The sequence below is a fragment of the Hyaena hyaena genome, unplaced genomic scaffold (genome assembly GCF_003009895.1).
Source record: "Hyaena hyaena isolate Hyena2069 unplaced genomic scaffold, ASM300989v1 scaffold_194, whole genome shotgun sequence".
NCBI lineage: Eukaryota > Metazoa > Chordata > Mammalia > Carnivora > Hyaenidae > Hyaena > Hyaena hyaena.
Genome location: NW_024080826.1, coordinates 1,233,407 through 1,305,495, shown reverse-complemented (window position 1 = coordinate 1,305,495; position 72,089 = coordinate 1,233,407). Strand labels below are relative to the sequence as shown.

General features: G+C 43.7%; 2 long non-coding RNA genes across 2 annotated transcripts; both read left to right on the top strand.

Moving 5' to 3' along the window:
- The first annotated feature begins 5,187 nt into the window (after window positions 1-5,187).
- LOC120237947 lies at window positions 5,188-6,342 on the top strand. Its single transcript, XR_005530089.1, has 3 exons — window positions 5,188-5,416; window positions 5,944-6,043; window positions 6,135-6,342. It is a non-coding gene; the product is annotated as an uncharacterized LOC120237947 (long non-coding RNA).
- Window positions 6,343-51,952: 45,610 nt separating this feature from the next.
- Window positions 51,953-55,704, top strand: LOC120237949. Its single transcript, XR_005530090.1, has 3 exons — window positions 51,953-52,163; window positions 53,634-53,725; window positions 55,680-55,704. It is a non-coding gene; the product is annotated as an uncharacterized LOC120237949 (long non-coding RNA).
- The last annotated feature ends 16,385 nt before the right edge of the window (window positions 55,705-72,089 follow it).

The window sequence follows — 72,089 nt, the reverse complement described above, 5'->3', positions numbered from 1 at the left end:
TTTCTCATATGCATATTTTCTTTAGAGAAATATTTATTTAAATGGAAAGCATTTATTTCAGTGCTGTTTTTAGTTGGGCCATGTGTCTTTTGTTGTTAAATTGTAAGAGCTCTTTATATATTGTGGCCACTAGGCTGTTCGCAGAAATACGATTTGCAAATATTTCTCCTATTCTCTGAGTCGTCTTTTCTCATACATTTTAAAAAACTGCTTTGTTTTCTAAGAACAATGATTGAAACGTAACTGTCTTCTTCCTGCTAGCATATGGTTTTGGCTATTTCTGGCTCTCCATAAACTAATCAAGTTCTGGGTAAGAATTTTTTATTTTTCTTTTATTATGTGAAAGGATTTTTCCCGTAAAAAACAATGATAACAACCACCTTCTTAAATGGTATCTGTTTCTCTACCACCGTCAGCACCTGGGCCTCTCCACTCTGGGCGTTTTCCCCCTGTGTGTGGGTGTAGCCCAGCTCTAGAGAGGTGCCCCTATGGGACATGTTCACCTTTCTTATCCACACCGCCACCTCCAGCTTTCACTGTTTACCTTCAGTGCTTTTCCCCCGCGATGCCCCGGGTCTTGGACACCTGTAAGTCCCATTACTATGGATTCCTACACCAGCACCACCAACATCGCGACTTCTCCCCCTCATTCTGGGAACCCCTTTAAGGCCAAGAATAGACTATCTGATATGCCAGCAGCAAACATATGCTATGATTACGTGACGTAGGCATTTCAACTCGTAGCCCTTAATAAAGGCAGATGAATGGAAACACACAGTGCTGTATTTTCTCCAGAGAAAAAGTTCAGGGTCATCCATGGCCTTTTAAACAATTTTAATGTTGACATAATCAACAATCCCAGGAAGTTGCAAAAATAGTGTCGTCCCTGAACCCTTTGCCCAGGTTTCTCCAGTGGTGACGTCTTTCATAACTCAGGTGTAATATCAGACTAGGAAATTGACATTGGTACGATGCACGGACATCATGCAGATTTTACATTGGTGTGTGTGTGTGTGTGTGTGTGTGTGTGCGCGCGCGCGGTTCTCTACCACTTTACTGCATGTGTACATTTGTGGAACCACTGCCATATTCAAGATGAAGAACTGCTCAATAATCACAAAGAGTTCCATGTGCTCCCCCTAACTGCAGGCACCACTCACCATTCACCGTCTCTATGATTTGGTGACTGTATCAATAGTATGTTCCTTTGCATGGCCAAGTAGCCTTCCACATTACTCCGGACCACCATTTGTTTGCTCATTCACCCGTTACGGGACATTTGCATTTTTCTCCAGTTTTTGGCTATTAAGTATAAAATTGCTATGAACATTTGTATACAGTTTCTTGTGTGGACATAAGTTTTCATCTCTCTGCGATAAATGCCCAGAAGTGTGATCGCTATCATATGGTAAATCTGTGTTTGGTTTCTTGAAGGTGCTAACTATCTTCCAGATTGGTCATGATGAAGGACCCAGTTTCTTGGCATCCTTGTCAACATTTGGTGGCAACACTGTGTTTTATTTTAACTGTTCCATAGATACATATTGATATCTCTTTGGGGTTTTAATTTGCATTAATGTTTTCAAATACCTTTTCATGCATTTATTGGGCATCCATCTTTGGCAAAATATCTGTTCACATCTTTTGCCAATTTTACATTTCTTTTTTTGGTTGTATTTTGAGAATTTTTCAAAAACTTTTAAATGTTTAATTATTTTTGAGAGACAGAGAGACAGTGCAAGTGAGGGAAGGGCAGAAAGAGAGGAAGCTACAGAATCTCAAACAGGCTCCAGGCTCTGAGCTGTCAGCACAGAGCCCAGTGTGGAGCTCAAACCCATGAACCATGAGATCATGACCTGAGCCGAAATCAGATGCCCAGCCTACTAAGCCACCCAGGCAACTCAATGTATTTTGAGAATTTTTAGATGTATTTGACAAATGAATTCTTTATTAGGTGTTTTGCTTGCAATTATATCCTCTAACCTGTGAATTTTCTTTTCATCCTATTCACAAGATCTTTGCACATCAAAACATTTTCATTTGATGAAATTCAACTCATCAATTTGTTTTTCTTTTTATAGATTTTCCTTTTGGTGTCACATTGAAAGCTACCTCTTCACCTAGCCACAGACCCTGAAGATATTTTTCTACATATTCTTCCAGAAGCTTCATATTTTTATACGGTACATTGAAAACATGACTTATCTGACTTACATCATGAAGTTTAGATTGAGACTCACTTTCTTTAAAACAACAGACATTCAGTTGCTTTGGTAGCATTTGCCATAAAGTTTTTTTTTTTTTGGTCAATGCATGACTTTTTCACCTTTGTAAAAAATCACTTGGCTACACCTGATGGGCCTGTTTCTCAGCTCTCTGGCCACCTCCTTCATCTCTGCACTGCGCCTCCACCAACCCCTGTACGGACCTGATGACCACCCATGGTAAATGTTATATCTGCAGGGACTCATTCCTCTGTTCTTCTTTTTTAAAACTATCTCACTTGTTCCTGTTCTTCTGCCTTTCCATATACATGTGGGAAGAGGCTTATTCAAGTCTGCAAAATTTTTAGCCATGTTTGGAGAGGAATCGCATGAATCCTATATATTAATTTGGGGGAGAACTGCTATTTTTACTATGTTTGGTACTTCCAATCCATGAACAGGGATTTACTTAGATGATGTTTGTTTTCTGTAGTTTTCAACAGACACTATTGTACATAAGTATTTCACTTTATTGAGCACTTTTAAATATTGTGAATTTAATTTGATTTCCACGTATACTTTGTTAGTATACAGAAATGTTATTTTTTTTTGTATAGTGCTCTTAAATTCTGTGACTGTGATGAACTCATATATTGATTCTAGGAATTTGTAGATTTCTTGGGATTTACTATGTAGGCTGTAATGTCTTCTGCAAATAGTGATAGTTTTCTTTCCTTCTTCTTAATGTGCATGCATTCTACTTTATTTTTTTACGTGTTGAACTGGCTTGAACTTCCAGTACTATATTTAATAGCAAGGTTTAGAATGGGCATCCTTGCCTTGCTCCTCATTTTACAGGGAAAGCAGTCTTCACCATAAAATATTATGTTCATTGTAGGTCTTATTGTGTTTATTTTATTTTATTTTATTTCATTTCATTTCATTTCATTTTAAGAGAGTGAGAAAAAGCACACATGCATGAGTTAGGGAGGGGCAGAGAGAGAGAATGACCCAGAATCCCAGGCAGATTCTGCACTGTCAGCTCAGAGCCCAACACAGAGCTTGATCTCACAAACCATAAGATCATGGCCTGAGCCAAAATCAAGATGCTTAACCGACTGAGCCATCCAGGTCCTCCTGTATGTGTTCTCTTAATATTCTTTACCAAGTTGAGGAGTTTTCTCTTTATCTACTTTTGCTGAGCTAGTTTATCATGAGTGGCTCTGTGAATGTTATCAAATGCTTTTTCTGTATGAATGCATGTGTTCAGGTGATTTTTAGAAATATGAGGAATTATATTTATTGAAACTTGAGTATGGAAACAGCTTGTATCCCTGGAATAAACCACCTTGATCATGGTGTACAATTTGTTTTGTATATTGTGTAATTGGATTTGTTTTATTTTTTAAGGGATTTTTGTGTCTGTGTTCATGATAAACACTTGTCTACAGTTTTCTTGTCTGCAATATCTTTGTCTGTTTTTGTTACAGGGTTTTACTGACTTCATAGAATGAAGAGAGTACTTTTTCTTCTTATGTTTTCTGGAAGAGAGGCCCTACTTGGCCTCTAATGATACCACAGGGTGGAGAAGGGTGTCTCACTGTCACCAGGTAGAGGATGGAACCCTGGGCTGCACCGTCTCCCCTGGCACCACGCTGGTGGGGAAGGGGCAGAGATGCCTCATTGCTGCCAGGTCGATGCGGGAGCCTGGGCTCTGCAACAGGTCCCCACAGACATCGGCCCAGGGATGAGTGCATAAGCACCCTGCTGCTGGGGAAGTGGGGTGTCCGGGCGCCCTGGCATGCGGGGAGTCTCATTACCTTGGAGTGGTGTGAGAAGTCCCAGCTCTTTCCACAGCCGCCACCGTTCCCACCCCAGTGGTGAATGGGAGGGTTGGCTCTTTACTTCCAGGTCAGAGTGGAAGTATAGACCCACCCTGGCCTCTGTAAGCATGAAGTGGGTGGGGGGGAAGAGTACCCTGTTGTCCACCCTCGGGCTGGTTAGTCTCAGGCCTTACTTGCCCTCCCCTGGCCCTACCCCAGTGGGGATAGGAAGAACCTCGTTCTTGGGGAAGGTGGAATTCATGGTTTCCCCACAAGATTTGCTTATGGAGTGGAGAGGCCACATTTTATTTCTATTGTGTTTGACTGAAAAAGAAGGGTTATTGCCAGAAAGCCCCTTTCTTAGTCCTTTGGCTCAAAGTCTTTCTTGCATGTACACAGTGGCATTTCTGAGTTGCAGACTTCTCTGGCATCCAGGCTGGGATAGTTGAAGGGGAAAAGAAAATCAAAAGAACTCATCACCCCAGGGCGCATGGGTGACTCCGTTGGTTAAGCATCCAACTCTTGATTTTGGCTCAGGTCATCATCTTGCAATTTGTGGTTCCAGGACCCATGTCAGGCTCTGCGATGACAGTGTCGAGCCTGCTTGGGATTCTCTCTCTCTCTACCCCTGCTCCCTCACTCCTCTCTCTCTCTCTCTCTCCCTCTCAATGTACATAATAAACTTAAAAATAAAAGAACCCATCACTCTGTTCTTCCTTAAGTCCCGAGATCCTTAGCAGGGGCACCTGTTATGTTTTACACGTGATATCTGTGACTTTAGCAGTTAATAGCAGTAAGAATAGGGAGAAGGGCATCTGTCCATCACATCCTTAGCTGGAAGTCTTCCTCCATGACATTCTTTACATTGACTTTAATGTTTAGAACAATTTTAGATTTACAGAGAAATTAAGAAGTTAGTACAGAGAGTTCCAGTATATCCCACTTACTTCCCTTATTAACACCTTACACTCATATATACTAGTTATAATCTGTTGTATAGTAACACTTGTTATCACAAATGAACCCATATTGGTATATTATTAACTAAAGTGCACACTTTATGCAGATTTCTTGGTTTTCACCTGATGTCATTTTTGTGTTCCAGGATCCCATGTCACACGGAGCTGTCTTATCTTCCTAGGCTCCTGTTGGCTGTGACAGTTTCTCAAAATTTTCGTGCTGCCGCTGACCCTGACAGCTTTGAGGAAGACTGGCCAGCTATTTTATAGACCATGCCTCTACTGAATTCATCTGATGTTTTTCTTGTGGTTCCACTGGAGGGGAAAGATCACAGAAATGAAGTCCCATTTTCGTTGGGCTGTAGCAAGGTTTACACGATCGCCTGGTTTACCGTTTCTGATGCTGACCTTGACCACTGGCTGAAGTTGTGTGAGTCAGGTGCTCCACTGTAAAGTCCCCTCCCACCCTTTTCTTGCCTTACTCTTCGGAACGAAGTCCCCATGTGTAGCACCTACTTAGGTAGCCGACAACCACACCTTCTTTCCTTGAGGGGAAGAAATATACCTAGATTATGTGAAATTCTTCATGTAAGACATGTCTATTCCCCCCACTTATTTATTTATATAGATATGGACTCCTGGATATTTATTTTTATATGTATTTTTATAATTCAAACCTTCTTGATTTTTGTGTTGGCTCAAATTCTTTCAGCCGTGGCCACTGGTGAGGTCTTTCAGCTCACTCCTATGCTACGTTAGCATACCTCCATCTGTTTGGTTTTTCTTTTTTAAGCACGTCCTTACTCTCTGACACTAAAAGATTCTCTAGGCTCAGCTTGTATATTTTATGCCTCAGCTAGCACCAGCCATTTGTCCCGCATCCCTGGTTTATCTTAGTAAAGAATGGTGTTAGGTGCATATGCTTACTGGGGTGTGATTTCCCTTCGTCTCTATCAGTTGACAGAGGAGGTGAATACATACGTGCATATCAACGTGTGGGCTTACACATATCTACTGATATTTCCATATGGAAGCTTCCATAGTCCAGTCAACTAAGGTGAGTTCTGCTGGTCTCCAATACTATCTGTTCCCACATGGATCATTCCAGCCTTCTCCCCTTGCTTATCTGCAAACTCCTCCTCCAACAGTGAAAACCCTGGATCCCATCATGCCTCAGACACTCACTTAATTGCTCAAATCTGGGATAAACATGTAGCGGCATCGGAATTGTGTGTCCGCACCCGTGTGTAAAACATTGTCGACAGAGTGCAGCGCTTACTGGAGTTACTTTGGTGTTACTCCGGCCGACTCTTCGTTCCCGAAGCTCCTGACTTCAACGTGGTTTGCCCTGAGACCCTTCAAAGAGGCTGTTCCAAAGGTGTGTAATACAGTCTGCATTGCAGCCTGAGATCTCTAGCTTCCTAAATGAATTTTAATTTTCCATCAACTGAGTGTTGCCCTTTGTTCTGTAACATTCTGCAGGTTTTGACAAATGCTGAATGCCCTGTACTTGCCATGATAGTATCATCCAAAACAGTTTTTCCCCTGAAAATACCCCTGGGTTCCACCTGGTCAACTCTCCCTCCCCTCTTATGAACCCGTGACAACCACTGTTTTTTTTTTGTTTTTTTTTTTTTTTACTTTCTCCATAGTTTTGCCTTTTCTAGAATATATATAATTGGAATTGTATAATAGACACCCTTTTTAGATTTTGTTCTTTCACTTGATTTTAAATTAAAGAGACACATCTAATTTGTGGTAAGTGAGAAAGTAAGAATGTAAAACACCGTGTGCCTAGACTGTAAGGACAGGTATTTCCTAGCACGAGAAATAAGAGTTTTCCAAAATGTGTTAGTAAATCTGCTCTTGGAAATCTGGATTTGATTTCAAATCCCAGCGGCAGATCTGAACACAGACAGCCATTCCTGATTGACAGACCAGGATGCTGATAGTTAGGTGAAAATAACCCGTAAGCCTCTCCTGGGATTACTGGATTGTCTGTTTTCCCCATTCACTTTCTCCAGTAACCTCACGGTACGCGAACTCACGTCTATGTGTCTTTGCTCTTTGCCTCTTACCAAACAACCTCACGGAGCCAAAGAGAAATTACAGAGAATAAGCAATGGATTCTCAGGGTTCAGGGCTCAGGAAATGAGGAGAGAAAAGGACATTTTACCCTTTGTATCAGCCAAGGAGCTGGCAAAACCTGCTGGGAGACCCTGGGGCTTCAGCCCCTCACTGCCCTGCCCTTCCCGGGGGTTGCCAGCCGTCTGACCTCAGCGCAGTCTCCTGAAAGAGAGCTCACTTTAGTGTCTCTGTTTCCACTTTTCTTCACCCGCCATCTCCTCCGAACACAGCCACCAGCATACTCTTACTAAAGAGTAAGGCGGCTTTCCTGCTTCGAGTCCCCTGATGGCCTCCCCCACCCCCACCATTGATGGGAAGGACCTCATCGGGACCAGATGCCCGTCTGCTTCTCCAGCCCAGTCTCCCAGCACTCAGACCTGCTTTCACCACGACAGAGCCCCTCTGATCTCGCTGCTGTTGGTGCGACAGACCCAGCTCATTCCTGACGCCGGCCCCTCCCCCGCGCTGTACCCTCCCCTCCGCCCCCTTCCCCATCGCTCTTCTTGAGATCCCCATGACTTCTTCCTACAAGTCAGGACTCTGTCATACGTGAGCCCCTCAGAGAGGCTTTCTCCCACCCCCAGGCACACAGGTCATTATTTGGTTACACTTTCTTTATATAGTGCTACAGCATCTGCATCGCCTTCCTACGTCCGTTCTGCCTGCCCCCACCACACACACCAGAATGAGGAAAGTGACCTTTCCTGTTTTCTTTGCTGCTGCACCCCAATATCGAGAAGATGGCACGCCCTCAACACATACTTGTTGAATGGATGCGTAAGTGAATCACTGATTCCACGCCACTAACATTAGAATGGTTTCTCAGCAGCAGCCACTTGCCTGAGCCCTCGACCTTGCATTTTACCATGACCTTCAAGAGAGCATAGCGCTTCTTTCTTACAATCCTTGGGATGATCGTATATTCTGTCCTAAATTCATCACTGCCTTGTAAAACTGACAGGGAGAACACCCACTGTATTCCTTATCCAGCCCAAACATACCTTAATAAAACTAAACAAAACCTTCATCTGCTAAAACATCTTATTTTCACTGTGAAATTTAAGAAGCCAAGTCATCTGCTAAGGGAAACACAGCACCCTGAAATGTACTTTATTTTGCATTTATTATCAAGATCCAGGAAATATTTAACTGCCAGTGAGATACAGATATCAAGAAAAGAATCTCATAAATGTATTAAAAATGACTTTTTGAGCATTTATATAACAGAACCACTATATCTGACTTGTACTCAGTCCAAAAATATTATCCAGAGACACCCGAGAATTGCAATTCTTTTTTTGCCGGGGGGAGAAACATGGTCTCAGATTTTTATCTTGTTGCAGGTATATGAGGCAAGGAAAACGATTTAAATCGCCCAGGAATGCCACAGGGCCATGAAGAATATAAAGGAAGCCTTGTGTGAAGAAGTCATGTTTGGGGTAAATCGTTGCCTACTTCAGACATTTGTTATACTTTTACGGACCTTTGCAATTCAGTGGAGAGGTCGATGGTCCCAGCCTTGCACCCGCCTGGTTGGCGATGCTGGGAAGGTCATGCCTGTTTTGCTGTCCAGTTGAAATATGTTTTTGGTTTTAAATGAAAATTTGGGGCCCCTGGGTGACTCTGTTGGTTGAGCGACCTACTCAATTTTAGCTCAGGTCACAGAACCAGGGTCATGGGATTCAGCCCCAAATGGAGGTCTGAGCTGAGTGTGGAGCCTGCTTACTCTCTCTCTCCTTCTGCCCCTCTCCCTTGCTCACGCTCTCTCTCTCTCACACATAAAAATAAAAGAAAATAAAATAAAAATAAATGTAAAATTCCACACTTGTTCATTTAAATAATGAGCTTCTATTTTTTGAGAACCTATCATAAGACAGGCGCTTCCCAAGTGCTTTCTATTCTGTCAGTCACTTAACCCTCATGGCCATACTATGAGGCAGGTCTTACTATATTTGTTTTACCAAAGAGGCTTAAACCGACCAAATAGCCTCCCCCGGAGTCACACAGCTGAAGCCTGCCAGACCACCCACAGCTAAGCAAGGGATTCATAAGGATTCTTGGACTCCAACTGCCAGCGAGGTCCAAACTCTGCCTACACTTTGATTCTCCTTAATAGAACTGGGGACATTAACTTAGACTGGATAAGGATTAAATTGCTTGAAAACCCTTATGCATTTTAGCTTTTTCATTCAAACTGAAATTCCAGAGCATCTGGGGCGGCGGGGGGCTCAGTCAGCTGAGGGTCTAACTCTTGATTTCTGCTCGGGTCACCGTCCCAGAGTCATGGACTGGAGCCCAGCGCGGGGCTTTCTCCAAATAATAATAATAATAATAATAATAATAATAATAAATGAAATTAGAATTGAAATTCCTTGCTCTATTTAAACACACACACTTCTGACAGCACGTGTTTCAAAGTCTGGGAAGTTCAGACTAGCGTACCATCAATCTGTTATACAATGGTGGTGAAGTATTGTATTCTGCACTAAAGACAAAAGATAAAAAACAAAACACAATTAATTAATTTGTAAATAAAATAAACATAATTCTCTTCTTCTGGTTCCTCTTGCTTAAAGAGAAGTACAGAGTTTACAAGAGCAGAGGAAGGTCGATGAGATCCAAAGAGAACCCCTGGGCGGGCCTCCCAGATTGATGACGTGGGCGGTGGCTTTCATGTCCCTCTCCCCAGGGTCACAACCCGAAGGGTCCTGTGCTTCCGGCGTTTGCAAGGATTACACACGGAACCCAAGTCGGGAAGAAAGGAGACGGTTTCTTGCTGGTCACTGCGCCCCCATCCGGTGAAAGACATTCCTGTGCGGGATGAGAACGTGCTGAGTGGTGAAAGGAGGCCATGCGGGGCGCCACGTGGACAGAAAGACAGTGGGTTGTGGGTTGTGAACGTGGGGCGCCCCCCCCCGTTCAACCCCTCGGGGTTGCAGAAAGGTCGCCGAGGTCAGGTGCGGCCGAGCGGCCCCCAGGGGGCGACCCCAGCGGGCCCTGAGCACGGAGAGCTTCCGGGGCGTGATGTGAAGGGACCAGCCGGACGGGGCAGAACGCGGCGGGCAGGCCGACGCGTCTCAACGGAGGCCTCGGTGGCCCCTGGGGGCCACGGAACAGCGCCTGGGCCCTCAAGCGCCCGCCGTGGTCTCCGGGAGGGGCCTCCGGCCGTGGGCCTGGTGGCTTTCTTCAGTGGTGTCCTTTCCGTTTCCAGTGGGGACTCCCAGGAACCGGAAGTGAGTCTCTGAGGCCTGAGGGAGGTGCAGGCCGCCCGCACAGCGCCCCTGACAGGTGGCAGCAGGTCGGCTAACTAGGCTGTTTCCAGATGCTTTGTGACTGAGGGCACCCTTCCCCGTCAGTGTGCACCTTTAGTTTTCACAGAACACATAGAGCACATTCAGCAAAAACCCTATTATTTTATCACAAACAAATTATATACCTTTTCAGGTCTCAGGGTCCCACCTGACTGTTTATGGACTGAACAAAAATCGAATTGAGATTTTACAAAGACAGGAAAGTGCGGTGCGTCCCCACCGCCCCCATCAATTCTCTAACGTGTGAGCTGTGTGAGCTTCCTGGGAGAGTAAGGTGGACTCACATCGATAACCATAGTTGAGTTCATTGGGAAAGGCCATCAGTCCACTTTCTGTCTTGTGGGCAGAACATAAGGGTGGTCAGAGCCTTCTCCAGGCCTGAGAGAGGTGGCAAAACCCACTCATCTTAGGCCTCGGAATCAGCCAATCTGGACAAAGTCTTGGCCCAGTTACGGGGTAGCTGTCTCATCTCAGGAATGGGTCCCAGCTTGTCTTGGCCTCTCTGAGATAAAAACACTCAAGTTGGGGGCGCGCCTGGGTGGCTTAGTCGGTTAAGCGTCCGACTTTCGCTTTTGGGTCATGATCTCGCGGTTCGTGGGTTCGAGCCCCGCGTCGGGCTCTGTGCTGACTGCCAGCTCAGAGCCTGGAGCCTGTTTCAGAGTCTGTCACTCCCTCTCTCTCTGACCCTACCCTGCTCACGCTGTCTCTCTCTCTCTCCTAGAAATAAATAAATAAATAAAAAACATTAAAAAAAAACCATAAAAAAAAACACTCAAGTTGGAGAGTTCATGTGAAGATGAATAATCACAAATTAAACTAAACTCATGACCAATGCATCCATTTTATTACTCCGTAAGAACTCCTAAGAAACCATGGCTAAATCTAACTTAAGATCCCTGATGCTTCAGCCCAAATTGATCTTTCCTCCTGGTAGGCTCTGTAATATTTTTCATCATCACCTTGTTTCCACACCTTCCAGCGGTTTCTATTTTCTCTTCTAAGCAATCCCAGTTGCTTGAACCTTTCCTCCGAGGCCTTATTTTGATGAACCATTCATAATTAAAATTAAATTTGATGAACTGGAACCAAAGCCTTTCATTGGCTTCTCTTTAGCACCTTGCACACTTAATTTAGTAAAAATCAGAAAACAAAAAGAGTATAATTCCCCATAATTAAAGGAAGGCTGAAAAATGGAGTCTTTTTTTTTTTTTTTTTTTTGATAAAAGAGACTAGCTCTTAATTCTCAATTCTCTTTGTGTGGATGTATCTGAACTTAATGGTAAAAATAAAATCTCTTTGGTATTTAAATCAGCTTAGGTTGTCAAAAGATTTGTTGAGATACTTACAAAGAAAGTATTTTAGAATATATTTGTGGCATAACCTTTTATATTTTCTTACTAGTAGAGAGATTATCATTTATATAAAAGTATGCACTTCATCCTTAAACTTAAACTATAATAGAAACAAATACGTGTGTCTGCAAAATTCCAAAAAGGAGATCATGAATTTATAGTCATAAAAGCTGAAAAATCCAGAAGAATTAAGTAAAGTTACAAAGTGTATTTTTTTAACCATCTTAACCGTTTTCAGTGTAGAGTACAATATTATTAACTGTGTGCACATTGGTATGCAACAAATCTCTAGAACTTTTTCACCTTTCAGGACAGAAACTCTATATTCATTGAAAACCCACTCCCCTTTTCCTCCTCTCCCTTCCAGCCAATGTTTGACTTTGTTTCTAAGAATGTGAATACGTCAGATACCTCATAGGAGTGGAGTCATAGTCTTTGTCCGTTTGTCATTTACTCACTTCACGTAGCATAGTGTTTTTAAAGATTTACTCATTTTGTAGCATTTATGTCATTTCTTTCTTTTTTAATTTTAAGAACTATTCTATTTATTTTTGAGAGAGAGAGAGAGAGAGAGAGAGAGAGACAGAGAGACAGAGTATGAGTGAAGGAGGGGCAGAGGGAGAGAGGGAGACACAGAATCTGAAGCAGGCTTCAGGCTCTGAGCTGTCAGCACAGAGCCCAACCTGGGACTTGAACCTATAGACCATGAGATCATGACCTGAGCTGAAGTTGGACTGAACCACCCAGGTGCCCCAGATCTTACCTTTTAAAATCATTTTAAGTTAATTTTTGTATACAGTGTAAGATGAGGACCCCAAATCATTTCTTTCATGTGGCTATCCATTTTTCCCATTTTGCTTATTTTTTAATTAAACAAATATCTTAAATATATGTATGAAAAGGACGAAGGCCATGACGAGTCATAAGTAGAATGTGGAAGATGGAGGACACCTGAAGACCTCACAGACTAGAAGGAAACTTGGAAGTTTCTGAGTTCACAGGGCACAATGGGGATGACCCTGGTGTGTGCAAAGAAATCAAGGACTCTAAGTAGAGAATTCCATGAAAGAATGAAAAGCCTGTTAGAAGAAGGTGCAGAGAGCCATCTCTGTAATAAACACTGTTTTCTTGTGTTCTACCTATACTGAAATCATATTATTATTATTTCTCATTCAATTACCATCTTGTCCACAACATTGTAAATTTGGGAAAAGCAAAATCTAGATCTGATTTATAATTTTGTACTTCTGGCTTAACATAATGCATGGCATGGAGTGTATGTTCAAGCCATAATTGTTGAATTACAGACTAAAGGGCATCCACTTCCAGCATGCTCATGGACTAGATCATCTGAAAACCTCTTTTTACAAAACACCTGGAAATACAGCATAAAGTGTAGCAAAAAAAATTCTCCAACATAGAAAAGAGCAAAGAAGGATTCTTTCTACACTCTCAAGGGTGGAGAAGAGTAAACTTTGTGAAATGTGCTTTCTCCATAACAAAGGAAAGACGGGATTATCCCGTCTAAGGGGGAGATATTGATTCCTGACCCTATAGCTACTGTATGTCACCTGAAGGAGGAAAATAAAAGTGCTAAGAAATGTTTGTGAAGGTCATCGACTAGAAAACTGGGTCCCCTGAAATCATAAGATTAAAGTGTCCTCCAACACACACAGCTCACCAGCTCACCCCCAGTAGGTCCAGTTGACAGAGTGGCAAAAAGAGACTCCCTATGGGCGATTACTGGGGATTCCCAAAGCTAACAGAAGAGACAATGGCAAGGAGACAGAAGGGATTTGAATGGTGTGGCACTGACAGCTATGACACCCGCCCCCTCATCAGATCAACATAAACATTCATACTAAATGCCTATTTGCCACAGTTCCTATTATCTAACATATCATGTCGAGATTTCAACAAAATATTATAGAGCATGTGAAGAATTTAAGAAAATCCCAACCTAGCCTTCTAAACCCAGCGAAATTATCCTTCAAAAGTGAATGATAAATAAAGACTTTCTTAGATAAGCAAACACTCTGGGAAGTCACTGAATGCAGAAAAGTACTGAAAAACATGATAAAAATTCTTCAGGAAAAAATGAAAGTTATATTGTTCAGCAATTCTTACTTATGTGAAGAAAAAAAGAGCATCAATGAAATAATAAATGAAGGCACATAAATCTTATTTTTCTCATTCTCTAACAGATAACAATTTGTTAAATGATAACAGTAACAATGTGTTGGGTTATTTCTCCGTGGGATAAATGACTGACAACAATGTCATAAGGGATGGGAGAAGCAGGTGTGAAAACCGTTTCAGGGTACCTGCTCCACATTAACAGAACAGTGTTATTTCAAGGTGGATTTACATTAGTTAAAATTGAATATTGCACCTCTAGGGAAACCACTAATTTCTTTATAGAAATATAATTAATATTATCAGATATGAGATAAAATGGTATCATAAGGAATGTCCAGTTAAACCCAGAGAAGGCAGGGAAGAAAGAAGAAAGTAGCACACTTACTACGATGAGCACTGGGGAATGTACAGAATATCGAATCACTGGATTGTACACCTGAAACTAACGTAACACTGTATGTTAACTATACTGGAAGTGAAAGTTTTAAAAAGTCTTCAATTTAAAAGAGGAGAAAGTAAACAAAGAAGAAATGTAATGAATAGAAAACAGCTGCAAAAATCAATTTATTGGATTAATAGACATTAATCCCATCATGTTAATAAACAGCAATGCAAAAGAAATCATCATAGTAAATAAAAAACAAAATTGTATCGCCTACAAGAAACTCACATTACATATAAAGCTCCGATGAGTTAAAAGAAAGGGGGGTAGAGAGAATTTTGCTATGCTGAAACTCATCGAAAGAAAGCTGGGGTAGCTTTGTAAATATCAGACAGAGACGACTCCAGAACAAGGAAAATTATCAGAGGTAGAGAGAAATACTGAATACTGACAAAAGGGTCAATTTCCCAAAAGCATATAACAATCTTAAGCATGTATGACCTAACAAAGAGCATCAAAATAGATAAGGCAAAAACTGGTAGAACTGAAATGGAAACAGACAAATGTCCTATTATGGTGGGAGACTTCAGCATGTGTGTTTCAGTAACTGAGAAATCAAGCAAACAGAAAATCGTTCAGGAAGTAATGGAGTTGCACAGCGCTATCAATTAGCTCAACCAAATTGACATTTATAGAAGATGTACTATCCAACCACAGCAGAACACATTCATCTTAAACTCATGTGGAATATTCATCATGACAAGTGATATTCTGGGCTATAAAATGCATCATAGCAAATGTAAAATAACTAAAAGCACATAAGGTGTGTTCTCAAACTACAATAGAATTAATGTAAAAATACACAACAGAAAGGTAGTGAGAGAGGTCATGAATACTTGGAAATTTAAAAATATCCTAACAAGGCTTGTGCCAGTAGAAGGCATCTGAAGATAAATAAGAAAATATTTTGAACTAAATGAAAATAAATTTACAGTTTATTAAAATGTTGGGGTTTCAGAGAAAGCAGAGTACGTGCACTAGAAGCCAATACAGGTTTCTCCAGGCTTTTACCTTAGTAAGTAAGAGAAACAAGCTTAATTTAAGCCTAAAAAGGAGCAAAAGACATAATAAATTAACACACACACACACACACACAAACAGGAACATAGAAAAAAATCAATATAACTACCAGTGGTTCTTTGCAAGGACCCATGAAATGGATGAAGCCCATTCCACTATCACAATGACTAAACACCCCAACTCTCCTTTGGATTTGATGGGATACAAGATGTCACAATGACACAGCCAGTTTGGAAGGTATTTGGCAGATTCTTACAAAGCTATGCACAGTTTTACCACATGTGCCAACTGTCCCCCTTCTTGGTCTTTGCTCAGTGGCATTAAAAACATGTCCACGCGAAAACATGCACACAAGTGTTTATAGAGGTTTTATCCACAAATGCCAAAAACGAAGCAACTAGAAGTTCTTCGATGGATGAAAGGTTAAACATATTGTGTGTCCGTATATCAGAAGATCACTCAGCAATGAAAAGAGAAGCTGTCTCAAGCTACACAAAGACCCAGATGAATCTTTAAAAAAAATTTTTTTTAAATATTTATTTCTTTTTGAGACAGAGACAGAGCATGAGCAGGGGAGGGGCAGAGAGGGAGGGAGACACAGAATCTGAAACAGGCTCCAGGCTCTGAGCTGTCAGCACAGAGCCCGACGTGGGGCCCCAACCCACAAAACATGAGATCGTGACCCAAGCCGAAGTCGGACGCCCAACCGACTGAGCCACCCAGGAGCCCAAAGACCTGACACTCTAATTGTGACTACGTGACACTATGCATGTAGTTCCTCTGATAAGGACAGATTGCTACTCCTTCCTTGGTAGATAGAACCCTGTGTAGCCAACCTGCCAGCCACTGGGTAGCCGGCACCCTCAGAGTCAGTACCGTGAAAGGGGCTCAGCATTGACTTCTGCTGTTGGCAGGAGGCACTCAACAGTAGCGTTGGCCAGACCAGCAGTGGTGGCCCTTGGGAGGGGGTTTTGTTGTTTTCGCGAATAGCCTCTGTTCCTGCTGCCAGAGGCCTTATTGAACAAGCAACAGACCGGCTAAGGGGAGCATCAGGCTGACGCTCACAAGAGGACACTTTCTCTCCCTGGCACCTCCTCTCAGCTAATGCCTCCCCTGATATGGACATCTGTGCATCTGTGTCCCTTCCTAGGGTCTGTCCACACATCTGTCCCCCGGACTTCCTTGTTACAAATATTCTGATCTTGCTACTTTGAAGTCCCCAAGTATTTGGGCAAACCATTAGCTACTGTCAGCAGCTGACAGCCACCTACAGCTGAGGCTCTCTCTTGATCCACGTCAGGATCAGCACCTTCTGGTTATCTGATGTCTTTATCTTTCTTGATTATCTTGTTGTTTTAATTTTTTTAATGTTTGTTTATTTTTGAGACAGAGAGACAGAGCATGAGCAAGGGAGGGTCAAAGAGAGCAGGAGACACAGAATCGGAAGCAGCTCCAGGCTCTGAGCTGTCAGTACAGAGCCTGAAGCAGGGCTCGAACTCACGAACCATGAGATCATGACCTGAGCCGAAGTCAAACCCTCAACTGATGGAGCTCCCCATATGCCCCATTCTTGATTATCTTGTAATAAAGCTTCCGTGGGAAGCATGATGGCAAACACACTGGACCAAGAGCCACAAGTTGGAAACCCTGGTCCAGAGTGTGACCTGACACAGGTGAGGCCTGTCTGTAAAATTAGTAGGTTGAACTTGAAATTGGAGACACAGAAACTGGTTTTGTGGTTGTAAAACCTGGCACCTAAGACTTGCAGATAATTTGAAGAATAAAAGTGTTTATATTTCATCTTGGCTACAGCCACTTGGGAATTTGAATTATTTTGCATTTTACGTTGTTAGTAAATACATTAAAATTTGTGTTATAATAGATGCATATTCCATGTAATTATTCACGTTGGAAATTCTAATGTGACATCGATTGTACGATATTTGTGACAGTAATCACCATGAATATTCATTGGCTGCTCATTTTGGATAGGCACCAGGCTTGTTCCTTCACACACATCCGTTGGTTAATTTTCACAGCTCCATTAGGTAAACACTTTTGTTTCGACTCGATTCCCCTCAGCGAAGAGCTTTGGGTGTGAGTGGTTTGCTTGAAATAATCAGAAGCACAGTGAGCGGGTGGGGAAGTGACACGGAGAAGAGTAACGGAGGGTGCAAGCTGAGCTGACTGCTGCTGCCTGTAGCTGAGGCTCCGCCCCTCTGAGGTCCCTCAGTGGACTGTTTGAAGCAAACCTTGGGATTGTCCCAGAGTCTGGGGACAGCATGCACCCTGCTGGTGACACCCAGCAGCGGGCAGTGACTGCTCCCTGCCTTTCCAGCCCGCACTCAGAGACAGCGGGTGCACGCCCTTGGCCAGAGAGCACCTCCAGGCGGCCTGACTCAGGAAGGTGGGAATGGGGGGTTGTTTCTGATTATTCTTTTTTTAAGTTTATTTATTTATTTTCAGAGAGAGAGAGAGAGAGCACACAAGCCGGGGAGAAGCAGAGAGAAGGAGAGAAAGAATCCCAAGCAGGCTCCGCACTGTCAGCACAGAGCCCTATGCAGGGCTCAAACTCAAGAACCATGAGATCATGACCTGAGCCGAAACCAAGAGTCAGACACTGATGTGACTGAGCCCCCCAGGCACCTCACTGGGGGGTTAGAGGGAAGACACTCAGAGAGACCAATACATTACAGACAGGGCACCAGCAGTGTCCAGCCCTGCGCTGACAGCTCAGAACCCACTTCGGATCCTCTGTCCCTCTCTCTCTGTCTCTCCCCCACTCAAAAGTAAAAATAAAATAAAATAAAATAGGGGCGCCTGGGTGGCTTAGTCGGTTAAGCGTCCAACTTTCGCTTAGGTCACGATCTCGCGGTTCGTGGGTTCGGGCCCCGCGTCGGGCTCTGTGCTGACTGCCAGCTCAGAGCCTGGAGCCTGTTTCAGTCTGTGACTCCCTCTCTCTCTGACCCTCCCCTGCTCATGCTGTCTCTCTCTCTCTCTCCTAGAAATAAATAAAAAAACCTTAAAAAATTTAAATTAAAATAAAATAAAATAAAATGAAATAAAATAAAATAAAATAGAACAAAATAATAAAATAAATAAATAATAATTTAAAAAACAAGGGTATAAGAACATGATAATAAAACCATTTTGGAAGGTTAAATGTCATTCAAAAATGATGAGTTTTAATCCTCAGTGTTTAATTCCCTCTGAAATATCAGCTGCAGGGTGTTGACAGGTGAAAGCTGACTTTGAGTTTGTGTTCAATCTCAAAACTCCCCTGTTTTCGGGGGGGGGGCACTTTCACTCATTCGTCCACCTCCATTTATTCACTGCACTGCAGCAGAATCCTGCCCTGCTCGCTCAGCCTCACGTGGGTGTCTTTCCAGGAGTATTTGGAACAAATATTGCAGGAAAGCATGTCTACGAAGGGAAGGCAGAGTGACATTTACCTCCTTTCTTGCTTGGCTTTGCTGTTTGCGTGAGGGCATCCTCCAGTGTCGCCTCTCGAGCCCGGGGGTCTGGAGCCTCGGGTAGCTGCTCTCCCTCCTGTATCCCTAAGGGGAACAAGAAAATTAAACAAGTGCCAGTTTACTGAGCAGCTGGGAAATCCCGGACACTTGAGCTTCCAGATTTGAAAGCAATTTTTGAAATTTTATAGTAATATGAAATCAATTAATAAGTAACCATTGCTAATTAAGTGTTATTAATTATTCATTAATATGAATGCCCACCTTACGTGGGTTTCCCTTGCCACGTACAGAGGAGTGATTCCTGCTCCCTGAAGCACACCGTGGTCTAGGTCACTGGCTCCCTGCCGGGGGTGAGTGACGAAGGGGGAAAGTAGCTGCATCGGTAACCACAGCACAGGAGGAATTTTCTCGCAAGGCTGGGTGGTGGCATGGGGCTCAGAAACGAGTGAAGGGCCAGGCAGCGTTGAGATCACATGCTCAGGGGTCCTATGAGCCCAGCGTCACGGGGACAGGGAGTATATAGAGGGCACTCACCAGGACAACAGGGACGCTGGTTGGGCACCCGAGTGGCCCGCACCCCCCAGGGCTGAGCACTGTGGACACTTAACTGAATGAGCTCCCCAGGCATCCCTAAGCAGTATTTCAGTTTTAAGTGATCCAAAGAAAACCCAAATCAAGCTGAATTAAGAAAAAATATTAGCCCACCATATTGAAAGTTTAGGAGGCGGGAGTCTTCAGCAGGCGTTGGGCTGAGCGGTCACGACCAGGTCCTGGCTGGGCCCTCCTCCCCTGGGGGTTTGTCCAGCTTGTCTCTGCGCTGAGGCAGCGGCTCCCGCCTCTCAGCGGGGGTGGCGGCTCCCGGCCTCTGCTCTTTGCCATCCAGACAAACGAGACCACTCTTTGCCGCCAGCCCCAGTCAGAGGGCTGGGTCAGCCTCACATAGATGAAAAAGCCCACAATAATATTAGCCTAAGAAACCCAACAATATGTAAAAATGGTAATATATTGTGAGAACACTTTTCCCCAGGATGCAAAAAATTCACTGTGAGTGACGACCTCTACAGACTGAAGAAGGAAAACATAGGATCATCTGAAAACATATAGAAACTGCACACGATGGAACCCAACATGTACTCATGGTGAAAGCACTCAGCAAACTCAGAAGTAAAAAAGTTTACTCAATCTGATAAGGGTGTCCCCACTGACCTTACAGACAATATAGTAATTAATGGTGTACACCTGCAAGCTTTCGCTTAAAATGGGAAGGAATGCCGGCTCTCCGGGCTCCTGGCCGACATGGTACCGGGTGTCCCAGCCAGTGCAAAGGGAAAGAAAAAGAAAAGGGCACAGGACTGAAAAGAAATAAAATAAAGCTCTATTCATACAAGGTATCATTATCTGTGGAGAAAATACCCAAGAATCTTTTGTGTAAATGCTACTGGAAGGGATAAGTGAATTTAGTAAGTTTGCAAGTATATATATAAATTGATTGTACTTTAATACTTTAGGAATGAACACTCAGTTTAACCTCTCTAAAGTCCCATAAACAGCATCACAAAAAGAATTAAATACTTAGGTATAAATATAACAGAATATTTGCAAGATATATAGGCTGGAAATTGCAAAACCCTGATGAAAGAAATCAGAGAGTACCGAAAAACCGGGAAAGATGCCATTTTTGTAGATTGAAAGGCTTAATACTGTTAAGATGTCAGTTATCTCCAATTGAGCTACAGATTTAACAAAATCCTAGGACACAATTCCAGTAGGAATTTATAGAACTCAGTTAGATTCCTCTAAAATTCATAGAAAAAGGCAAAGGATCAGAATAGCCAAAACAACTTTTTACAAAAACAAGATTGAGGAACTCACACACACAAACTTAAAATGTATCATCAGGATGTAGTGATCATAACCGTGGGGTATTTTTGAAAGGGTGGCAAACATATCGATAGATTGAATAGAGAGTCTGCACATAAATGGCCAATTGATATTTAACAAATACCAAAAGGAGTGTAATGAAAAATAAACTTTTCAAAACATCGTGATGGAAAATTTAGATGTAACTATTTAAAGAAAAAAAAGAACCTTGAACCATGCCTTGCACTACTACGTAAAAATTTAACTCCAAGTGGATTGTAGGTCTAAATAGAAATTTGTAACCGTAAAACTCAAGAGGAAACCAAAGAGAAAATGTTTGTGATCCTGGGTGAGGATCTGTCAGAAACACATTCAAAAGCATGACCTAGAAGAGAAAAGGGTACATAGGACACTGTCAGAATGTGAACCTTTTTATAAAATATATAATTAAGAGTCTAAAAAATAAGTCGCAAACTGAGCAAAAACATTTCCAAAATATAAGTCTAGCATGTATAAACTATTGACTCAAACTTAATGTGAAAATAATCCAATTTTTAAAGACACAAAAGATTTGAACAGACACTTCATATAAGAAGGTATATGCATGTCAAATAAACACACAAAAATGGCTTTGCAAGTTAGAAACAATAAATACTATTATATGCTTTCTTAGAATGGCAAGAAGAAAAGAAAGAACCTACCAGATGCATATGTTGAAAAAAAAGATGCGGAGCGATAGGATGTCACTCTACGCATGGCTGACGGGGATGCAAAATGGTGCAGCCACTTTGGAGAATAGTTTGGCTGTTTGTTATAACGTTAAACACACACTTACCATATGACCCAGCAATTCCATTCTTAGGTACTTTCCCAAGAGAAATGGAAACTTTTGTTTATCAAAACCTATATGCAAATGTTTGTCATAGCTGTGTTCAGCCTGCCAAACGCTGGAAGCCATTAGAAACCTAGTTTAGTGAGCAAATAAACTGCTGTCTTACATATCTACACCAAGTGATGTGACTCAGCATTAAAAAGAACTACTGATACACACAATTCACAGAAGAATCTCAAATTCATTAGCCAGCTACACAGTATAGGATTCCATTTCTGGGACATTTTTAAAAAGATAACATTCTAGGGATACAAAACAGAGTAGTTGTTGACAGCAAGAGGTCGTAGGGAGAGATGTTGCTTAGAAAGGGGACACGAAAAGTTGGCCTGTTTGAATTCGTGTGTCCACAACATCTTTGCTTTCAACAAAGGAAGGCTTACTGTATGAAGCAACCACATAGAGCTTGCTTCCTGGCCCGCAGAGTAAGAATAAACTTCATCTTGAAGATACCTGCATCTTTAATATATTGTACAGATGACGTTCCTTGGATTAGGAAGAAAGCCTTGAACGTGTGTTAGTTTCCTACTAAATGTCTATATATTCATGTATCTACATATGAGACGTAGGAGTGAAGGCAAAGGAGGGAAGTGAGAAAATGAGAAATCCCGCCCTTCTTCATTCCATCTGCCAGGCCGATTTTTAAAAAATAATAATGCATTTATCTTTATGCTTCATTTGTAACTATTTTTTGTCACCAGGAACCCAAGAAGCTCTTCTAAATTGTTTCCGAAGTAAAAAGTAAAAATGCTTTATGGAGGTGTTAAAATATTATGCCAGAGATATAAAATTAATTCTCCCATTTTAGTATCTTGTGATGCCATTTTTTATCCTTCATCAGACTTAGAACTTGTAGCTAAGCAGTCCTTATTAAAAGCATTTCCATACAAAAGACCCTTAACTCCTTTCCCTGTATATACCTTGGAAATATTCCTTGCTCTTTTCTTAAAACAATGTTCATAGAAAGAAACTTCCAGATTGTAAATAGTGCATCCTAGATGATCCAAGGAGGAGGTTGGATCACAGTGACCTCCAGATATTCATAGCAGTCAGTTAGGGGGTTGATTCTGATTCCTTCTCACTGGCGACCTAGAGCCTGAATGAGAACACAGACTTCGCTGACTCATAGATCACTTCAAAGTCGGGGATACACAGGAGCCCAGGAAATAGCGGCATTCATTTAATTTGAAAAATCAGAAAAGCAGCCAGAAACATAGTAAAGAACATGAAAGTGGGACAGAATATATAATCTTTTGATGAAAATCTTATTATTCCACAAATATTATTCTATGTGTCTCTTAACAATTTACAGCATATTTTCTAGATGTCTACGAATTACAGTCCTGAAGCACCTATAAAACCAGGTAGGTGCGGGGGGTGATCAAATGCATCCTCCTGACTGATGGAAGAAAGGCAGTGGGAGGAGAAGAGGTGTTTTTCTAGTGAGATGCCCAAGTCAGGTGTCAAGGAGAAGAAGATGAGGCCTGTGCACGGGTGGTAAACCCGGGTAGAACGATAGGTATCCCGAGAGGAGGGGGTAGTTTTCCAGGTCCTTAGATGTCTTATCAAAACAAGAATGGGGATGCTGGGAAAAGAGCTAGAGGACAGATATCCAAGTGGATTATATGTACCTGTCCCAGTGGAGACCAAACCCTCCAGAAGAGGCGGGAGAGCATGCCAGGATGAGCATGGGCAGGGCACTGGAACGGAAAGAAGGTTCTGGAGAAGACACCCCCGCTGAGCGACAGAAACAACATCCCATGACAGAGGTAGTCCTTTGTTTTGTGTTTTTCCCATTTTTTCACGAAACTTTATTTAGCTTTAGATACATGGAGATTTGCACGCAGCTATAAAACACTCATACAGAGTGGTCCTATGCACCGTTTACCCAGTTTACATACATGAAAACATTTTGAAAAACTATGGTAAAAGATCACAATCAAGACAGCACTTATACAGACGCTGGCAACATTGGCACCACCAGAAGGATTTCTCTTACCCTTTTATGACCAATTACCCCCTGGTCTGCGCTACCATCCTGACGACCACTAACCTGCACCCCGCCTCTAAATTTTGTCATTTCAAAAACTTTATATCAGTAGAACCATGTGTTATGTGACCTTTTGAAATGGCTTCTTTTTTTCTCAGCATATTTTCTTGGAGATTCATCCAAATTGTTACATATATCAATAATTCATTCATTTTTAATGATGACTTGTGTTTCATAGTAAAGATCTAAGATGTTTGTTTAACCATTGAAGGACATTGGGGCTGTTTCCAGCTTCTGAGTATTATGCAGAGAGCCACTATAAATATTTGTGTGGAGATTTTTATGTGAACGTAAGTCTTCATTTTTCTAAGGTAAATGCCCAAGAGTGCAATTATAGTGTTATACAGTAATTGCATGTTTTGATTTATAAGAAAATGGCAAACTATTTTCTAGCGTGGCTGTATGGTTTTACTTTCCCACCAGTAACCACTAGTAAGAGCAGACAGGTTTCTTTGCATCCTTGCCAGAAATTGGCATTTTCACAGTTTTTTGTTTTAGTCATTCTTTCAGAGGTATGATACCATCTCGTTGTGATTTAAATTAGCACGTCCCTGATGGTTAATGATGTGACACATCTTTTTATATGCTATTTGCCATCTGTGTGTCCTCTTTGGGGGACGTACACCCACTTCATCCTTCATTTTCAAGAGTGTTTTAGCTATTCTAGGACCTCGGCTTCTCTACATAAATGTTATCACAAGTTTGTCTGTGTCCACAGAGACCCTTGCCAGGAGCTTGCCAGGATTGGATTAACACTAAATGGACCTGAGGAAAATTTACACCTTTATTATGTTGAGTCTTCCAATCCATTGATATGGTATGCCTCTCCATTTATTTAGATGCATTTGGATTCCTTCCATTAGCATTGTGCCACATTCAGCATACAGATCTACTTGTTTTGTTACATGTATGCTTATTTCATCAGCTTTGGAGAGATTGTAAATGGTGTTGTGTTTCCAATTTGGAATTCACTTGTTCATTGTTAGTCTACAGAAATGCAATTGATTTTTACACATTGCTCTGGTATCTGGTGACCTTGCTAAATTCACGTATCAATAGTAGGAAATTAAAAAAATTTTGTAGATTCCTTGGGGTTTTCTACACAGACAACTCTGTCACCTACAAAGAGCAGAAGATTTTTTTTTTCCAATTTGTATTCCTTTTATTTCCTTTTTTGCCTTATTATGCTTTCTAGGATTTCCAGGACTAGCTTTAATAAGAGCAGTGAGAGAGAAAATGTGTCCCCTGTTTCTGATCGTAGGGGGTAAGCTTCAATCTTTTGCCAATAATTATGATGTTACTGCAGGGCTTTCTGTAGATGTCCTTTATCAATTTGAGAGAATTCCACCTTTGTTCCTAAGTGACTCTGAGTTGTTATCACAATGAATACTGGATTTTTTTTCAAATATTGTGTTGGTGTGTTAGTTGATACAGTCATGTGATGATGGTTGGGCTGGTGGATTACACCGATTGATTTTGGGGATGTTGAACCAGCCTTGCATAGCTGGAACAAATACCACTTCGTCATCATGTAGAAGTGTTTTATATACACATTGCTCAACCCAACAACCGTATGGAAGAGTTCTGGGTCTGAATTCATGAGAAATATTGGTCTATTTGCTTTGTCTTGTACGTTTTGGTCCTCTTTTTGTTAGGAGGCAACACTGACATCCTAAAATGAGTTGGCACGTGTCCTTTTCCTGTCTTCCGGAGTATATTGTGTAAAATTCATGTTAAACGTCTTTCTTTTTTGGTAGAATTCTTCAGGGAAACTAGTGGGGCTTAAGAACTCTTTATAAAGGGTTTTAATCATGAATTTCATCTCCTTATTAGTTTTTAGCAGACTCAAATGATCTGATGAGTCATGGTGGTAGTTTGTCCTTTGTGAGGAGTTGAATTTATGTGCATTGGGCATATGGAGTACCCTCTTCCCTTTGCTGTCTCCCCGTAATGATCTGCCCTGAAATCAGTAATTCGCATCTTCTCTCTTCTTTTGTTAGTGCCTGCAGGTTTGCCTATTTCATGTGTATGTTTAAAGAACCAGCTTTTTACTGAATTAATTTATTCTTATTTCCTATTTTCAATTTCATTCCTTTCTGCTTTTTCTTTACTATTTCCTTCCTTCTACAAAATTCAGAATTAGTAAAACCTTGGATTGTGAGTAATTTATTCTGCCAGTGAGACTAGCAAACATTTCCAATACATTTTAACCTGATAAATGAGCAACGTCTTGCAATACGAGGAGTACATGACACCAAACATCACATGATCACAACTGAGCCAATGGTTCTTGAATTTCATATTGGAATGCTTTGGATTACAAGCATGTTTCCAGATTGAATTATGCTCCCAATTCAAGGTTTTACTGTATTTTGTTCTTTTTTTATAGTGTCAGGAACTCAGATGATTGGCTGATATTGTTTTTTCCAAGGAATATATGCTGTGTTGTACCTGTTCCTCTCCCTCTACTTTACTGAACTCACACATTTCAAATATTGTATTTCATTTTCCTTCAGATCCATTTTTAAAATTTCCTTCAAGACTTCCTCTTTGACTCGTGTATTATTTATACGTGTGTGGTTTCCTTTTCAAGTTTTTGAGTTTTTGTGGATTTTTTTTTTGTTGATTTCTGATTTGATCCAAATACGATTAGAAATATATTCTGTACAATGTATGATAAATTATGATATCAGTCCTTTTGAATTTATTGTTTTGGGTTTTTTTTTTATTTCCCAAGGTGTGAGCCATCCTGGTAAGTGTTGGGCACTTGAAAAAAAAATACACACACACAGCTGTGATTGGGTGGAAGGTTCCATATGTGTCCACTAGGTCCTTTTGGCTGAGTGTGTGGTTTGATTTTCCTATATCCTCAGTGCTCAATATTTCAATTAGTTGCTTTGAGTGGATTGAAGGAATCTCCACTCATAATTGTGGATATGTTTATTTCTCTTTTCTGCTCCATCAGTGTTTCCTTCTTTATTTTGAGACTTTGTTATTTGTTGCTACATAGTTAGGATGCTCATGGGTTTATCCTCTATCGAGATCTATCTACCTATGCATTTAGTATGCAGTGCACCTACTATCAATAGTATTTTTATTTGTTCTAAAATCTAACCTAATTGATATTAACATAATCATTTTTAACTTTTTTTTGTTCAATGTATCCATGGCATATGCTTTTTCATCCTTTTACTTTCAACCTAACGATGGCTTGGTATTTAAAGTGAGTTATGTGGGTTGGTTTGTTTGTTTAGTTTGGTTTTTGTAGACAATGTATTGTGGATCCTTTTTATACACTCAGTCAGTCCTTAATTGGTATAATTATACTGGTCACTCAGAATCATAATTGATATGTCATGACTTCAGTCTGCCATTTTGTTATTTGTTTTCTGTTGGTGACCTCTGCCTCTCTCTCTTCTTGCCTTTCTGTGGGTTACTTAAACACTTTACAGTAGTCTGTCTTCATTCATTTATAATGTTCTTGAATGTATCTCTTTGGATAGTTTTTGTACAGGATACTGTAAATGTTACCATATATCTATATGTACACACACACACGCACACACACACACACACACACAAACACTGGAGTCAACATTTTACTACTTTCAGTGAAATGTGGAAAGCTTATTTCCATTCATTCAAGTCTCTTAATTCTCCAAAGTTTTTAAATATAATCATCTGAAGTACTTCTACATTCATTAAGCACCACACCAAATGATACAAATTTTGCTTCAACCGTCAGTATGATGTCAGAAACTCACATGAAGGACTTTCTTCTGTATTTATCTCTATTTTTGCCCATGCTAATGTTTTTCTTTCCATTCTGAAGTTACAGGACCTTTTCTGTTATGGTATCATTCATTCTGTTCAGAGAACATTCTTCCGGCCATCCCTCACCGGTAGGTTGGCCAGCCACGGTGTCTCTTAGTTTTCCCTCATCTGAGACTGTCTTTATTTCCCTTCAATTCCCAAAGAATACTCCCACCAGAAGCAGGATGCATGACTGACAGTCGCCTTCCTTCAGGACTTGAAAACTGCCATTACCTTCCAGCAGCCATGATTTCAGATGAGAAATATGCTGACGTGTGCATTTGTGTCTCCGTGTAGGTAAAAGCTCATTTTCTCTGTTGTCAAGAGTTTTTCTTCACTTTTAGCTTACAGGGTATCAATTATGATGTCTCTTTGTGGGGTCCTTGGGGCCATCCCATCCGAGTTTTACTCAATTTCTTAGATCTGTAGGTTTATGGCTTTCCAAACTGGGGGAAATTTTAGCCACTACTTCTGAAGATACTTTTTCAGTTCTGCTCTCTCTTCTCTTTTTCTGGGCCTCTGATCACACAGGTGTTAACTCTGGTTACTGTCCCACAGACACACGATAGTTTGTGCATTTTTTTTCCCAGTCTACCACGTCTCTGCTCAGACTGGGTGGATCGTATGGGTCTGTCCCTCTGTCATCTCCACTTTACTCTTGAGATCATCCAGTTGAGTTTTAACTGGTGCTTGTATTTTTCAGTTCTATAATTATGTTTACATCTTCTTCATAGCTTCTATTTCTTTGCTAAGACTTCCCATAATTGTTTATTACACATTTTGGACATTATATTAAGACACTCTGGAAGCACCTGGGTGGCTCAGTCAGTTAAGCATCTGACTCTTGGTTTCAGCTCAGGTCATAACCTCACGGTTGATGGGACCGAGCTTCTCTCTCTCTCTCTCTGCCCTTCTCCATGGCTTGCTCTCTCTCTCTCTCTCTCTCTCTCTCTCAGTAATTAAATAAACTAAAAAGAAAAGACACTTTGTATCCTATGAGCCAATATTTTAAGCAGTGGTCTGGTTAGGTGCAGCTCTAGGCCAGATGGTGTATATTCAGCTTCTCACTGGCCTTGTGGAAAGCAGCCCCAGGGAAGAGGGGTTCTGCGCCCCACTTTCCCAGCTCCGGTGCTGGTGGGCTGGAAGGTCAGCTTCTCTCCTGGGCTCCCCGATGCCGGAGCCAAGCAGGGGAGGGATGTCAACTGCCCCGCCCCCCTGCCCAGCACCTCCTGTCCTGCCTCTTTGGTTCAGGGTTGGAGCAGAAGCTCAGCCACTATCCCACTGACAGCTGATGAGGGAGATCTGGGGAGGGGGTGGGGCGGAGGGCACACTGGCTTTGTTCCACACGGCCCCCTCCTGTCCTGCCCCTGCCCAGTGTGCCTGGAGGTTCTGCTCCCACTGGGCCCTGTTCACACCAGTAGTGGGAGAGAGAGGAGTGCATACCAGCCCCTACTTGGATGACCTCATCAGTCTCTTTAATAGCAGATGGGAGGGGAGACCCAGCTCTCAACTGGTCCCTAAAGTAGCCAGAGAATAGGGGGGTGGGGCTATGAATCCTCATGGGAAGTAATCCTGCCTCATGTGACCTTGATAGATCTCATTGCCGGTGGGGTTCGGCTTATGTCCGGACCCTGCCGACACCACCTGTCCCCACTGCGTGGGGACGGATGAACAGCTCCCTCTCCATCCCTGGACACCACTGGATGCCTGGCAAAGGCGTCAGCACACCACCTGCTTCCATGAGACCCCACGGGGGGAGAGGATAATCAACTTGCTGAGAGATGAATTCTGTGAAACCATGGAGCTAAAGGTGGCTTTTCTGTTGGTGTTTAGCTGGAGGTGGGTGGGTGGGTCCTGCAGACAAATTTCCTGTTGTCCTCTCTGGCCTTTAGCTCACAGTGGGAAGAACAGAGCTCTCGCAGGGCTTTAATGCATACACCTTTTGGCGGGTCAAGGTCAAAAGTTTCTCCAGAACCTTGTCTGGGACACACCGGAGGCAATACAGAAACTGAGGGACCCTGCTTCTGGGTTCTTCTTCCAGTCCAGATTTCTCTAGGTTTCCACCTTCTTCTCTACACCTTTCGGAGCCTGCATATGCTTGCTGTTGTGTTAAACCTAAGATTGTACAGCTGCAAGATAAGGGGCTGTGAACAGTGGCGTTTCTCCAACTAGTGAAATGGGAAGTGGTTTTTTGTTTTTTTGTTTTTTTTATCAACTCTGCCACGTAGAGAAAGGACATCATCCTTTCCCCTGAGAATGAAAAGGAATCCATCATAGGTAAAACTCATTCCTATGAAAAAGAAAATGATGGTTAGTTAACTCCTGGAGCTGATCATTAATGAGAATATGAGAGAAAGCAGAAAGATCATGGCTAGAGCAATGGTTATTGCTACCTCTTCCAATTTTGATCGCATTTTCACAGCTAACTCTTTACTAACACATTCTTTCAGTCATTCAGAAAAGGAATGATACTAGTATGTTCTGAATAAAGCCTAAATTCACAAAACAGTGTGATTCACAGATAGGTTAAGTCACCTACAATGTACACTTGATATTAAAATTAACAAGGCTAATTCTGTTATTCAAGGTCAAATTTAACTCTTTATCTTTTATCAGCCTTTTACTTTCTTTTTGCTCTCTCGGTTCTTGAACGATTATTTAGGGCATTTGGAATACTTCTTTTATCCCCTTTTTTATTTCCTTTGCTCTAATTCTCCAGGGGTTTAAACCCAATCAAGCAGCAAATGCTGCCCTCCATCCACCTCGTTGGTGCAGGTCATGGTTCAGGACCTTGGGCTCCCTGTCTCTCAGAGCCCGCTAATCTTTCCCTTCCCTCTGACCAGAGCTGCCATCCTCCATCTGTGCCTGGGTGGCCTGCATTTGCTTGAGCCCAGTTGTTTAAAGATATAAAGCCACATTCTTCTTTCAACAGGATGCTCATTGCTAATAATGAGCTTTTCATCTCAAGGTGTCCCTCTCTTATATTCTATATTTCAACTGCTTCCAAACTCAGAAGGGAAAGATAATTATTAGTTACCATTCTCCCTTTTCAATACATTAGTTCTCTGTCCAAGACAGTTGATAAACTGGAGAGAACTTGTATCTGTGCTGAGACAACACGCAGTGATGTATTGCAGATTCGTAAGAGGAAGATTGCACTTGCTGGCGAGCAGTAGGTGGGGGATTCTTTTTCTAATCAGCAGTTCTCTCAGGAAAAACAAAGGACACATGATTAGAAAGGTTGCTGGTGGAGAACGTGTCTTGTTTTCGAAGAACTGCATTTTTTTAACTTTCTTGCATAATGCAAACATAATACAAATTTCTGTATTCTTCTTTTAAAAACTATAATGGATAAGCAATATGAAAATACAGAGAAGTTTGGAAGATTACTCTAAGATTTCATCACTTCAACATAATAACTATTTCTCAAATGCTTCTTTCATTTATCTGTATACATGGTTGTCTAGATACTTCCAGGGAAAACAACTGAGAATTCAGAAACAATACAATCAGTCTGAGGATGATGACCCAGAGAGAATCTTAATAACCCAGAGAACACCAGGAAATAGAATTTCCAGCAATTACATAACCTCAGTGCACGCTATAAAAATAATATCATGCTTTAAAGTCGGGCCGACTAATTGTGAGTTGAAAAGTATAACCAGGACGGCGATAGAGTAAATATTGTGACATCCCATTGGGAATATGAACATTATTCTAGTTCTTGAATATTAATTGCACTGTGGTTGACTGTCAGGCAAAGTCGGGTTTCTGTAAACACCCCCCGGCTCGCTCGGCTGAGTTTGGGAGACTTCTTTTGTCTCATGAAGTTTGTGGCTCGGGGGGCAGTAGGCAGCCTTGCCCGCATGGGTGAGGGAGGGGTTGGGTCATCTGTCTGTGACAACACCTCTTTCATGGCCAGACACGTGGTCCCAGGAGAGTTCAGCACAGTGTGCATGGGCCATTCTGTTCCCACAGTTACAGCCGTGATAAAAAAAAAAAAAAAAAGCATCAGAGGTCAGGGGAGAAGAAGGTCACACACAGCTGTTTAGTGCTTTAGGCGTAATGAAGACTCATGCATTTGTTAGAGAAAAGAGACTCTGACTCAGTGACATAAAGGAGGCAGAGCGGACCTATGCCCTACATTTTCCAGAATCCCCCCGCTGGCCTGGCTCTGGGTCAGAGGCAGCCAATGAAAGGAAGAGTGGAAAGCAAGGATGAAGACGGCGCAGCGTTTGGAGGGCAGAGTCACCGCAGGCGGATGACAGATGTGAGCTTCTGGTCGGTGCTCCGGGTGAGGCACAGCCATGTGGTCCAGGACCAGGGCTGCCCGGTCCTTCCAGCTGCGCAGGCCTCCGTTCCGGGTGCTAAAATCCCCCCACTGTGGGGCCAGAACACTGCCCTGTGAGGATTATTTCTTAAACGTGTACCCTGGAGGCAGTTCAAGATGACGGAAAGGTTTACCGAACTTTTCACCGCGCCATGATGTTGCATTGTTCTGGAAGACCAGGCGGTTGGATAATGGCTGAAAGCTTTTTATTTGAACTCATCCTTCCTCGTCAAATGAATGGAGGCCAGTCAATGGAAAGCCTCGGTGGGACCTCAGGAGTAAACACGTCGGTGGGACCTCATGCTGTTTCTCTTCTCCTCTGGTTCCATTTGTCGTGCGGAACACATTGCGTATTTTCTGCTGCGATGCCTCCCCGCTCCTTGGCTGCCCAAACACCCCCACTCCCAGCACGCGGATAGATATGAGGAACACCAGTCCATCGTGGCTTCTTGTCAATTTTGAAATCTCAACACTATGGAAACCACAATTCTGGGCAGAAAAAGCTCAATGAGCTTACATGAAACTGCTTATGGCTTACCTACGGCCCTTAGAGAGAATGTCTGTATACATTTTGTGCAGAAATACCAGTGTGTTTTATTTCTGGTGCTGGGCCAGACTTCACCGGGGGTGATAATCAGTGTACGTTATGTGCTCTGTATTTCCTCTCTACGATCTGAAAAACTTGCCATCCAAGAGCAATGAGACCCAAAGGTTTTTATTTGTTAGATAGGGACGAAGAAGAATGAATATAGTGGTGCTTATATGAGAGTTGGTTAAGCATTATTATTTTTTCCTAGTATTATAAAAGTATGGTAGTGTAGCCACCATAAGGCTCAACGTACAGAGCTGTTCCATCATGGCGGCGATCTTTTGTGTTGTTCCCTTATAACCACATCAACTCACACAACAAATCATTTTATTTTAAAATGGTTATAAAAATGAAATCATACAGTAAGAAATCTTTGTGGAGTGGATTTTTCACTCACTATAATTCCCAAAAGAGCCATCCAGGTTCCCGTGTGGACCAGTAGTTTGTTCCTTCTTATGGTTGAGTAGCATTCCCAGGTACGGAGAGATGACAGTCTGGTTAACCATTCACCTGGTGAAGAATGTTCTGGCTGTTTATAGCATTGGGCTGTTATAAATAAAAGTGCTATGAACATTCACATGCAGATTCCTTTGTGAATGTACATTTCCATTTCTCTGGGATAAAGACCCAAGAATGCAATCGCTGGCTTGTATGATAATTGCATGTTTACTTTTATAAGAAACCACCAAACTATTTCCAGTGTGTCTGTTCCATTTTACATCCCCAGTAACATGTGTGAACAATCCAGTTTCTCTGCTTCCTAGCCAACATTTGGTGTTGTTAAAACTATTTATTTTAACCATTCTGATAGCCGTGCAGTGATATCTCATTGTGGCTTTAATTTGCATTTCCTCCTGGCTAATGATGATGAACATCTTTTAATGTGCCTATGTGCCATCTGTGGATCCTCTTTAGTGAAATGTCTGTCTTTTGTACAGGCTCTAATTAGATTGATTGGATTTTTTTTTTCTGTCGAGTTTTGAGAGTTCTATTTTCTGGCTACCAGTCCTTTGTCAGATAAGCGGTTTGCAATATAAGCTTTGGTTTCTCTAAGTCTGGAGTTTGCCATTATACCTTCCACTGTGCTTTCACAGAGCGCAAGACCTTTAAACTTGGGAGGTTTGATTCGTTAACTTTTCTGTCAATGGTGTGTGTGTGTGTGTGTGTGTGTGTGTGTCTCAATTCATTGCCTACCCCCAATCCCAAAGATTTTCTATAATTTTTTAATAAAACACTTATACTTTCATGTTTTACATTTAAGTGCATGATTCATTTCAGTTCCTTTTCAAATGTTGTGTACAGTTCACTTCGTGATTTGTTCTTTTGCCAATGGACATCCCATTGCTCTGGTTTCATTTATTGAAAAGACCATTTTTTTAATATTTCTAACATTGAAAAGCTTTTGTCCCTTTGTCAAAAACCAATTGAGCGTATTGGTTGAAATCGATGTCCACATTCTATGTTCTGCTCCACCAATATGTGCCTCTCATCTTTCCACCAACACCACACTGTCTTCATGACCATGGTCATGTAGTCAGCCTTCAGACCGCTACAGCTATTACTTCCACATCACTCTTTATTTTCAAGATTGTTTTAGTTATTTTAGGGCCTGTCCCTTTCTATATCAATTAGAGAATGAGCTCGTCCATGGGGTAGCTGGTTGAGTGTCCAACTTGGGTTCAGTTCATGGTCTCACGGTCTGTGGGTTAGAGCCCCACGTCGGGCTCTGTGCTGACAGTTTGGAGCCTGGAGCTGCTTCATATTCTGGATCTCCCTTTCTCTCTGCCCCTCCTCCACTCACACTCTGTCTCTTTTTCTCTCTCAGAAATAAACAAACATTAATAATTTTTTTTTTTTTAAAGGATGAGCTTGCCCATGTCTCTCAGGAATGTCATTGGAATTTTGATGGAAATGCATTAAGCTTATAGATCAATTTGAGAAGAACTGATACCTTTAAAATATGGATTTTCTAGTCTGTCAACATCATATTTCTCTTTATTTTGTCATTTTCAGTGGACAGATGCTGCACAGGCCTTGTCATGTGTATGCCTAAGGATTGCATTCTCTTTGAAGTATACGTGATACTATGCTTTTAAATTTTTTTAATGTTTATTTATTTTTGAGAGAGAGAGTCAGAGTGTGACTGGGGGAGGAACAGAGAGATAGGGACACACAGAATCCAAAACAGGCTCTAGGATCTGGGCTGTCAGCACAAAGCCCGATATGGGCTCAGACTCCCAAACTGCAAGATCATGACCTGAGCCAAAGTTGACCCCTTAACTGACTGAGCCACCCAAGCTCCCCTACCTTGTTCTTGATATTAGGGGAAAAGCATGTGTTCTTTTTCAGTATTAAATATGATGCTAGCTGTGAGGGTTCTGTAGATGCTCATTATCCAGTTGAGTTAATTTCCTTTGTTGGTAACTCGCTGAGAGTTTTTATCATGAATGAGTGTTGGATTTTGTCAAATGCTTTTGTTTTGTTGATGGCTATGACTATAAGATTTTTCCTATTGAATCTGTTACTGTGGTAGATTACAATGATTGGTTTTCAAATATGGAACCAACCTTGTATAACTAGAATAAATCTCACTGGGTCATGGTATATAATCTCTCTCTGTCTCTCTCTGTCTTTCTCTGTCTGTCTCTCTGTCTGGTTCTGGTCATGGTAATTCTGGCTTTATAACATCAGTTGGGAAATGTAGCCTTTTCCATTTTGTGGAATAGAACTGGTGTTAATTCTTTAGATATTTAGTAGAATTTTTAATGAAGTTCCCAGGGTCTAAAGATTTCTTTGAGAGGAATTTTATTCTATAATTTCAATGTCTTTATATGGTTATAGAACTATTAGGTGATATATTTCATCTTGGTTGGATTTTGGAATATGTGGTATTTCAAGGAAATGGCCTATTTCTTTTAAGTTGTAAAATATGAGTGTAGATTCACTCATACCATTCTGTTCTAACCTTTTCAAAGGCAGAATCTGTGGTGATATTCCCTATTTCATTTCTGACACTGATGATGTGTTTCTTCTCTTTTGGTTTTCGTCAGTGTTGCTAGAGTTTTACCAGTTTTATGGATTTTTTTAAACAGTTTTTGTTTCATCGATTTTTTTCTATATTGTATTTTCAATGTTGTTAATTTCTGCTTCTAGCTTTACTATATCTTTCCTTCTGCTACCTCGGGTTTATTTTGTTCTCTTTTTAGTTTATTGAGGTAGGAACTAAGATTATTAATTTATTTTTTCGTAATAGAAGCACTATTGCTATGGGGCACCTGGGTGGCTCAGTCAGTTAAGCATCCAGCTTCAACTCAGGTCATGATCTCATGGTTCGTGGGTTTGAGCCCTGCAGGCTCTATGCTGACTGCCAGCTCAGAGCCTGGAGCCTGCTTCAGATTCTGTGTTTCCCTCTCTCTCTGACCCTCCCCTGTTCATGCTGTCTCTCTCTCAGAAATAAATAAAACATTAAAAATTTAAAAAAAAAGAAGCACTATTGCTATAAATTTGCCCTCAGTAGTGCTTTACACACATGCCATATTCTTTTATACATTATATTTTCATTTTCAAACAGTTATATGTATTTTTATTTCCCTTGAGACTTGCTCTTAGCCCCTGTGCTATTTAAAAGTGTTTTGCTTTGTTTCCACTTATTTATGCAAATGATGATGCAGTGAATGCTTGAGTGTATTCTAATTAAACAATGCAAGAAGATGCAGTAGCAACAATTTCTCACAGGTCATGCTGCTCACAGTTAATGACACTCCTCTGTTCCTTGTTTACATATGTACATAATATAGAGGTACACTTAACATGTCTAAACACAGATGGGATCATACTACATAATCTTTTTCCAGGATCTGCTTTTTTTTTTTTTTTTTTAACATAACTCTAAGAAACCATATTGTATCACGTCCTGGCTGCCACATTAATACCTTATATATGTATTCAGTATGGTTTGAACATATTCAACCAATAGATATTTAGATTGTTTCAAAATGTTTAAATTACAGATTGTGCTTTTGTAAGCATCCTTGATGGTGGAGCTTTATCATAAATGTGCATTCAATGCATTGTACGGTAGCTCTGTACCCTCAGCGAAAGGAGGGGAGGGAAACAGTGGATAAGCAGAAGAGCTTGGGGAATCCCAATCACCGGTCCACTGGCTAAACACACGCCCTGAAAGCAAACAGGGAGGCTGGATGAATAAGTCCTTCCTCTGTCTCAGAGTCTGCAGGTGTGACCCGAATCCGGGTCATCTCACCTCCGTGCGGAGATGTTGTATGGGAAGGCTGGGCGCCTGCCGCGCGCACTATATACAAGGCAAATATAAAACGTAACACTTGGAGAAAAACTTGGCATGATTCCCCCAGTTCTCATAATGTCACAGAGTGGCGTGTGGGGACCTGGCACAGCTGGTCACACCTGAGAAGGGGCCGCAGAAATGACACTCCTCTCTGTTTTGCTATATGTTCGCCATGATGTCAAGTGGGGGTCTCTGGTGAGGAGAGGTGCCTTGTTGGCCTGAAGCCTCGCTAGGAAATTACACATAAGAGACCCTGACCTGCAGCCCGCTGGGCCAGCCCTGGGCCTGGGCGAGAGGAGAGGCCCGTGGGCTGCTTTCTCTTCAGTGTGTAAAGACGGTTCGTGCATCATGGTGGCATAGCCTTAAATGAAGGAGACAGCTTCGTGTGGGCTCAGAAGGACACGGGACCCTGTATTCAGGGCTACCTTTTAATGATTAAGATACAGCAACAATCATTGGTTATCTGCAATTTAATAGTTCCAAGAAGGAAGTTTTTCTCTATATATTTTTGCTGAACACACTGAGTCTGGACCCAAACTCATTACAAAATGAGATGGTTCCTTTGTTCAAATGTGTCTATATACATGCGTAGTTTTCTTCAAGCTATATTTCCAAAAGGAAAGCTGTTAGGTGTAAAGTTTAAGTATATGGTTATATATCACATTTACTGCGTATATAAAATGTTTACTATATAAATTAACTGAATAATAATTAATATATAAGTCAATAATATAATAAATAATATATAATATAACAAGAATTATATAATAATTAATATTAATTAATTGATAAATAATATATGTAAAATATGTATATGCACATATTCATTTATCATATACCATATATACATATACACCAATTTTGAAAAATAGTACAATTTCTTGCCATTTTAATAGGCAAAAATTAACTAATTTCTGCTTTAAAATTTATTTGGGTATAAGTTACCTTTGTGTGTATTTATTTGACATTTTGTATTCCTTGTAGAAATGATCTATTCACATATTTTATCTGTATTTCTCTTGAGATTTTGTCATATTTGTAAAGACTTCAAAAGATTTTTGAGAATATATGTCTGCATGATTTAAGACAGGCTCCAGTTGTGTTTTTTTAGACAGTTATACATTTAGTTACTCGAACATCATTTATTCAATTTTCTGTCTACCTCCCTCATCAATCTCAATGTCAATAAAGTCATCCACTAATTTTTCTTTTCTATTTTGTATGTGCTTATAGATACTCTATTACAGTGATGTATTTGTTTGGAATCAACAACTATTTTTTAATTATATATTTTGATCATAATTACTTTTTAGTATATTTTTCTACTGGAAAAGCAATTTTATTTGTCTCATTGTTTTCTTTGAAAATATTTTCTTAAATAAATATATGTACATTTTTTTCCATGTAACTTTTTAATTTATTTATTTATTTATTTATTTATTTATTTATTTATTTATTTTTGAGAGAGAGAGAGCATGTGAACAGAAAAGGGGCAGAGAGAGAGAGAGACAGGATCCAAAGCAGGCTCTGTGCTGGGAGATCACGACCTCAGCTGAAATCAAGATGTGAACATTTAACCGACTGAGCCACCCGGGGGGCCCCATTATATTCCTGTGTTTCTTTTACAGTGAGGGGAGGAAAACTTTTCCTCTACCAACTTATGCCTGATGATCAGGACATGCGGATGAGCTGACAAGAGATGGCCTAATGGCCAAAATGACAAGGTTTATTCACCTAAGCATGGGAGCTCACACAGGTGATGGCTCTCCAAACAGCTAAGGGTAATATACCAGCTTAATAAAATTGGGCCTCAGTAGGAAAGTAGGGAGGGTTCTGATGAACCTTGCTTACACAATTTTTTTTTAATATTATGATGTCAAAGGTCAGTCACTTCCCCGTCTGGAAACTCCCTGGGAAGGGGATTTATGGCAGCTGAGTTCTCCGGAGGCTGTGCTCCAGTCAGATGAGGGAAGTTCAGATAAGACTTCTCTCTGCATCTGCTGTAAAGACAGTTGGTCCCCTCAAGAGCATGTTTTGGATTCTGTTATGTGCCCCATACACACACACACACACACACACACACACACACACACACACACACTAGCAGAAGAAACACTGGAAAGTCCTAACCCCCAAAGCCTCCCAATGGGGCTTTATTTGGAAATAGAGTTTTGCAGATGTAATTAGTTAAGATGAGGTCACGCTGGAATTGACTGGACCCTGAATCCAATGTAAGTAGAGTCCTTATAAGAAAACGGCCATGTGAAGACAGACCCACAGGAGAATGCCACCTGGTAATGAAGTAGAGGCTGGGGTTCCGGAACACACAAGGAACACCAGAGATGGCCCACAAACTCTCAGTAGCTGGGAAGTTACAGGGAAGGATTCCCCTGTGCAAGGAAGGATTGCCTTTCAGAGGGAGCATGGCACTGCCAGCATCTTGCGTTTAGTCTTGTAGCATCCAGAATCCTAAGACAATAAATGTCTTCTATTTTAAGCCACCAGGTTTGTGGTGCTCTGTTTTGACAGCTCCGGGAAATGAAGCCACAACACGTACCACTGGTCACAGGTGTGTCTGCCGGCTGCCTCCACAACTTGAAGGTGAGCTCTGACTGCGGGTGTGAGCAGCACACGGGACAGGGCTGGCTCCCACTAATGACAGCCAGCACGACTGAACATTTACTATGTGACAAGAGCGAACTCTGAGGGCATTACATGTATTAAGTTATTAATCAACAGAACAACCCCAGGACAAAGATACCATTTTGACTTCCATCTGCAGGCTGCGAAAACATAGAGCATAAGGCATTTTCTCATAATCACATAGCCAGTCAAAAGGCAAAGCTAAGATTCAAGCACAGGCAGCTAGATTCCGGAGCTTTTGCACATAAAGGGATGAGCTCTCTGACACATTCTCCTTGCCTGCTACCCTTTGTCTCTCTGCTGTCTTTGTTGGCCTGTTCCCATCATCAGAATCTGCCTCATTTTAATGTTTCTTCATTATTCAGCAGCTCTTCTTATTTGCATCTCATTACAGGCTAGAAAGGGACCCATCTCCTAGGAGACAGGAAGTGGTTCTGTGCGGTTTTACCAATGCTTTGTATGTTTCAGAACCTTCTCTCACTGCACGTTGTTGGATTCGAGAGTGCCAATGTGTCCCTGTCTCTAGTACCTACCCTTAAAACCTCCAAAATAAGACCTTTATTAGAATAATAAATGAGTATGCTTATTCCTACATTAATGTGTGTATTGAAATTAGACACGATTCACACCTGTAGAGGATAATTTTATAGAGAGTTAGTAAACCAGGTGGTTCTCAGTTCTAGGATTTTGTGATCCCTCTTCCCCCTCCCCAAGCAAGAAAGAATGTTATAATTAATTACTTTTTATTTTGAGATAATTTTAGACTCACAGATCAGCTATGAAGACAGTAGAGAGTGGTCACAGCCCAGTGTGATGATCAGCAAATACTCTCTTTCAAAACCAAATGCAAGGTTCAAGGAAAAAGTCATGAACAACCACTATTTTGGTGCTCTGGAAATTGACAAAGTGCTTGGTTTTGAGTGAGAATGGTGGTACTCGGTGGCGTTCTGGCCTGGGGGTGCTCTGATCCCTCAAGTCCAGATCCTGGAGGTTCCGCAAAGGCAGGTCATTGAGAAGGGCCCTCAGTTTCTCTGCTATGACAGAGGACGGTCCCTCGGCCCGGAGCAGCAGGTAACGCCCGCAGGCCATGGCATCAGGGTGGAAGTAACCTTTCAGAGGTGGATGAGTAGAGGAAGGCCCCCTGTTTTCTCTCTGAGCCTGAGGTTGGGGGCATGGTTGGGAAGCACATATTCCTGGTTCGGACCGCATATGTGTGCCATGGAGACCAGAGGCCCCAAGGTATTCCCACGCTCCTGCTGAGCCCGGGGCTATGCACTTGTGTGTGGGAGATTCCACGGGACCCCATGGAAAGCAAAACTCTGGTCGACTCAGACTTTGAATGTGGTCTCTCCCCTCACAAGAGCTCCATCCTGCAGCAGGCACAGATGATCTGAACCCAGGAAAGTTACTAAACAAATAAACAGCATCAGAAATAACCTTCAAGAAAATTCGGAGCTGGTACAGCATGTTATCTAAAACGTCTACTCTTCAGCAGAAAGTTACAAGACATGAAATGAAACGGAGAGGTTTAATCAGGGTGGCGGGGGCCCTGGGCAGTCGGCAGAGCCTGTCTCTGCACAAGAGCCCATTGTTGGAGCCAGCAAACGAAAGACTTCAAAGTAGCTCTTATAAATATACTAATAGAAGTAAAGGAAATCGACTTTATAGAATTTAAGGGAAGTGTAACAACAATGAATCAACAAACACGATTTCATAGAGCTCTAGGAAAGGGGCCAAATGGAAATTCTGGAACTGGAAAGTAAATAACCTGAAGTGACAGATGTACCAGAGGGCTCAGTAGAAAATTTGAGATGGTGGGATGAATAGTGCGTAAAGTTAGAGCCAGAGGGGTCAAAATTATTTCATAGGAAGATTAGAGAGGAAAAATAATATTAAAAAAATGAACATTGTCTCAATGACCTTTGGGAGATGGTCAACTTTATCAGCTTACTTGCACTGAGAATCCCAGAGAGAAAGAAGAGAGAAAAGGTGTAAAAAAAAAAAAAAAAAAGTATGTGAAGAAATAATGACTGACCGCTTCTCAATTTTGGTGAGTGCATTAATCCACACACACCGATGCTGAGCAGGCCTTGGTGGAAAGGTACACATACTGTGTGGTTCCATTTCTGATGAAATATCTGTAAAAGGCAAATGTATAGGCACGGAAAGCAGGTGCGTGGTTACTTGGGTTGGCCATGGGAGCAGAGATGGGCTGGAATGGACATGGGGAGACTTTTAGACACTTACATGTCTCTAGCTGGACTGTGACACTGACGTTTGGACAACGCAAAGTAAATGGAAACCGTTAAGGTGAGCATGTAGTGTGGGTGGCTTGTTGGATGTGCGTATTGTTACATAGCTTTTACTTTTTATGTATTATGATGTTTGATGTCTTTAAACAAAATACAACTTTTTGGCTACAGAGAGAGTGCCCCTCCCTGGGCTACCCAATACTTAAAGGCACCAAAGTGCCCAACACTTTGTGGCCCGAGGCAAGGCTCTTCTTCCTTAACCATGCCAGCGCAGGTGCCCAACAGCTAGGGACATCCTTGTGGCTTAGGTCCCACCAAAGCTCTTCCACCTAGCTAGTCCCAAACTGTTCACCTGCCCCGCCTTGCTTTCCCATGGAAAGTCCACAAAAGCCATGGCCTGGGCTCTCCCCTCAGCCCTGCCCCTTCTGCCTCCTGACCTATGTTGGTGACCCCCACCCCATGCGGCCCTGTGGGCCTTGCCTCCTGTCTCTAGAACCTGGGAGTATAATACACTGTGCTCCCGAGTCTCTCCTCTGTCTCCTCACGTGTCCACGCCTGACTCACCATCACATAAAAGAACACAGAACAGTATGGACACTGCGTAAATTTTCAAAATACAATAACATAAAATCTATGTATTACAAACAAAACTAAGATACGTTACCGCTTTCTAAGCCGGTTACAGGGATGTTCTCGTTGGAACCTCCTGCTACATATGATACATTCCTGTGAGAATCAGACCCGGCCTCATAACGCGTGAGCTGAAATGCTTGTTCTGTCTTTTTCTATTGACATAACTTTGGCTGACTCACCTCACCTCTCTGAATCAGTTTCCCACCCTTCAGATGAAATATGAATACGTGTAAGGCATCCCAGACAGTGCCTGACTCAGGGCTCAATACTAGTACTTCGCACTTTTACTTTTAGCACTGAGACTGTCCTCTGAGGGCACGTACAGAACATGACGGCAGTGGGGCCCAGTGAGTGCCAGTCCTCCGGGTTTATCCGGAGCATGTATCCATCGCCATCACCATCTTCTCTCAAGCGTTTCCCTGCTCGCTCCCTCTCCAGAAGCTGTACCCATCATTCTGCTGCTCATGCTCATTGCACACTAGTGACTAGACTCCCTGGATCTGTGCTGTTGTGTAACTACGTCTACACACCTGCATGGCACGGTCAGCACTACTCAACTTCCCGTTCCCACGCCTGCCGCCATGACTGGATTTCACCTCTGGGAAAGCATGGGCCATATTGCATTGCACTCTGCTCTGCATGCTGAATCCATAACACTACCGCTGCCATATTATCAGAGTTCAGTACGCTTGTGGTTATCTAAAAGGAGCTGGCGTGCCCAGAAATGAAGGAAGTTTTACAGAGGAGACGCACAAGGTCATGGAGAACAGAAGTAGCATCAACTCATGGGACCCGTGGAAATGCTATTCAGAAGTGAACCATCAGTTTGCAAGTGACAGTCGAGTGACCCTTTATTCTGGGCACTTCGAATCACAGTATTTCTTTTTCCAAATAGCTCAGAGAGAGGATTGTTTTCACCACTTCACAAACTCCTGGAAATTCTATTGGTCTACTTATGGTGACCTGGTGAGGAGGTGTTAAAGCAGAGATCTGGCCCCAGAATCCTCTGATGTTGAGATCACTCACCGCTTTGCAGGCCTACATTACTCCATCGATCTGGGGCCCCTTTCTGTGTGAGGCCCAGCTCCATGCTGTGCCCGCTTCTGAGGTTCACTCAGTGCACAGATAAACTGCAGTCACTCAGGTCAGGTTAACTTGTCCCAAATGAATTTCATCATCAGAACGCAGACTAGATTCCAACCGAGATGGGCAGCCCTGAGTGTGGGCATGAACTTGGAGGCCCCCATGCCACGTTCTCTCCAGGACAAAGAGGCTGTGCCTATAGGTCCCATGGACATATTTCCTGGGTTGTTCCTCATCTCCATTGGCATCAGCATCTGAAGGGAATGGAAGCTTGTAGAAGCCACCTGTGTGATGCTTCTTGGCTGTACCCGTGGGTTCTATTCCTGTTCCCCCTGCTGTGGTTCCTGATTTCGTCACCTCCTGCGTGGGCTCTTTTCTCTCAGCCCCTCAGTGAGCTTTCTCTCCCAACTCAGGAAGCTCTGGCTTAGCAGACCTCCCCGAGGCATCCCCCGTGACTTTAAAACATTCTGTTCTCATTTATCCACAGAGACTCCATCAAACACCCACCGCACCCCCTGCTCTCCGCCAGCCCCACTGCCCCTCATCACGTCCTGGCCCGCCCTCTGAGAACAGGCTTCTCTAGGAGACAGTTGCCCCATGAAAGTTGTCCTGATTCCTCCACTCACCAATGGCCTCATCCTCCTTAGAATCTGTAAGTTTCCCATCTAGTCAGATGCGATGGAATCTGTCTGCTTCCTGAGAGCAGCTGGTAGGTTGCGATACAGCTTATCGTGTTGTTATTTGAGGGCTGAGTCAAATGTGTGTGTGCACCAACGTCTCCCCCTCCTAGAGAGAAAGATCTCCAGAGGAGGGTCACACGTCCAGTCCTGCACGGTGCCTGTGACCAGGAGCCCAAGGCCACGCATACGGGTTGGGGCGGGGGGAGGGCATTCGGTAAATAGCTAGACAGACAGCATGTCACGCCTTCCACCACCAGCTCATCTGTTCGCTTTAGAACTGGATTTTCATATTCTAGAGGAGAAGCTTCTCCTCCCACGAAATTGGATTCGCACCCGCCCACCAATGTAGGGGAACCAGCATCTGGCATCTGCCATTCCCTCTGCGGATCGTCACTTCCTGAGTGGGTGGAGGTGTACTAACCGGGTCACCTGCCTTGGCCTTCCGGCCCTGTCCCGGGGGGCGTTCTCTGGGCTGCTGGTGCAGACGGCGGCCAGCTCACCAGGCGGGACACCTCTGCCCTGCAAGTCCAATGCAGGTGGGAAATAGAAAGAAGCTCATTTTTTCAGTGGATCCAAAGTGAGTTCTCCAGCTTCGCTCTATCAACAGTGAGGCAGATATTTTAATCCTTGACATTTGCACGTGTTTGTTAACTTGTCAGAATCTGGGGGAAGGAGTGAGGGAGGAACCCCAACACATGTCAGAGACTTTTTCAAACATCTTGATTTCCATAGAACAGGAAGACAGTGTCTCAAAAATGCTCGCGGTGATATTTGTCTGTACAGTTTGAAATCCTATAAGATTCCTCCTCAGCATAAAGTACACCTGAAGAGCTATTTTTAGACCTGAAATGGGGAAGACAAACGTTCTATTCTAACATACTGCAGGCCCAGAATTTTCCATTTTGTATCCTAGCTAATCACAAAGGGTCATGGCTAATTGTGTGACTACGGGTCTTCATGTGCACGCAGTTTAGTTTCATGTGATGTCAGATGCACAATTAGCTGGCCTTTGTCAAGTTCACAGCAAAGCAGAAATAACACTGGCTGGAGATCAAAGAAATGCCCTTTCAAACAGATCTCTTTAAAACCTCTCCAACACCCGGACTGTGGGCACGTGGAAACATGTTATGTGAGATCACAGCTTTGCTTCTGGAGCAGACCAGACCCTCCCTTCCTGAAAGTGAGGCTGCGCCCTGATTTTAATGGATGTCTTCAGGACTGGTATCCTGAGTCTGCAGGGTCACCTTCATTGACATAGTACTTGTTTCGGGACACTTGAGGTATAAAAATGTCATGCTAGTTTCTTGGGGGAAGTGAATCCCTGGAGTTGAATCCAAGATTTGCTGCTTATTACCTGTGAGACCTTGGGCAAAATATTTCATCTCACCGGGTCTCAACAGCTTCATCTGGAGAATAGGAATAATAAAAAAATTTTTTAGAGGGGCGCCTGGGTGGCTTAGTCGGTTAAGCGTCCGACTTTCGCTCAGGTCATGATCTCGCGGTTCGTGGGTTCGTGCCCCGCGTCGGGCTCTGTGCTGACTGCCAGCTCAGAGCCCGGAGCCTGTTTCAGTCTGTGACTCCCTCTCTCTCTGACCCTCCCCTGCTCACGCTGTCTCTCTCTCTCCTAGAAATAAATAAAAAGCATTAAAAAATTTAAAAAAAAAATTTTTTTTAGAATGGAAAGTAAAACCATCACATTATCTGCCTAATACATGGTACAGGGTAAAGAATGCTTGTATTTCTTGCTGCTCTTGGTTTTTTTTTGCTATGAAATCCTTTTTGGAGAAAGCCTTATCCCTGACCAATCTCTAGACGTGCACTCCCCAAATATTCACTGACTTCCCTCATTCACCAGTTTGTTAACATAAAATGAGTCCCTAAATCTTAATCACTGGAGTCATAACAAGGACAATGAATCCATCAAGGCAGAGAGCTGTTTGAATCATGAGAGCTATTCCGCCACGGGGAAACTCTCATTGTTCGGAGCAGTATTTTTATCCCTGACTTACAGTTGCTATTAATAACTCAGACTTATTACTCCCATTTTTCTTGACCATCAGCTTCACCGTGTTACTGGGCCGGATGACAGAGGAATCCATAACGACAAAGAGGAGAGCGAGCGGGAGAAGGGAGACAGCAGCAGCTCAACATAGGCTTTGAGATCACTGTTCCGGATTACGTACATTCGGTAAAATCATCTTAAGGAAAGTTGGAGCAGATTTCTCCAAATGTGCAGTGCCGTTGACCGTCTTTGAGAAATAAGTAAAAGCCAAAATTGAAGTGGCGATATTAGACATCGTGTTTCTCATTTTGCCAGGAATGTTTCTGTTATCTGCCTGGTGAGACACAGTCGTCTGTGTGCTTCTCTAAAAGATCTCTTTCTGTCACCCAATTTAATAAGTGTTTGTCATAAGAGACGCCGGATTTTACCAAATGTTTTTCACATCTGTATAGAAACTTAACGTGGCTCCTTTTTAACCCCGCATGGAGCTGGGCTGAGTAAGTCCTTTACAAGGAGCGAGAGCACAGACGGCGCAGACCGGTCCTCCCGCGGCAAGAGCAGCCAACACTTCGTCCTACTTCCCTCCACGCTTTCTCTTAAAGACAGTACGGTTGCCGCTGGTGACATCACTTAACCGACCCCACTCCTGGCCCCTCTCTCCCCACAGGGGACCCCTCCCCAACCTGCCTTTCCTCGCTTGATTACATCGTGGACTTTAACCACATTGGCCAATTTGTATTTACATAAATCATATCATCCCACGTGCTTATTAACTCTTCATCCCTTCCGTCTTTGGTTAATTTGGACAGCATGCTTTGCGGGAAAACCTATTTCACATAAATTTGCAAATGTATTCCTGCAGTTATCAAAAAATCTCATTGTTTTATAATTTGATGTACCATAAATAATGGCCTTTATTATTTCTGAAGTCTTTTCTCTCATTTTTAAACGGTTCCTCAAGGGTTTCCTTGTTGTAATTAATTATATCAAACAAATGAACTTTATGTTTTTATTTTTTTAAGTGTTTCTATTTTATTTTGAGAGAGAGAGAGGGAGAGAGAGAATCCCAAGCAGGCTCCATGCTGTCAGCACAGAGCTTGATGCAGGGCTTGATACCACAAACCATGAGACCATGGCCTGAGTCAAGAGTCAGATGCTCAGCCGACTGAGCTCCCAGGTGCCCCTAAACTTTATATTTTTAAATAAAACTATCTTCCTTTTCTCTACTAATTCCTTATTTTTTGCTTTCATCTGTATTACATATTCTACTTTTTTCTGTTTATTTTCCTGATTATCTGTCCCTGGTCTCATCTGATGCCAGAAGACCATAGGGCTCCAGGTGTCCCATCTGGGGCCAGCCCTCCCTCACTGGCCCTGTGCAGGGGGAGATTCCCAGTGTCCCCTCCCTCCAGCCCCGTGGCCCTGTAGCACTAGATGAGGTCAGTGGGGGAAAAAATAAGAGTTCTGTGGTCATTTCTGGCCAGAAAAATATAAATAATGACATGTAAATAGTAAATGGATACTCTAAATAGCAGCTTACGTGTCCAAAAGAGGAACTCATGGAACAATAAATAGATTTGTGAAAACTGCCTCATCAGAGGCGAAAGATAAATAACGAAAGTCAGGATGCAAAGGGGATAGAAGAAAAGAGGTACTATAGCTCTGAAAAGCAATATTTCTAGCAATAATATCAGAAACTAATGAAAGACAAGCACCTTTCAGTTTGACAATTCCGTATCTTCTGTCTGGGTTTCAGTGGTAAAATGGATTTCCTACCGGGCATCTATGCTAGAATATACAAGTACAAGACTCTTTCCATTTTTCATAAGAGTGTGAAATTAAAGAGGAGAGTAAGTTCAATCAGTGTTTATTGCCTTGAAAGACAACCTTTGATGTTCCCACTCTTGGGGATCAGTACGGGTGGAGAGAGAGCTGGAGGGGCCTCGCCGCTTGCCAGCTGGAGTGTTCTTCCTGCCCGATTTAGAGCAGAAGCAGGTTCCTTTGTTGAAAGTTGTATGTGCATTTCAGGGAGATATTTATAATTTTCTAGCGCAGCTCCATGCTGCATCGTGATAGAGTATTGGGGCCAAGGTTTTATCAAGCTTTGGTATTTTTGGGAGATTTCAAGTTAGAGCACCGAGAAACGATTTTTACCCACTTGCAATTAAATGTGTCCCTGATTGACAATTATTTGTCACTGAAAATTACAGAAATTTAATAAGATATAGCTTTCAGACTTTAGTCATAGAATATTTGTATTTCCCCTTGGGAAAGTGCCTTGACTTTCTTCAAAGTTGACCCTTGTTCTTTCTTAAAGCAAGATTTCCCTACTAAATACTAAATACTAAGTCACAAACATGTGAATGAGCGTAGCCAGCTCAGGACAATGGTTAGAGTTTCCGATCAATGTAATTGTATTACAATTATTACCAAAATAAAGGTGTTTAGCCAAGGGGTTGCCAGACCTGGTCGATGTCAACCCTTGTGGCTGTTGATCCCCGCTTCAGACCAACTGAATCAGAACCTCTGAGGGCAGAAACCAAGAATTTTTGTTTTGAATGAGGTCAGCATGATCGTCAAGGTCAACAGAGCCCCCCACATTGGTGTTTACTGAATGGATAGCACTTAAATAGTCCAATGGTCAGACCACACTCCAAACCACTTAAACTAGAATTTTAGAAAATGGGGGTGCCTGGGTGGCTCCAACTCTATAGATATCTGCCCAGGTCATGATCTCAAGGTTCGTGAGTTCAAGCCCTGCATCAGGCTCTGACAGTGTGTAGTGTGCTTGGGATTCTCTCTCTCCCTCTCTTTCTGCCCCTTCCTTGTTCTCTCTTCCTAAATAAATAAATAAATAAACTTAAAAAAAAAAAAAGAGTTTCAGGAGAAGGGACCCCGGCATCAACATTTCAAAAGCTCTTCCCGTGATCCCAGTGTCTCGCAGACCCCAACTCCCCCGTACAGAGTACACTGCGGGTTCAGGACACTTTCAACACCACTGCCATCGAGCAAGGATGGCATGATAGCTGGCCTGCCTCCAGAAGGAAGACAAACACATTCTGCAACTAACATATTTAAATTTTCTTTAAAAAGCATATGCTTTCAACTTTTTACTTTATCTACTAGTAATCCCACCAACTGGATGTTTTCCCTTTTCTTGTAAATTTTATAAGGCCATCTATTAAAAATCTACCACTTAAGCTCTCTTCGATATATATTTATAACCACACAGCCAACAGCCCGTCTTCTCCCAGGAGCAATCGAATAAAGGAAACTGTAAGTCAATTATCATGCTTCAGCTGAAAGATCAAATTACTAAAATAATTAACAATTACCGAAGCAATTGGAAAAGCTTTCCTAAGTGGAGGGTTAAAGGAGATTCAGAGATTCCCAAATATCCGGGCACAATTAGATACCTTGTTCATGTTAAAAAATAACCTTCAAAAGAAAAACCATGACTGACCGGCAGGCAAATATAAAATGAATGCATATCAAAGATGTTATTCATCCTGTTAGGTAATGAGGGAGCTGATAAGATTGAAAAGCTGGTTCAAAGACGTAGCTTCCTCTTTGAAGACCAGCCATTTCATAGGCAGTTTGGCAAAGGTAGTTAGTCTGAGATGCTGAGTTAGATCTAAAAGTGGCTAACACCCTACGGGTCAGTAAACTATATTCTTAGGGGTTATGTTCTCTGCCAGAAAAGCCCATGAGCGTCTCGGGAGGTCAGATATGTGCAAGTGAACAGCAGTCTCGTTAGGTCTGTGACCCTTAGCTAGCAGTGACCAAAGGCCACTCCCCCCGCGATCCCTGCCTGGGCCCATTATGGTGTCAAGAGACCTACCCTTTACATTTTTGTCTTACGTTCAAGTTTTAAATAATTGTTCTCATTCTCACTATTCATAGCAGCTTCAACGTACCTTCATTTTCATTAAGCTACTCTAAATGGAAGCGTTTCACAAAGTTAAGACGATGAGGCAGGTAATAACTAATAACTAATAACAAAAAGCCCATGGCTCACGTCACGGATTGGTGGCCACACTCTTTGTGCCCTGACTTGGCCTTGAACTTCTCAACAGAGCTTGAGGCGGTCTCTATCGGTGCCCACAGTAGACTTGATAAGGTGACCCAGCCTCCTCTGCAGAGTCTTGAATGGTTAAGCCCCAGGTGGGTAGCAGTCTGGCCCTGATGGAACCGACCACCTTCATCGGCCACCTGCCTGCTGCCTGCACCATTTGAGAAAGCTCCATCTTGGTGGAACCAAACTCAGAGGGGCCAACTTCGGACATCTCTCGGCCACTGTCCCACAGCCCCGTCCTGTGCCCTCAGCTCCGGGGCACAGAGGGAGAGAGAACATGCAGGTGCCCACGAGGACTGGCCCTAGAATCTTCCACCTCCAGTCAATCCTGTTCTGCACTGGGATGTGACCTTCCTGATGGGCTGCTGAGCTGCCCAAGGGCTTAAGTCTCTCAGGAACATTTTAGAAAAACTGACTACAATACTACTTTACTAGTTAGGTAGGCAATACTTCAACTTTCCTTAGCAATTAAAGACAAATTACTTTTAAAATTTAAGACCACAGTAGATTTATGTTTTGTGTTGTTTTGGTTTATCCAACCTACTGATTACTGTGTGTACGCTTTGTGCTCTTGGTTTAAGACACTTTGGGGTCAGATTGCTTATTGCCCCGGTATTGACATGAAGGTATAATGGGGCTCAGCATGCCCTGGAAAGGCCAGACGTTCCTTGCAGAGTGAGATGTGGAGAGAATGTTCCAGCAGTAACCCCAGTGCCCTCTTCCCCACTCAGTGCTCCCTCACTACATCCCTTGTCCCTGTCCCTTGTCTCCTGTCCTTCCCCTCCCCGCCCCCCGCCAGGATTTGATCTCACACCAGCCCTCCATTACCTTCGATTCTTTCCCTCTTCTTCACCTGTCCAGGTTCTCAGGCCCTTTCTGCCACCCCTGCCTTTCCTGCCTTTGCTGCAGTGCCTCTCTGCTTCCCGAACCTTCCTGAACCTTCCCTAGCTTTGCCCACAGGAACACATGCGTTCCATCTCCGACCCAGACTGGATCCGCTCGGACTTCTGATCGTTTACGTCACCCAGGAGACTCTCTGGCCCACACAGAAACTTGCAAACGTACAGATTTCTCTATTGACTATAGGGTAATAGATAGTCTGTCCCCACGTTAAGCCTGGTTTTGACTGACAGTTACAAGTGATCCCAGAACAGAGAAAAATGACACTGCTGGAAAACCCATTCACCTAGCACAGACTACGATCAAGAAGTCATGATAGTCAGAGATAGAGAATTGGCTTCAGACTCCCAGAAAGGATATGAGCACAAATACAGAATTACAAATTCCCTTAAATGAATTTTGGAGAAGACAGCTTCCTCTGGTTTAACTAGGAAATGACTATAACTACATACCGACCTCAAAGCATACTGCGTCTGCTACAATAATAGTTTGGAACGAACTGGAAGAAATCGTTCAGAGCTGATTAAATCCTTGTGATGCCAAGCATGATTTGGCATCCTGGGAAGACTCTCTGGGGGCATGTCCGCCGGTCCGGCCCTGGACACACGGATGCGTGACCTGGGCAGTGAGCCGCACCCACTAAGGACCCCCCTTTGTTCTGATCGCCAAGGAGGAGCTCAGGGCAGAGGCCAGGCAAGGAGCTACTTTAAGTCTGCTCTGTCTCCCTAAATTTAAAAAACAGAGAGATTAGAGCCAAGCCAACAGCCCAGCCGCCACTGGAGGCAGTCCTGCAGAAGCAAGCATTCACTGACCCAGTAAGGAAAAATCCTGTGAACTGTCAACAATTGCTCTGAACCCAATTTTACCAACTGAACCCGCTCAGCCGGAAGTGGGAAACAAAAGGTGACCCACATCCAAATGCAAACGAGCCTATAAAAGGATACTCAGACCCACTGGTGTTGAGAGAAAATGGAAGCTAACTAAGAAGAAACATCCCCCCACCATCCTCTTGGGGAAAAAACCCCCACAAAATCAGTAATGAGTTGTGGGGACAGCAAGACGCTGGCGCCCTCCTCAGAAAGCACCTGTGCTTCTGTAAATGGTGGACACCTCATTGGGAGCCAGTCTTATTCTGCGTCAAGCTTTCAAATAGGCCTGCCGCTCGAGAGAGAAATTCCAGTTCCAGAGTTATGCTGAAAAAGTAGCCGCAGGTGAGTCTCTGAAAGCACACACGTGGGTGTTTACGCATCTGCAACAAGGAGGCGCAGACAGAGCCGGCATCGCGTCTCCTCCACGGACCTCGGCAGGGGGTGGCTGGGAGAAAAGGAGATCTCTCTGTACTGAACTGAGTATCTTGCTAAGACAGGGTGTAAAACAAAAATCCAGAATAACGTATCCATGTAACACACACCTGTAGGTGTATAAACACAGGTATAAAAATGTCAGCACTAATGCTAAGCAGATCCCCAGGGCCCCGGGGATCGGCTGCTGTGTGGCTATGAAGCACCTTCTCTTGGTTTGGGAAAGCCTGTGGTCTCCAAACACACTTCGTCAATTTCCCCAACTGGAACTTGGCAGTGACCCGCGGAGCCCATTCATTCCCTGGTTTATGGTCGCTGCCGTGGCGACCTGGCTCCTTGAGTTTCAGCCTGGCTGAGTTGGAACTGGAGCATTGTTCTTAGTAAACTGTTACATAGCTGGAAGCTTTTCTTTTTTAATCTTTGAGGGCAAGACTGAGTACTTGGCCCAGTATCATCAATTAACTGCGTGGGATGGATTCGGAAATCCCTCCCCCATCTCCTCTAAGGCCCATCTCTACGCTGCATGGAAGGAAACGACTCGTTCTGCTGCTATACTCTGGTGTACGCGAGCAGAGGAGCCGTGGAGCACGGTCTCAGTGGAGCGACACAAATGTCTTCACGGCCATTCTTGGCTCATCTCGACCATCAGCTCTTGTCACCTGTCTGCGTCTGCCAGACGATGCCACGCAGGGTTTTTTGAGGCAGAGCTGTCACATAGGTGTCACTTGGCTGCAAATAAAATGTGCTACCTCCATCTACTTAGCATTTGGGGGAATGCAAAATAACAGGAGGCAGATTATACTTTCTTGTTCTCAGAAATATTACAAGAGAATATGTCAGAATTCCTCATTCCTATCAGCGGGAAACCAGAGAACTAGGTGAACCCTGACAAATAATCTACATTTAAAAGAATCTGTATTTGGGGCGCCTGGGTGGCTCAGTCGGTTAAGCGTCCGACTTCTGCTTAGGTCATGATCACACAGTCCATGGGTTTGAACCCCACGTCAGGCTGACAGCTCAGAGCCTGGAGGCTGCTTAGGATTCTCTGTCTCCCTCTCTCTCTGGCCCTCCCCTGCTCTCTCTCTTCAAAAATAAATAAATATATGTTTAAAAATTTTAAGAATTCATATTCGAAGATATTTCAAGTCAATGGAATTTATTTAAGGTGGTGCAGTTAAATTAACTCTTTCGTTTTGGCTTAAATATGACTACTGAATGTGTCATTTGGAAAAACAAGAAACCTCACTAATAAGGTATTCACACAGAAAGTATTTGCCAGTGGCTACCCTGTGTGTGTGTGTGTGTGTGTGTGTGTGTGTTTAAAAGAGTAATTAACTTTTTAAAAAAAGTAATTATCTTGGATATACTACTTTTTTACAGGAAGGTTAAAATCAATGACCCGAATGCCAGTTTGATCTCATCCCATTGAAAATTGGACCTAGAGCCTAAGAGGCTTTGGAAAATTACCTCGTGTAAGTAGTGTGGGTGCCCCCACTATGCTAGGAGTCTGAATAGAATTAGGCAAAGAGAAAATCATTTTTGTAATCACTATGCCTTCCTTTTATCTGTTATATAACCTCAAGTTTTAGGAAGAAAAGAGGATCATGAAATCAGGTAGCTTCTTAGACAGGTAAGCATTTTACAAAGCATGGATTGTGATCCAAACTGTGTCATTTAGATAGTTTTCTATTTTAACCACCTTGTAAAAACCAGGCAAATAGGGCAGTGACAGAGTGACTTGCAGGAGATCAGCACCCCTGCTAAGAACAACTGGCAGCCCCTCGTGAAACTACAGGAGTCAGGGGTGCGGGGCAGCCGGAGGGCTTAGCCCAGAGGGACGCGCGCCTCCATAGGGTGAGGCAGCGGTGCGCGAATCCCTTCCCTCGTTCAAGCGTTTTCAGATTCCAGACACTGAGTGAGGGAGGGGGGCCTGGGAAGAAGACAGTCAAAAAGAACCTAACAGCGCAAAGTAGGGGAGATAAAATATCAGACCAATGCCTTAGGAAGCACACCACGCTCTTAGTTTGGTCTGTAAGTGGGAGATATTCTTTTTCAGTTTATTTATATCTTTGGCTTCACATCTTTACAAATGATGGATTTTGCTACAGAGAAATTTTTTAATATGATGTAATTAAATTTATTTTCTTTTATGTTATAATTTCTAGGTCTTATTCTTACTTAGAATAGGCCCAATCTTAAATTAAAAAAAAAAAAAAAGTCTGCACAAACTTTGTGAATGCTCCTTTAAGATTCAACTTGAGAGGACAAATATTTCACGTAGCCAAAAGGGCCTCGTAAAAGCGTCAGCCCACACCAGTAGATCATTCAACAATTTAGGATTTTGCAGCCGCAAATGACTGCATTTATTGTGTAGAATGACTGCGGATACCATCATCTGCCTTAACACAGATCAGTCCAGAGTCTGACACTCAAACTCTTCAGTGCAATTATAAAACTATTCATCTTTAATCCAAAGTGAACAATCATTTATACTGTAGGTGACCTTCTAAAGCGCTGTCTAAACCACTCACATGTTTAACAAGCATATACACAGTTCAGTATCCTTGAGTATTAATTTAGGTAACCATTCTCTACAGTGAATATAGGATACAATATGGTTATATCTGCAGACTCTGGATCGGCTGGATTGACCGGTTATAGGCTCCTTCTGACTCTTGTCCGTAGTAAAGGGACTGGGGGTGAGGGCAGGTGTATCTGAATATAATATGAGCAACGGAGGTGCTCTGAAGGGTAGCTTGAAGGACCAAGGAATTCGACTATTATGGCTTTAGTTCACTGTGATCTGTGCATTTACACTTGGCCTAAGTGTTGGCCACGTTTGAACATAGCAGGTGCTTGTGCTCAAGTTATTTGCGTTAAGTAAACCTTTAGCTTGTTTCTCTTCCTATTTATAATGCCAGTCTGGCATCCTCAGACTGCAGTTTTAATTAGCTTGTGAGCTACTAATCGTTCGGTCTTCACCATCACTGTTTGGATTATGGCCATTAGCAACTTGTTTTTGCATTGGTGGAATTGAAGAAAATCATTTTGACTTACTTAAAATGTATTTTGCTATTTGGTAGAAGAAAGATGTTTGTATTTAAGCAGTTACATTTAGGCTATAGCTCAATATAAGAAAAAATGAAGCCTTCTATAGCCTGTATTTTTTATTGAGATCATGGGCATTTACTGTACTGGTGGGTCTTGCCAAGGTCATGGGTTCCTCTGCATCGCCAAAGTGTCTTCATATCAAATCAAAGGTAGTTTTAAAATATGCTTCATAGCAGATGTTTAGAAAGGCCCAAGGGGACAATTCTTATTTATTAAAGAGGCTTAAGTAAAGTAAATTCAAATTTCCAAAGAGCTTAATGGTTTTCAGGAAGAAGTACTACTCATTGTAATTTACCTATTTTTATTTTTTTAAAGAATCCTTTCTGGGACGCCTGGGTGGCTCAGTCTGTTGGGCGGCCGACTTCAGCTCAGGTCATGATCTCACTGTTCGTGGGTTCGAGCCCCGCGTCGGGCTCTGTGCTGACTGCCAGCTCAGAGCCTGGAGCCTGTTTCAGTCTGTGACTCNCCAGCTCAGAGCCTGGAGCCTGTTTCAGTCTGTGACTCCCTCTCTCTCTGACCCTCCCCTGCTCACGCTGTCTCTCTCTCTCAGAAATAAATAAAAACATTAAAAAAAAAAAGAATCCTTTCTTTATTGTACGGCATTTGCTCCTTTGTCAAACATTGGTTGACTTTTTAAATATAAACTCTATGCCCACGTGGGGCTCTAACTCACAACCCCGAGAACAAGAGTCCCATACTTTACCAGCCAGGCGCCCCCACTCACTGTAATTTAAACAAAGGATAAAAATAAATGTAGCTGGTGATGGCAAATGTTTGGAAGAACTATAACTCAAAAAAATACAACGAAGTTGGAAAGCAAGTACTTTTACATGATAGTTTTCAAATAGCTTTTTATTGAGTATCTCTCCTGACTTTTGGCCACTTCCCTCCCACCACTCCCTTAAAAAGCTTAGCTGTGATTACGAATCCCAAGATCTTACATATTTCTCTATGTTCAATGAAGAAGTCTTTTAAGTACTAATGGGGTCATTGAGTCTTGGTGCATTTGCTTTGTGTATTCTAGTGAGGAAAAGATTCAGACATTACAAGGACAGAGTCTTAATCACAATCTGAAGCTGCCACAGGACATCAGTGGACTAACCATTATTTTACAGCTACATATCAAGCAGCACTTTCTATGGTCTATTATATAGTTAAAAGCAGACAACACCCATATATTTCACTTTTTCAAGAACAAAATAAGCAATTAGCTACAGGTCCCACTGGCCTTACCCATAATATACAGTTAAACGTTTACATGATACAGGGCACTGTACAAGAGCCACCTTTAATAATTGAGTAAATAACCTGTACTTGCTTTGGAAATCGGCTGTTTGAATTTGATATCAAAGTACCATATTTTTGAGCATCAAGGTATTTTTCTGTTTATAAGACTGTGTAAAAGTCAAGGGTATCTTCAATGAATTTTGTGCCAGTTAAGCTCATACTTAAGGATAGTCTAGTCTGTCAAAGAAACACAAGTCTTCACCACTCCACATGTCAGGCATAACGAACGAACACAATTTTGTGTTTTTCCCCAAAGCAGTCGTGCAATTATGTCAGTACTATTTGTCAAGAAATTCATTTTTTCTGTCCATCCATGGTTTGAAATGATACTTTTACCATATACTAAATTTCTGTACACATCTTTTTGTATAACTAGACTTTTAATTCAATTAAACTTCCAGGTCATTCATATGTCAATACTACTAGTTTATTTTAATCTTTTTTATTATTAATGGGTTAAAACCCATAACATTTATAAAAATAGTATAGAATTCCTTTCCAACATTCATCCAGCTTCCACTAATGATAATGTATTCATAACTATAGCATATCATTAAAATAAGTTGATATTAGTGAAATGCAATGAAATGCAATACAGATCATATTCACATATCACTAGTTTTTACAGGCACAATTTGTTGGGGAGAAGAGCATATAACATTTTACAGCACATGTAGGTTCATGATCACTAAAATTGTTCCATGAACTCAAAAAATACCCCTCATTTTACCCCTTAATATTCACACCTACACCCAATCCTAATACCTGATCTGTTCTCCATTACAATAATGTGTCACTTCAATAATATTATGTAAACAGGGGTGCCCAGGTGGCTCAGTCAGTTAAGTGTCCGACTTTGGCTCAGTTCATGATCTCATGATTTGTGAGTTCAAGCCCCATGTCGGGCTCTATGCTGACAGCTCAGAGCCTAGAGCCTGTTTCTGATTCTGTGTCTCCCTCTTTTACTGCTAATCCCCTGCTTGTGCTGTCTCTCTATCAAAAATAAACAAACATTAAAAAAATATAAAAATATATATATATAGTAAAAGAAAAGCAAGACTTAGAGGGAAATTCATAGGTGTTGACAGTTATATTTTAAAATTAAGGAAGATCTCAAATCAAAACCTATCCCTCCTCCTTAAGAGAAGAAAATAAATAAATAAATAAATAAAAGCAAAGTAAACTCAAAGTGAACAGAAGAAAGGGAAACAAAATAAAGATTATAACAGAAATAAATGACATATAGGATTAAAAAGACAATACAGAAAATCAACAAAACCAAAATTGGCTCTTTGAAAAAAATTAACAAAATTAACAAAAGCATATGTATGTATATTGACCACATAGAAAAGAGTTTCATTTTAAGACAACTCAATTGGGAAAGAACAATTTCTTCAAGAAATGGTGCTGGGAAAACTGATTATCCTTGAAGGGATCCCTGAAGGGATATCCCTAAAGATCCCTTACCTTACACCATGTACAAAAATAGTTCAAAATAGAAGAAAAAGAAAAATCTAAATTTAAGGGCTCAAACTATAAAAGACTTGGAAGAAAACACACAGTCAAATCTTTATGTCCTTGGAGTGGACAGTAGTTTCTTAAAGATGACACTAAAATCACAGGCAGTAAAAGGAAGATTAGTTGCATTTCATTAAAATTAAAATCTTTTTGGGGCACCTGGGTGGCTCAGTTGGTTAAGCATCTAACTTCGGCTCAGGTCATGATCTCATAGTCCATGGGTTCAAGCCTGTGTCGGGCTCTGTGCTGACAGATCAGAGCCTGGAACCTGCTTCAGATTCTGTCTCCCTCTCTCTGTCCCTCTCCTGCTCACTCTCTGTCTCTGTCTCTAAAAATAAAATAAAGACATAAAAAAATTTTTAAAAAATTAAAAGTTTTTGTACATCAAACAGCACTGTCAATAGAGTAAAAAGACAAACCACAGAATGGGGGAAGATGTTTGCAAATCACATGTCTGATACTGTTTAATAATCAGACTACACAAAATCTTTTACAACTCAACAACAAAAAAGCAAACAATTCAGCTAAAAGCTGCACAAAAAATTGTATGGAAGTTTCCCCAAAGATGGTATGCAAATAGCCAAGGAGCACATGAAAAGGGTAGTCATTAGGGAGATGCAAACCAAAACCACACTGAGATACCACCTCACATGTACTAGGATGGCTCTGATTGAAGTAAAGTAATGTAAAGGTAAAGTAAGGTAAAGTAAAGTAAAGTAGCATAATGTAAAATAAAATTTAAAAAATTAAAATTAAAGTGTTGACAAGGTTTTAAAGAAATTAGAACCCTGTACACTGGTAGTTGGGATGTAAAATAGTACAGCCACTACAGAAAAGATTTTCAGTTCCTCAAAATGTTAAACAGAATTATCATATGACCCAGCGATTCCACAGCTATGTGTATGCTCAAAAGATCTGAAAACAGCTATCAGACAGAATCTTAAACACGAATGTTCAAAGCAGCATTATCCACAAAGACCCAAAAGTGGACCCAACCCAAGTGCCCATCAACAGCTGTATGGCTAAACATTATATGACGTGTCTGCCCGATGCCCTGTGATTCCGCATTAGAAAGGAATAAGGTTCGATGACAGGCTACCACTCGGATTAGTTTAAGGAGAATTGACACATTGTCCATTTATGCAGATTTTCCTTGATTTACTTAATTAACATTTTCCAAGTTTTCACTCTACAGCATGTAACAGTTTTGTCAGATCTAGACTTCAGTTATTTCCTTTTTTATTTTTTAGTAATTATAAATGGCATAGTGTTTCGATTTCTGTTTCCAACTCTCCACTGCTAGTATACAAAGAGATGACTGATATTATGTGTTGACTTTGTATCTTACAACTCAAGTTTGTGTGGGGGGGGAGTGGGGGCTTAGAATTGTCTATGTAGACAGCCATGTCTTCTGTAAATAGAGACAGTGTCTCTCCCTACTCAATTTCCTCCCATGCACTGGACCACCATCAAGGTCAAGAGATTCAGCACAGACGGAGGCCATCTCCCTGCCCACAAAGGCTCCTGCAGTGTTTCCAACCAGGGCCGGGGCAGGGCGAGCGGGAAGTACCAGTAGAGAAAAGTATCTTCAAGTTTCCCTGTGGTCCATCAGGAGGTCTTTGCAGGCAGCCTGCAGGAAGCCACCACGGACCACAGAAGGCCTCCAAATGAATCTACTTTGGGCTGGGGTGTAGACATGTGTGAAAACATATCTGATTGGAGGGAAGGGCCCTTGACTACAACTCCCTTCAGAGTCCACAGTGGCCTTGCTGTGCCCCTCACCTGTGACACCCACTGGGTGAAGCCCCTGCAGTGGCCATGATCAAGGCTAAGAAGCCACATGCAGGATTATGGAAGCCACATGCAGGATTTGGGGCTAGAGCAGTACTCTTTCACTCTACTCCCTGATTTTCTTAGACCCAAGTGAAAACCAGGATATTCTATCACAGACCTGAGTGGGCTGGACTCTGAAGTCCTGTGTCGAGACCAGAAAATGAGTTTGAGACAACAAGGATTATGGCTTTGGTCAAGACCACCAAGCAGTGGAGTGGGCCTCGCTGGAGGGCTCAGCGTCTGCGGAAGATATGAGTCTCCACTTACTAAGTTGGGAAGAGCCTCCTAGTCTCTCTGGGTCTATCTTACAGATTTAGGCGCCTTTTCAAAAGGTTTGTTTGAGGAGCATCTAGGTGGCTCAGTCGGTTGGGCCTCTGACTTTGGCTCAGGTCATGATCTCATGGTTCCTGCGTGTAAGCCCCGCAGGGCTGGAACCCACGAACCATGAGGTCATGACCTGCGGGCACGCGGTGAACAAGGGGCAGAGACCCTGATCAAGCACATGCCCCAAACACAAGTCCCTTTGTGGGAACTGTGGAACTGAGCCCCAGTCTGGTCGCCGGAGATGTGCAGCCGGGCTGGGGTTGTTTTTCCTTTTTCTAAAAACTGCTCACTAGAGACTATTTAGTGTTTATGAAAACATTACCCCAGCTGCTGGCGGTGGACACGAGCATGAGCGGGCTGTTATCTGACATGTGCAGGGAATGTGAACAGGACACAAATGTGGTCTTGAGGGCCTGGATAGCACAGTCTGAAACAGCGGAGCCCTCTGTTGGGTAGGCTGGACGGCCACCCGTGCCACCGTGCAGGGTGCTCTTTAGCCTGCTCGGTCACAGGGGTCGCTCTCGGGGTGGGCCAGCAGAAGGTAATGGGGAGCCATCAGTGACCCTGGCCTATGTAGGGACTGGGGTGGAGGGTCTTTATGTCCCAGCTCCCACTGCACCAGGGGTCTCCAGCTCTGTGGGCAAGGTGCTGGGGGGCACTGGGAACCCAAGATCCTGCCTGCTCACCTGGGTCTTTCCTGCCGCTGGAAAGACCACTTCCTAGTCTTTTCCCGCTTGCTGGTGAAAGATTCCCGAGTTGTCCCCACTCAGCAATTCGACGCTTCTGGGGATTGGGCTCTTGTTTTATAGATTTAGATGGTCTTATTTTATAGATTATTTTAGAACTTTGCTCAGTATTTACCAAAGACCAGTAATAGAGTAACAACTATTTCTCAAAAAAGACATACTCTTTAAGTGATTCCAGGAGCCAATGGGTCTGAAAGCCCAATGGATGCGTCCGACTGGTGATGATTTTTGCCACAGGCTGTCATCAGCCCACTGGCGGGCTGCAGGCCCCGCAGCTTGAATGGTGAAGCTGTGTCCGGGGAGCTGGGGCAGCCCAGGTGGCCCCTGGGAGAACCCAGAGCATTCTGTTCCCTGTGACCCCCACTTGATTTGAAATTTTGTCCAAGGTTCATATATCTGATAGGTATTATTTACTCTTCGTATTTGGAGGTATATTGTACCTGTTTCCTACTTTATTGGGTTTTTGGTTTGTTTTCTTTTGAATGGAAGTATTTATTTAAAAAAATTAACAGCTTTATTGGGGTATAATTGATATCTTTTAAAAACTACACATATTTAGTGTTTACAATTTGATGTACTTGGATATATATATATATATATATATATATATGTATATATGTATGTATGAGTATGTAGTTTTTTCTCCATTGTTATGCTTTTTGGTCACGATTTGCTGCTTCCCACATGTAGGATGGATGAATCATTTCCACTGCACTGTCTTAAATAAATGTGTAAAAATCTCATATACTTTAAATCACAGAAATACAATAATTATGTCAAAAGAAATGTTTTTGGATGAATTTATCATTTTTTATTCATCTTTGTTTAGCATTGCTCGGGTAAAGAAAGATGCAAATAAAATTATTTTTGCAAAAAAAATTGCTTAAATTACTCTTTATAGAGATTTAAGAATTTCAGTGTTTCAGCTGTCGTCATCGTGGTTAAGCTTTATTGGGTAATTATGCGTAGGTCTAGTATTGTTTGTTTAATACAGTGCTCGAGTTACCAGGGTAACTATTAATGTTCCACTCAGGTATTTTTCATGTGGATTGTTTTCCAAAGAGAAATGTCAGTTGGGCTCGTGATCACGCATTAAATGAATAAGAATAACAACCGTACGTACTAGATGCAAGATTCCCAAGTGGGAGTCACTTCAAATTCATCCAGCACAGGATGTAGTTACTCGTCTCTACAGAGAAGGACCTGAGGCCCAAAGACGTTAAGTCACACAGCCGGTTTCACATACATACCAGAGAAGCCGGAAGAAGCCACGATCCCTGCCTGCTCTGGGACCCTGCGCCCCACTGGGCTGTTCTCCACCTACCAGTGAGGGAGCTGTGGTCACAAATGAGAGCTACAGTCAGGTGTCACCTCACACCCAGTAGAACAGCTGGTATCAAAAAGTCAAGATCGCACGTGTTGGCTGGACGTGCTGGGATGGAGAAACTGGAATCCTCTGTGCTGTTGGTGGGGACGCACACTGGTGCAGCCATAATGGAAGACAGCATGGCGGCTCCTCAAAATATTAGAAATAGAACTACATGATGATCCTCCAATCCCCCTTCTGAGTATTTATCCAAAGGAAATAAAAGTCACTATCTTTTTAAAAATTTTTAAATGTTTATTTATTTTTGAGAGAGAGTGTGTGTAAGCTGTGGGAGGGGAGGCAGAGAGAGAGGGGGGGAGACACAGAATCTGAAGCAGGCTCCAGGCTCCGAGTGGTAGGCACAGAGCCCGATGCGGGGCTTGAACCCATGAGCCATGAGATCATGACCTGAGCCGAAGTAGGACACTTAACCGACTGGGCTACCCAGAAGCCCCAAAAACAGTATCTTAAAAAGATATCTGCACCCCAAGTTCCTTACAGTGTTATTCACAATAACCAAGACATGGAAGCAATTCAAGTGTCCATTGATGGAGGGAAGCAGTGTGATAGACACAGACAATGGCATATGTGTCAGCCTTAAAAAGAAGGTAAGCCTGCCATGTGGTAACATGGACAAACCTGGAGAACATTATTCTGAGAGAAGCCAGCCAGGGAGAGAAAGACAAATGCCACCTTGGATCGCACTAACAGGTGGAGTCGAAAAAAGTCAAACTCATAGAAAAGAGAATATTCACTGGGGCCTGAGGGTCGAGGAAAATGGACAGATGTGCGTCAGAGGGCACAAACGGCAGTTATAAGGTGAATAAGTCCAGGGGATCTGATGTACAGCTTGGTGATCACCGCCAATAAAATTATATAATGAATTTGCTAATAGAGCAAATCTCAAGTGTTCTCACCACTAAAATAAATAAATAAAGGCAACTATTTGAGGTGCTGGATGTGTTTATTAGCCTGAGTGTACTAGACATCTCACAGGTACATGTATATCTGAACATCACATTGCACTCCTGAACAGTGTACAATTTTTTTTAAAAAAATTTTATTTATTTCTGAGAGAGACAGTGTGAGCAGAGGAGGGTCAGAGAGAGAGGGAGATACAGAATCCAAAACAGGCTCCAGGCTCTGAGCTGTCAGCACAGAGCCCGACGCGGGGCGCAAACCCACGAACCATGAGATCATGACCTGAGACAAAGTTGGACACTTAACCGACTGAGCCCCCAGGCGCCCCATCAGCGTACGATTTTTATCTGTCAGTCATGGCTCAGTAAAACCGGAGACGAAACCCAAACAGTCAGAAGGCAAAACCACAAGTCACGTCCCATCACTGCTGGAAACTTTCTCCTGGGGTTTCTGGCTCTTCTGCCGAGTTCAGGCGTCTGGGGCAGGTTTGGATAGCAAACAGCTTTTGTCCCTAAACATAGTGTATCCGTCCAGACAGATTTAGAAAGCCTCCCCCTCCCGCCCACCTCCCCAAGGAGCCTGCTTGCCTCCCAAGGTAATAAGTACTCTGTCCTTTGGGAGAGGAGAAAAGGCAGAACAAAGTCTGGAGCAGCCAGGCCCGCTGGGGGCTCATAGGTGCCTGCTTTGGGGACGCGCCCCAGAGCCGCCTCGCCTTGGTGCCAAGGTCAGGGCCGGGAGCCAGCACAGGGCGCTTCGCACCTGCTGCCTTTGCGGAGAGGAACAGCGGCCTGTGTGTCAGCGAGCACACGCGGGTGACGCCGCGTCAGGACCCCTGGCTGACCTTGCAGTACCGTAAACCTCAGACGTTCGAGGTCTGCACCCTCGGTCATTTCTCCTGTCAACCCAGCCCAGTCTTCCCACCTCGCACAAAGTAAGTACGGACACCTCATGATGGCTTCAGTATCCTCAGGACTCCTCTGTGAAGTGCTGTGGCCACCACACCTAAAGCAGGACCAGGGCGCAGCAGGGATGGGCACAACCTCGTTGAACGAGTAAATGCATTAGCGTGCGTGGGTGTGGGGGTGCCTCTCTCCTTCCTTCTCCACTTCAACAGAGAGGAACGGGGTGGGGGTTATGATGTCCCGGGGGCCAGTAGAGGAGAGTCTCTTTTTAAACGTTAAAAATTTGTTTTATTAAAACATTTTTCATTTTAGAGAAAGAGAGAGGGAGAGTAGGGGAGAGGCAGAGAGAAAGAGAGAGAATACCAGGCAGTCTCCATGCTCACCATGGAGCCAGAAGTGGGGCTCAATCCCACGACCCTGGGATGGTGACCTGAGTTGAAATCAAGAATCAACTGACTGAGCCCCCTCAGTGCCCCACTAGAGGACGGCCTTAGTCATAAGTGAAAACATTCATCCTGGGACAAACTGGCGGTTTCATGCAAAATTAGAAAATCCGTGTGCACTGAAATGTGTGCACCACAGTGACAAAACAGTAGCCCAAACAGAACGGCTGCAGCCACCAGATGTCTTGCCCTGACCCTCACCCATGTGAGTCCAGGCTTCCCTCTCCAACCCCCTCCTCCCCTGAAGGAAAGCAGGGCCTCTTGGGTTCACGGCAGTGAAAAGTCATGGTGTCCCCAGAAAATCTGGGGTCCCCGCCCTTGCGGGCTGTTCCTGGAGAGGTTGAAAGCACACAGTCAAGTTTTGACAGTCTGTGTGGCCATCAAAGGAATCATCACCACCACACCTAATGGCAGAGGTTCTGGGTAGTTTCTCTGCACACACAGTTGTCCCAAGCATTTTTGCCGAAACCATTTTTGCCACATAACTGATCAACCGTAAGGCGATTTTGCCATAAAAGATAAAAAGTCATAAAATGTAGGCGTGTGCCCCACGGCACAGCAGGCAGTTCCTGCATTGTCTCGAGCTGAACTTCTTAGTGAAAAAGACAGGCCAGGCTTGGGGTGACCACTCACTGACATTTGTTCCTGCAGTCCGGATAGAAGGAAGCTTCTGGGCTGGGTGCTCGCGGTGGGCTCTCTCTCTGCCCCGGGCCCCACGACCTGCTGGTGCAAACTCCCTTCTGTGTTCAGAAGCTTGGTGGTCAGGAAAGGTACCGATGGCATCATTTCTATCTCGAGACCAAAAAGTCCGTTAATCCCAAGTCACCCCTGAGGGTTTGGGATGTACCTGCAGAGAGAGAAGCTGAGGGGGGATCGGGGGACAGCCCCGCACACAGCGTCTCCTGTAAGCAAGTCTAGATTTGCACATGCAGACGCACTCCCTGAACTGCACAGACCAGGCCATGCATCTTGTCCTGACGGCACAGTGTGGGGACAAGGTCTGTGCGCAGGTCTGGGCTCGGCCTTCAAGAACCTCCGGCCCCAAGGTGGTTTGGGGACACGGGGCTCCGTACGGAACCCCTAAAGGAAATCTCCATCTCTCTTGTGACCAGTTCCTACATCATACGCTCTTCAGCAAAAGAAAACCCAGGGGCCGCCCCCTGACCCCCTCCGCCCCATCCCCCCCGACTCTTGTTCGCACCTTAGCGCCAATCTGGTAACTGCTTGTCCTGGTCTCTCGCTAGGAATCATCACAAAGAGCAAAAACGGTGTCTGGGCCTCACCTCCGGTAAATCTGTGGTTGTTTCCCTCACGTGTACACACATGCACACGTGTACACATGCACACAGCACCCACACATATGTACACGCTCGTGCACACGCATGCACACCACACACGTACACGCTCACATGTATGCACAATCACACACACACACACACACACACACACACACCTCTTCTGTCTTAGGGATTGCTATGTGGGTCCAAGCAGACTCCACCCCCTCACCCCCACTGCCACCCTATCTGTCCCCAGGAGCATCTCTGTTTTGTGTCCTCATACATACAAACCCTGCGAGATTTCATCTAGAAGCCAGGGGCACTCATTTGCTTTAAACATCGTGAAACTCACTGGCACCATCCAGGGGGAGACACCAGCGGGCAGAAGCCATGGGCTAAGGCAGTGACAGGCACTCACTCTGACAATAACTGACACGTTGCTGGGAACCGGGGGCCTGCTGGCCTGCTTCCCTTCCCCCTTCCCCCCTTCCCCCCTTCCCTCTTCCCGGGCTCCGCACCTGTGTTCTCAGGGCTCAGCCAGCCGGCTCTGGCCTTTCTAGTCTTTCCTTTGTAATGTGTTAAAATTCCTCTTGATTATCACTAAAAGTGGCTTTTCTACCTTTGATCTCACTCACGTGCTCCAAGCCACGGTTACTTATTCCACGGAAACCACCTGCGGACCAGGCGGGAGCTGAGCCGCGGGGGTCCCTGGGAGCCCTCCTCTGTGGCCCTGCGACACCCACAGGCGGAAGGCTGTGTCACTCAGGGTCTGCCTCCCCAGCACGAACACAGCAGCTCTGACTGAGGAAGTTCCCAACTCGCTGGGAATCTGAGCACCCCTGGCCTGGGGGCATCACTGTCTTTGTGGCCCCTCCACCCAGCATCCGTCTCCCTTTGCTAAAACATGCTTGTTTGTGCAGCAGCAAAGCCCCGCCTGCCGAGGGCAAATCAAGAGCGGAACAACAGTGGGGTTTGGGGGCCATAAAGCTCAAGGGCAGGTCACGCGCAATGAACAAAACAGACCAAACAAAAGATTAATTGGGGAAGGTGCCAAGAGGCTGTCTGTCTGAAATAGCAGGCTTTGAGGCTGGTCCACAGTGGGGTCCTGTGGACCCCAGAGGACCCCGAGGACCCCGAGGACCCGAGCTCTGTGCTGGGGCGAGGGTTATGCTGCCCGCAGGAGCCCCCACGGTTACGAAGGGCAACGATGTGCGTGTGTACACATGTGCATGTGTGTACAAATGAAGGAAAACAATGTTCTCGAGCTTCACCGGGTGCGTTAGAGCCAAAGGTCGCTTGCCAGGCCACCAGCACCCCCAGGGCTTCTGGCCCGCAGGCCTGGGGTGGAGCCCGAGGATCTGCCTTTCTAACAAGCTCCAGGTGAGCCGCTGCTGCTGGCCTCGGGACCCCACTTTGAGAACTGCTGCGGTGTAAGGGTGTGCAATGAAGATGTGCAAGAACAAAAGCTCATGGCTGGCTGGGGACCGGCGGGTACAGAGGCCTGAGAGCTCTCTCATAAGCAAGCTTGTCAGCGGGCAGAGAAGAGCCAAGAATGAGGCCCAGAGCAAGTGCTGCACAGCCCCCTCACTGGACTCATGCGGAGGCTGCTGGGCGTGAGAGGGGGCTCCTGGGCTAACAAAACGGTCCAGGGCCAGAACCTTCCCCAGCGGCCGCACCAACGGTCGCCTTGGACGCTGTCACTCCGCATCCAATCCTGCTGCCACAGTCCAGGCACAGGATGGAGAGAGACGGGCCTTGAAGACGGAGGGGTGTCAACCACGTGCTCGGTCGCTGAGGCCCTGCCCAGGGGAGCCCCTGATAATCACGGAGTGCTATGGGGTATCCCGCAGCACCCCAAAATAGCTCTGGGGCAGCGGGTGCTGCCTGAGGAATACTTCCCCACAGTGCTGGTAAAGTTGCCAAACCGACGGGAATGATTGTAAAGATAACAAGGGTATTGTTTTTGGGTCCAAAGCGATACAGGACATTCAGGGAAGAAAATACGTGCGCCCTGCACCTGCCGTAGTTGGCAGAGGGCTTTGCCCACAAACCCACCTGTGTCAAGGTGATTCAGGCCAGGAAATCCTTAGAAAGAACATGCATGGGCACGCCGTCTTCTAACTTGAGACCAAGATATGCAGGCATTGGGATAGATTGACCGCTGTATCCCCTAAAGATACGTGTGCTTATATATATATACACACACACACATACACATATGGGGAGATCGATGAGTATAGGAATAGACAAAATGGTGTCATAACTTAATATAACACAATAAGTCAATTTTATCAATGGGAATTGATTTATCTTAAGATTTTTCTCACCTTTTCCCCCCCTGAAATCTATTTACTAATTTCATCAAAATGCATCCTGCTAGCAATTACTGACAGTTGAGAGAGTTGACGGTAAGATCACTCACTACTGGCAAAAGCAAACCAATTTTCGGTCATTGTTTAAGTTTGAGAAGGATCTTTGTTACAGAAACGGGCTCGGAGCTGTGGAGAGTGCTCTAGAGGCTGAAGCAACATCGGGATACATTTCTGACAAAGGATTTCAAAAGATAAAGTTTTACTTACGTCTAGACCTAATGACTGTTGCGGAACGTATATTCTGAACGGGGGTAGCCCTCTGCCCCGGTGGCGTGTGTGAGGCTGCGGTCGAATGTGAACTCAGAGGCCTTTTACTGTGTTCGCAGGCCGTCTGTGGGGCAGTTGGACGTCTGGCTTCACAGATTTGTCATAATTCAAGTGGCTGCTTGCACCGTCTACCACTGTGTTCAGTGTAAGGGAAACTCAATTCTGTAATTGTGGTCCTTGAGCATAAGTAGTCCAGCAGAAGCTTCTTATGAAAAGAGTTCTCCATTCAATGCAATGATCTTTACACTTGACCTTCGCTGCTAAGACTGTGGGTATTTGCTGTGCAATGTCACAGCACCTCTCCAAACTACGGATTCCACACTCTTAGAAGAAACCTCGGGACTCCCCGGAATGCTGTCCTACAAGGCCCGCGAGTATACTTCCGATCTGCAGTGATTTCCCCACAGAATCCACAGCTGGAGCCGGGGAGCACCTGTTCCGGGTCCCCGCCCCCCGCAGGAGCCACCCTCCCTCCCAGGGTCTCTGCCACTGTCTCTGTCGCCACCACCAAAGTGAGCCAGGATCCCAGCCCCAGGCTCGCGGGACTGACCCCCGCGGAACAAGGCGGCTGCCTGCCTCTGTTCACACATGTGGTCTCCACGCTTCACTTATGTAACACAAGTGCAGGGGCGCCCGGGGGCTCAGTAGGGCAGGCGGCCGACTTCGGCTCAGGTCATGATCGTGCTGTTCATGAGTTCAAGCCCCTCGTCGGGCTCTCTGTGCTGACAGCTCTGAGCCTGGAGCTGCTTCAGATTCTGTGTCTCCCTCTCCACCCCCCCCCCCCCCCCCCCCCCCCGCTCACTCGCGCTCTCTCTCTCTCTGTCTCTCTCAAGAATTAGTAAACATTATAAAAAACAAAGAAAACAACAAGTGCAGAGAAAACTCATGAATCACTTGAAGCTACGACAGGGCACATGAACCCAGAAGTCTAGGGACGCTCCTGGGCCGAGCGTCCCTGCTGCGTGCCAGCCTGTGAGGCTGTACCCACCTCTACCGGTTGCTTCCGGAGGGTGCCAGCCGGGCACAGGGATACTTGAACATCCCCCTGGGGCGCCATGTGGACGCCTGCACGGCTCCTTCCTTGCCGGGAAAGGGCTCAAGCTAGACCCGCGCCCCCAGTGCCGCCTCGCCACCCGCTGGACATGAGGGCTTCCTCCTGCCGGCCAGGCCTTGCCTCCTGTCTTCACCCAGACACCTCAGCTCAGACCTTGGCAGGGACACTGTCTCCATCCGGCTCAGTGTACTTGCTGTTTATCTGCAGTCCTTTGCACACACTGTGGCTGACCCCACGGACACTGAGACCCTGCGTTTCTGATGGTGAGAAGCTTCAACCAAGAGAATAGCCATGGGAGGAAGCGGGGTGGGAAGAGGTTGATGTTTTAGGGCGACTCTGGGCCACTCAGTGTTGCGAACATAACATTAGAAAAACGGATAATATTGACGCGTGTGAACGTCTCCAGGGAAATTGTATCAACGCATCTTCCGTAACGCACGCTGTGTTGCTGCAAAGTATCATTACGCTTAATTGGAAAGGAGATTAAATGGATTATGTAAATGAATCTAGAAAATTGGAGACATTCAAAAGAATGTCAGATACGAGCACAATCCTGTGGAAAGTATCGTCATCTAAACAAAGCCATGGGTCAGGCCGTGGACACCGGTGCTTGAAGACCTTGCATCTGCAGGAGGGTGACAAGAGTCGGGGACCAGGCGGGACTGAGACGGTGAGCGCCGGGCGCTGGCAGGCACACCTGCTGCTAGAGACGAGCTGACAATGACAATGTCCCTTCAAGGTGAGATCCTGCCCTGGTGCTTGGCAGTGTGCCTCTGGGCTTGCGGGCACGTGCGCAGCATCTAGGCAGCACCCCAGGGAGGAAGATGTGATCATAGTCCTATATTTCTGAGAAGAAAAGAGAGGTTTAGCATGAACAGGAAATGGTCATTTGACACAGTCTTCAACCGGGAATTTCCCTCATTGCCTTAGTTTGAAAATAGCCAAACACAGAGAAATGAAAAAAAATTGCAGGGTGACGCTTCTATAACCTCCACCCAGCCTGCACCGTTGGCATTTACTGCGCTGGCCCTTGGAAGTACCTGCTCATCCATACTTCCAGCTGTCCAGCCGTCAGGACGCCCCGGGTTTTTTTAAATTTAAATTTTATTTTATTTAAAAAAATTTTAATGTTTATTTGCTTTTGAGAGAGAGAGACAGAGTGCGAGTGAGGGAGGGGCAGAGAGAGAGACACAGAATCAAAGCGGGCTCCAGGCTCCAAGCTGTCAGCACAGAGCCCGACACGGGGCTCAAACCCACGAACCGTGAGATTATGGCCTGAGCCGAAGTTGGACACTTAACTGACAGAGCCACCCAGGCGGCCCAGTACTCTGCATTTTTTGATGCATTTATTTCCAAACAAGTTGCAGACCTCACTCCCCTTCACCCCTAACCCTTCTGGCGCTTCTACCATTGAGTTCACTATTTGTTGTCTGTTGCATGTTATTTGTGGTAAAGGTTACATAGAATAAAAAGCACAAATCTTAAGAGGACCTTTTAATGTTGCGACGAATGCATACACGTATGTAACCCAAACCCCCAACCACAGGCAGAACTCTACATCTCTCCAGAAAGTTCCGTCTTGCTCCTTCCAGTGACTTCCACCTTCACCAGCAGGGCCGAACTTCTCATTTTCACATCTTGATCAGTCCATTTTCCTCTCTCTCATGCAATCCATTTTCCTCTCTCTCATGCAATTGAATGAATAGAATTTTAAAGACTTTGGTTTTAGACCAGCAAACCTTCAGTATTCCATTGGATGTTCATTTATTGTCTCATATTTCTGCCCAATTTCTAATGACAGCAAAGCAAGTATCTTCAGACAAACACGCCTGCCAATCTTTGATGTGCCTGAGGAGGAGAGAGTGCAGCTTGGGGGGGGGGGGCGGCGGGGGGGCAGATCTTGGCAGAAGGGATCAGGGCTTCTCACTTCCCTCCAGGTAGCCTGCTGGTTTAGGAGAGAAAAATAAAATAAAATAGGCAAATGCAACTGTTGAATACTCCCTGAGGGAAAATCCAAACAAGTCTATCTTTTCATTTATCGGGGACTCCACCGTGTGTGTTTCCTTTCCCTCAGGGCGCAGGGCGGCAGAGCTTTGCTTCCCTATTGTATTTCCAAGGAGGCATTTGCCAGAGACCAGAGGCCTCCCTGCAGGCTGCACAATTTAATCAGCAAGAAGGAGACGGTCCAGAATTCAGGGCCGCTGAGACCTTGCCAGAGGAGAACACAGAGGACTTAGCGCAGGTCACCTCCAGGGGCCACGCGGGCAAGACGGGGACGCATGCCCCTCGATGAGACCACAGCGCAGCACGTCGGTGGAACTGGCACACGGCGTCTGCGGAGGTGCAAGCCCGTTGGCCTCGAGCAGGGCTCACACCCGTCAATCAACCCTTATTCTGCCAGAAGGAACAATGATC